Genomic DNA, 72,089 nt, shown 5'->3' with positions numbered 1-72,089 from the left:
CTGAAACCATTTTTTGGTTACTTCTCCAGTTTCAGAATAGCCATACTGAGCAGCTGGTAGAATCCCCACAATGGTTCCCTGACCTGTGGAGTGAGGGCTTATGATGGGATAGGCAAAATAGAAGCCATTAGAACTTCCTCTACCTAGGAAAAGCAATATTATAATCCTGGAGAGATTGCAGACATTAGTGACACCAAAGACTTGAAAAATGCAGGAGTGGTGGTTTTACCACATTCCCCAACCAACTCTTCTATTTAACCTGGGCAGAAAACAGATGAATCTTGGAGAAAGACAGTGGGTTATTGTTAGCACAACCAGATGTGGTTTCATTTCCATAGCTTTCCATAAGGCCAAACAGAAGCAATTTGCTTTCTGCTGGTAAGACCAGCAATACACCTTTATTCTATACCTCGGGGGTACATCAATTCTCTAGCCTTATATCATAAAGTCGTTCTCAAGGATTTTACCTTTCTCTTCCACAAGAGATCAGACTGATCCATTACACTGATGACATTATGCTGATTGGACCTATGGAGTAACTACTCTGAGTTAGCAACTACTCTGGACTTGTTGGTAGGACATTTGCATGTTACAGGATAGGATATAATTCTAACTAAAAGTTGGAGGCCTTCTACCTCAGTGAAATTTCTAGTGGTCCAGTGGTATAGGGCATGTGGAGATATCCCTTCTAAGTTGAAAGATAAGTTGTTGCATCTGGCTCCTACTACAACCGAGGAAATGGAACAATGCCTAGTGGGTCCCTTTAGATTTTGGAGGCAACATATTCCTCATTCAGTTGTGTTATTCTAGCCTATTTACCCAGCAACTCGAAAAGCAGTTAGTTTTTTAAAAATTTTTTATTGTTATGTTAATCACCATACATTACATCATTAGTTTTAGATATAGTGTTCCATGATTCATTGTTTGTTTATAACACCCAGTGTTCCATGCAGAATGTACCCTCTTTAATACCCATCACCAGGCTAGCCCATCCTCCCACGCCCCTCCCCTCTAGAACCCTCAGTTTGTTTTTCAGAGTCCATCGTCTCTCATGGTTCGTCTCTCCCTCCGATTTTCCCCCCTTCATTCTTCCCCTCCGAAAAGCAGTTAGTTTTGAGTGGGGAATAGAACTAGAGAAGGTTCTACAACAGGTCGAGGATGCTCTTCAAGCTGTCCTTCTGTGTGGGCCATATGTTCCAGAACATCCAATGGTGCTTGAAGTATCAGTGGCAGATAGTAATCCTTTCTGGGGACTTTCTCAGGCCCCCATATGTGAATCACAGTGCAGGCCTTAAGATTTTGGAGCAAGACCCTGCCAGCATCTGTAGGTAACTACTTTCCTTTTGAGAAACAACTCTTAGCCTGCTAAGGGCCTGAATAGAGACTGAATGCAACTGTGGGCCATCAAGTTACTTTATGACCTAATGTACATGATTAGGCCCAAATAGGCTCTGAATGCATAAGTAATTTACATGAAGTGGCCCAAATGCCTGGTGTCCCAATTCCTGCTACATTGCCTTCTCTCTTCCAGCCTGCACCTATACATTAAGGATTCCTTACATTCAAGTGTCAGAAGAAGAAGACTTGGGTCTGGTTTATAGATGGAATATTCTGCATGATATCCAGGCACCATCCAAAAGTAAACAGCTGCAACACAGCAGTCCCTCTCTGGGACATCCCTGAAGGACAGTGGTGAAGGGAAATTCTCCCAGTGGGCAGAACTTCTAACAGTGTGCCTGTTTGTTCACTTTTCTTGGAATGAGAAATGTCCAGATGTGCAATTATATACCAATTTGTCAGTTGTGGCCAATAGTGTGGTTGAATGGTCAGGGACTCAGAAGGAAATGATTGGATAATTAGTGACAAAGTCATTTGGAGAACTGTGTGTAAAGACCTCAATGAATGGGCAAAAAATGTGAGGATATTTGTGTCCCATGTGAATGTTCACTGAAGGGTGACCTCATCAGGAGGTTTTTTTTTTAAAGATTTATTTATTTATTTGAGAGAAAGAGAGAGAGTGCGAGCGGGGGAAGGGGCAAAGGGAGAGGGAGAGAATCCTCAAGCAGACTCCCTGGTGAGTGCAGAGCCCAACGCAGGGCTTGATCCCACGATCCTGAGATCATGACATGAGCAGAAATCAAGAGGTGGACGCTTAACTGACCGAGTGCCCCAGGTGCCCAGGCAGGAGAGGGTTTTAATAATTGTGTAGATAGGCTCTCTCTCTCATTCTCTCTCTCAAATAAATAAATAAAATCTTTAAAAAAAAAAAAAAAAAAGAAGGGCGCCTGGGTGGCTCAGTTGGTTAAGCGACTGCCTTCAGCTCAGGTCATGATCCTGGAGTCCCGGGATCGAGTCCCGCATCGGGCTCCCTGCTCAGCGGGGAGTCTGCTTCTCCCTCTGACCCTCCCCCCTCTCATGTGCTCTCTCTCTCTCATTCTCTCTCTCAAATAAATAAATAAAATCTTTAAACAAAAAAAAAAAATAATTGTGTAGATAGGATGACCTGTTCTGTGTATACCAGTCAGCCTCTTTCCCCAGCCACTCCTGTCATCACCCACTGGGCTCATGAGCCAAGTGGCCATGGCGGCAGAGATAGAGGTTATGTATGTGTTCAGCAACATGGATTTCCACTCATCAAGGACAATCTAACTATGGCCACTATTTGAGTATCCAGGCATTCTTGGCTCTATTAGACTCAGAAGCCCAAGTCACAGTAATTCTAGGTAACTTTTCTAAATTCCCCAAGGGAGACTGTTATAATGTATGGGCATAACAGGTAAAACAAATTAAACTAGATGTGTCTATTGATAATATATTTCTAAAACAATTGCCAGTGGTGGTGGCCCTTCTGTTTCTCTTTTTTGCTATTATAGCTATAGATGTCCTCACCCAGCCACATGCCTGTTGGAATAATCCCAAATTCCTAGCCTTTCTCATGGGAACCACCAAAAGGGAACCTGTCCACCTGCCTTTTTCAGTGAAAACAGTAAGTACAGCACAGTATCAGCTAACTCAATGTACAGAGGGCCTTCACTGGTGATATGCTGGATACTGGGGTCATTAGGCCCACCATCTCACCCTTTAATCTGGCCAGTGTTAAGACTGGCTTCCGATGAATAGAGATTTACAACTGATTATCAAAACTTGAATGCACAGGTTCTTGCCATTAAGGTTCCTGATATTATAGAGATGATAGATGCCATCTGAAAACCTTAGGACGCCTACTTTGCTGTTCCAGATCTAGCCAACATGCGTTACTTGGTCCTTATAACTGAATACTCACAACCTTAATTTGATTTTCATTTTGAGGGCACCCAGTCTACCTTTACTCGGCTGCCCAGGGTTATCTAAATAACCCCACTATCATCTATAATCTATTCAGACAAAATCTAAATTTACCCAGATTCACCCATTACTGCCTTTGACATGAGACTCTACTAAGGAGACCTCCTGACGTTGCCATCTGGGATACTTACATCTAATAGTAATACAACATTTACAGCAGGGAGGGTGGGCCGTTGCCTCACATAAGATCCAAGGACCTGCCATTTTTGTTCAGTTTCTTAGCATAGTGAGCTGAGGGGTGCAAAATTCCTCTCCCAGTAAAACATCAACTCCATACAATGACCTACTACATGGCAGCAGGCACAACAAATGTTAGGTCTCTTCACCTTTTGGAAGCAACACATTTCACACTTATCCATTCTACTTAGGCCTATTTATGCTGTTACATGTAAATTGACTTCTTCCCCTTGGTGAGAACCTCAACAGACTGCCTTACAAATGACTCAGCAAGCCATACAGCAGGTCTTGTCCTTCGTCTCTGCAGCATCAGATTTGTGGGTTGAATCATTGGCAATGCCTGATTATGCCTCATGGAATCTCCGGACTAAGCATGGCTCTATGGGGTTCTGGACCAGACATCTGCCCCAGACAGCAGCTCAGTATAAGTTACTTGAGGGCTAATTTTTGGCAGTCCCCTGGGCCCTTTTAGAGACAGAGGTATTAATGGGCTGACAGCCAATACTGCTTTGTATACAAGTCCCCATCCTGCTGTGGATCAGAAATTCAACCCAGCAGAGGCTTGGCATGGCCACTGAGGACTCACTGTTAAATTGGGAATGGTACCTTTTAGGAAAGGGCTAAACCTGATGTCAAGGGCCTTTTTAAATTACAGGAGGATGTGACTTCCCTCCCAACTCAAGGGCAACTAGTGGTACTCCCACAGTTGGTTCCTTTAGCAGTTTTGGAAGCCCCTTGGGACCCACCTTCTGACATGGAAAGAGAGTTGGTGTTCTTCACTGATGGCAGCACCTCCACTGTATGCAATGCAGCCTGCTGGAAGGCCACAGCATATCATCCTGCTAGTGGCATATCCCTAAGTCAGGGAGGGCTCTCCTGTCTCGGCCCAACTGGCAGAATTGGTGGCCGTGCACTTGCCTCTACAATGGCCAGGTTGTAGAGACGCCCAAGCACATACATTTTTGATGATTCCTGGGCAGTAGCCAATGGGCTTGCAGTGTGGTCTGCACAATGGCAAAAAGATAATTTCATGATTTAAGGAAAGCCCCTCTGGAGTGCCTCCATTTAGGAGGAAATAGCCAATTTGTACATAAGGATTATGGTCAATAATGTCTCGGCATACACATGCTAACAAACACAAGAAACATATTATAATAACATTGCAGACTCATCCAAATTACATACGGGTTCCAAATGAGCCACCTTTTGGAGTACCAAACACAGCCCTGGACACAGCTAATCCTCTAGAGATGCCATATCCATAGCAGAGTGGGCCCATATTATATCAGGCCATAAGAGAGTGACAGCACTCACTGGGCATACAGGTGCAGCACCCCCCCCCCCCCACTGCTTTAGCCAAAGTGGTGGCAGGTAAGTGCCCCTTTTGCTCCCAAAGAAAACTCCGAAAAGTTCCCAGGTGGGGACATGTGCCCCTTGGTGACAGAACTTATTTGGTGGAAAACTGATTTTACCAGACCACTGCTGCTTTCTGCTGGAGCTCCCAGGTATGCTGCCACCATCATAGAACCTTCACTGGACTTCTGCTGGCTGCTCTTTCCAAAAACGCTGCTTCCCATCATAGAATCTCCTCCTTAACCAGGTATGTGTGTGTCCCCTTTGGCCCATGAGACATTGTAGATTTAGGTCAAGGTACCCATTTCACCTCCTAAGCTGATTAGACAGGGGCTCCAGAAACACGGAGTCTAGTGGAATTTCCACCTAGCCTATGGTTCTCAAGGGGCTGGACTTAGAGAGAGGCAAGTGATTGCTGTTCCTATTGTCGAGACATCACAGGATGGATTGTGAGTTTACCCAAACTATTCTATGATGATGCTGTCTTGGCATTCATTTTGTGTGGCCAAATGGCCCACAAGAGCCTTGGACTGACACTAGTCCCCTCCAACAAATTCATGCCCTAGAGAACAGCTATAAGCAAATGTAAATTCTTGGTGGGATCCTCTCCCCTGAACCCCCAAAGCCTTGTGAGCAACAGTCTCCCTTGCTTTCCAGAGCCTTTCCTTTGGTGTCCCTTAAGATAAGAGCCTTGTGGAGCTTACCCAAACCTGCCTCTTTTCAGCTTGAATTGACCAATCTGACCTTAGTCCAAGAACCCCAAAGCCCTCCTTCCACGGAAAGCATGTGCCCCAGGTCCTGCTGCTTACTCTTTGCCTTCACCCTGTCTTGACATCCCCTGTGGCCCCTCTCTACATGCTGTGTACTTTCTCCAGGCCCTGTGAGTACTAAACTTCTCTATTTCGGTTTCCCTTGTGGTCCTTTTGTTGAACTACAGCCTGCCATGGCATACTCTGGTGTTGTACTTAATAAATATTAATTACATGTTAATTTAACAAATTCACAACTGAAGTTCGTTCAAGTTGTTTTGTAGTTCTCCCTTCTATTTCTCAAGTTTAAGAAAATTAATATAGACTCAGGGCTTACAGTAGTGAGAAGCCTACTCTGGGCCTTCAGGTGACCTTAAGGAACATTCTGTCCACCCAATTCACACCAACTTCCATACAGTTCCATACAGTTTTTGTCCTTTACCCTTCATCACTGCCAAGACTGGGCAACGCTGGTGTCAAAGGAAATATTAGCAGAGCAAACTCTTGACAGTTTGCACAGCATAGGGATCAAAGTGTGAGAGTGAGGACAAATGGCAGTTGAGGCCTACGGTCAGTTTAGGAAAGAAAACAACATGGTCTTCTTTCAGGATACGCCTTAGTTTCTCTTTTAGCTTCCGAGAAGCTTTTCTGTGTGTCTCATTTTTTCCCCCACTTTCTTAATGATATTTTATGCTTTCACTGTATTTCTTTGGCCAGTTAATTAGGCTCTTTTTTTTTTTCCCCTAGAAAGACAGGAGCTTTAATTTCCTACTTTCGGAGAGACTCACATTGGCTTACATTATTTTAAATGTAGCAGCGACAGTATGTATTCTGTAATTTACACATGAATTGTAGCACAAATTCCTTTTTTATTTATTGGGATTATAAAAAAAGTGAAAGTAACTTATGAGATAGTGTTACAGAAGTAGATAATTTATTCTATTTGACATCCTTTTCTTACATCCATTATGCCATGTAGTATCTGGGAGGCTGTGTTGCTCATTTCCAGAGAGAATTCATTTTGTTTTAATGACAAATGCAGTTTAAGACTGAAGTAATTTTAACATCCTAATGTCTTTTTTCTATTGAGTTACCTTTCAATTCAAATGAAATGTGGTTCAGTTGCCTTCTGGCAGTTGCTTTTCCTTACTTCCCCTCTCCCACCTTTTTCTGTTTCTGCCCCCTTCTCTCATCTCAAGTAATGACTATATTCTTCTGTTCTATCTTCTAGAAATGTTTCTGTTTTGTCATTACATTTAAATCTAAAATCTTCCTAAAGTCATTTTTTGTGATAGTAATGTAGAAGTCAAATTGTATTTTATTCCATATGGCTATCCAATTGACCCAGCACCACTTATTTAAAACAAACAAACAAACAAACTTACAAACATTTTCTGACTGTTCTGCATTGCCACATTTGTGGTAAAAAAATATATACAGTTCCTGAGATTAAGAATTCCTCATATTGGGGTGGGGGGATGGGTTAGCCTGGTGATGGGTATTAAGGAGGGCACGTTCTGCATGGAGCAAACAATGAATCATGGAACACTACATCAAAAACTAATGATGTAATGTATGGTTATTAACATAACATAATAAAAATATTCTGATTATAAAAAAATATATATATACAGTTCCTTTATTTCTCTTGTCTATATTATGTCCTATTTTCCTGTTTGTCTATTCTTAAACAGTACCACACTGTCTTAATTATGGTAGCTTTACATTGTCTTGATATCAGATAGAGCAGGTCTTCCACCTCTGACTTTCTTTAGAAACATCCTGGCTTTTTTCTGTTCTTTGCCTTTTTTGGGGGGGAGGGAGAGAGAGAGAGGGCAGGGGAAGGGGCAGAAAGAGAGGGAGAGAGAGAATCTGAAGCAGGCTCCACGCCCAGCACGAGCCCAATGCAGGGCTTGATATCACAACCCTGAGCCCAAATCAAGTCAGATGTTTAACCGACTAAGCCATCCAGGCACCCCAGTCTGTACTTTCTAATTGATTAAGTTTTTCTTTTCAGCTTATCTCTGAACTCAGGCAAAGACTCTTGGGGCAAAGCATTCTGTGATATGAACCGAAACTACTTCCTCGAGCAATAATGACTAATACGAGCCAGCAAGATCCCATGTGATGGACCCCAAAACAACCATCAACCTGACCTTATTGCCCATCTGCACATACCCACTGACCTTTGTCCCACATTTCCCTTCTATAAACCAAGAAGTGTTTTTAGCACTTTGGAGACAGTCTTTGAGATGTTATTCCGCTGTCTTCTGGTGTTGACCTCACTGAAATAAACTCCTTTCTTGTCTCACCATCACTTGCCTCTCTGCCTTTGGGTATTGTCAGTGGCGAGTGGCTGAACCTGGTCTGTTTGGGATCCCTAGAGCCAGGTGCTCCTGCACCCCTGTGCCCTCGTTACCTTGCAGCCCTGAAGCAGGCCCCCACAACCTGCGAATGAACAGATGTGTATGAGTTCTAAAAAAATTTTGTTTACATAAAATAAGAGACTGGCTTGGGAGCTGAAGTTTGTTGAACGCTACTTTGGACAAACAGGTTTATTTATTATACCCTAATGCAGTCTTCTTTTACTTCTTCATTCGTATTTATTGTTTTCTATTTAACAATTATTTGCTTATGTCAATATGTGAAGCTATTTTCTTCTGTTGTCTTATTCCTTGTTTCATTTTATTTTTACATTTCACATTTAGAGAGACTATCCATGAAGAATAAATATTTTTCTTTTGTATGGAGGTCAGTATTCATTTTTATCTATATATCCATATTTCTTTGCAACATTTATTTAAGAGTTCATCTTTTCCCCAGCTTTGTTACAAATCAGATCGCTTTATGTTTGTGAATTTTTTGAGCCCTCTGGCCTGTTCCATTTTTCTATTTCTCTATTCTCTTTCCAACCCAGAATGTTTATTTAATAATAGAGCTTAAAAGTAAATCTTTATATAAGCTAGTTAATTCCTGCAACTTTGTTCTCCACGATTATCTTGGCTATATTTACCCTATGAAGTTCCCTATTGCTAAGTAACAAAATAAGACACAAACTTTGTGTCTTAAAATGACGAAATTTATTGTTCTTTTCCATTTTGCAAGATGGCGTGTGAAAAGGCTGAGAAGCCAGATACTAAAGAGAAGAAACCTGAAGTCAAGAAGGCTGATGCTGGTGGCAGGATGAAGAAGGGTAACTTTAAGGCTAAAACACCAAAGAAAGGGAAGCCCCACTGCAGCCAAAACCCTGTCCTAGCTGGAGGAATTGGAATATATTTCCCATCAGCTATGTATTCCAGAAAGGCCGTGTACAATAGGAAGTATTCAGCAGCTAAATCCAGAGTTGAAAAGAAAAAGAAGGTTCTTGCTACCGTCACAAAACCAGTTGGTGGTGACAAGAATGGTGGAACCTGAGTGGTTAAACGTCACAAAATGTCTAGGTATTATCCTACTGAAGATGTGGCTTGAAAGCTGTTGAGCCACGGCAAAAAACAACAACAACAAAAACCTTTCAGTCAGCATGTGAGAAAACTGCAAGCTAGTGTCACCCTTGGCCCCATTGTGATCATCCTCACTGGGCTCCACAGAGGCCAGAGGGTGGTTTTCCTGAAGCATTTGAGCAGTGGCTTGCTACTTGTGACTGGACCTCCAGCCCTCAGTCGAGTTCCTCTACGTAGAACACACCAGAAATCTGTCATTGCCACCTGCACCAAAATTGCTATCAGCAATGTGAAAATTCCCAAGCATCTCACTGATGCTTACTTCAAGAAGAAGCTGTGTAAACCCAGACACTGGGAAGGTCTTTGACAGGGAGAAAGAGAAATGTGAGATTATAGAGCAGAGCAAGGTTGATCAGAAAGCTGTGGACTCGCAAATTCTGCCAAAACTCAAAGCTGTTCCTCAGCTTCAGGGCTACCTCTGCTCTGCGTTTTCTCCCACAAATGGAGTTTACCCTCACAAACTGGTGTTCTACATTTCTTACAAAGAACCTCATTAAATAACTGATCTATTAAAACAATAACGACAACAACAACAACAAAATTTATTATCCTCCAGGTCTGTGGGTCTGAAGTCAAGGATGGCATTTTTGGGCTCTTTGTTCAGAGTCTCTCAAGGCTGAAATCAAGGTGAATTCCTGTCATCTGGAGCCTGAGGTCCTCTTTGAAGCTCATTTGTGTTGTTGGCTGAATTAAGGCCATTCAGTCCTTAGTTATAGGACTAAGGGCCCCATTTGCCTGTTGGCTATTGGCAAGGAGTTGTTCTTAGCTCCTTGTGGTCACTTTCTGTTGCTTATGCATTTCCCTCTTCATCTTTTTTTTTCCTTTCACTTTATCATTTATAAAGCCATACAATTGGTTGCAAAGAAAGGAAGCAGCTGTACAGGAGTGGGCCAGCATCGGTGGACATAAATGTATTGTACATAAATGTACAATACATTTATGTCCAGGATAAGTAGCACAGGTCAGGATTTATATAAGGTGGCACTTCATCTTTAGAGCCAGTAACAGTGTACTGAGTTTTCTGAGTTTCAAAACTTTCTGACTTCCTTTTCTGTCACCAGTGGGAGAAAGCTTTCCTTTTTAAGAGCTCATGTGATTAAACCAGGCCCACCCAGATAATCTCCTTATGTTAAGGTTAACTATGCCATATAAACTTAATCATGAGTGTAATGACATCATATTTACAGGGTTCAGAGACTAGTGCAAGTCATCTTTGGGGAATTACTTTAGAAATTCTGCCTACTGCAGTCTACCCTCTGGCTTCCAAAGATTCGGTCTGTCCCCAATGCAAAATACATTCACCTCCTCCTATGGTTCTGTCATTCTATTTTCAGTATCAACTGAAAGTTCAAAATCACATCTAAATGTTGTCAGCTCAAAGATTCCAGATCTCATCATCTAAATCATCTGAATGAGGTGGTTGAAAACCCTGAGCACAATTCCTCTACATCTGTGAGTCTGTGCAATTAAAGGGGTAATTTATTTCCTCCCAACATACAGCAGTTGGACAGACATACGATGATAGCTAAAACATTCCTGTTTAAAAAGGGAGAAAATAGAAGATAAAAAGGAGTCGTTAGTCAGAAAAAAATTTGAAATCCATTAGGTTTCTAGGCATGTGGACAATCCTCCCTGGTACTCACTGTGGTTCTGCTGAGTCAAACTTTCTTTTTTATGAAAGGCAGACCGCATGTGATGTGCCTAGCTGTTCAGTTTCATCAGCCTGCTTCCTGGTCTATAGAAATTGGGTTGCCTTTCATTTTTACTCTCTCTTTCTCTTTCTGTCTAAGCTGGAAATGTTTCTGCTAACATAAATCTCTTACAAACTGTGTAGGCCTTGTGTGGATGTCATGATGACCCACTTCACTAGTAGAAAGATACATCCACAAATCTTTCCAATCCCTTCTCTATCTTTGGCTAGGCTGGGATGTCTAAAGGTCAAGGCTCTTAAACTTCCTTTGATGAGCAGCTGAGATCTATGCGGACACCTTTACTATTTTAGGAGGATTTTTGTGTGACTGAATACTCTGGCCTTTTGATCTTTGAGGTTCCAGCAAGAGGAGTCGTGTAGGCACACAGCTTTTTCTCTACGCCCACTTTGTGAGCAATCTGTTAACTTGAGGATCTTTGCTGTCTGGATAGGCAAGAGTTTTCCAAATCCTCTACTCCTGGTTCCTTTTTCTTTAACAATTCTTCCCTCATTTTCCCTCTCCTCTCGCATTTTACTATAAGCAACAAGGAGAAACCAGGCTGTGCCTTTAATACTTTTCTTGAAAATCTCCTTGGCTAAGTATCCAACTTCATCATCTACAAATTCTGCTTTCTGCATAACTGAAGGAGACAACTCCACAAACTTTCTGCCAGTACATGAGAAGGATTTTCTTCTTCCAGTTTCCAATAACATGTTCCTCACTTTTTTCTAAGTCCTCACCAGCTGCCTCTTTTGCATGACCATTTCTACAACAGTCTATTTTTTTTAAAGATTTTATTTATTTATTTGACAGAGAGAGAGAGAGAGCACAAGCAGGCAAAGTGGTAGACAGAGGGAGAGGGAGAAGCAGGCTCCCTGCTGATGTGGGGCTCGATCCCAGGACCCTGGGATCATGACCTGAGCCGAAGGCAGACGCTTAACCGACTGAGCCAACCAGGTGCCCCTACAACAGTCTCTTTAAGGCAATTTAGATTTTTCTATCCTGTTCCTCAAAATGTTCCCAGCCTCCAACCCCTGCCCAATTCCCAAAGTAACAGTTTTAGGCATTTGCTATGGCAGCATCTTCCTTCTAGGTACCAAACTCTGTGTTTATTTTCTCTTGCTGCATAAGAAATTACCACAGATTTAGTGGCTTATATGATACCTTTTATCATATCATAGTTTTTTAGGTCAGAAGTCTGGCATATTGCAATTGAATTCTCTGTTCAGGGTCTCACAAAGCCAAAATCAAGGTGTCAGTTGGGTTGGGCTCTCTCCTGGAAGCTGTTGGGAAGAATCCTCTCCCAAGCTCAGTCACATTGTTAGAAGAATCCTGTTCCTTGTGTCTGTGGTTGAAGGTTTTTGTTTCCTTGCTGGTTGTCAGCTGCAGGCCGCTGGGTCCTCTGAGAGGCTATTCACATTCTTTCTCGCATGGTTCCTTCCACCTTCAAACCAGCAAAGGCTTGTAGAATACTTCTAACACTTTCTCTCTCTTAACTTCCTGCTCTGACATCACCTAGAGAAAGCTCTCTTTTAAAGGCTCATACAATTAGATCAGATCCACCTGGATAATCTCCCCGTCTTAACATGGACTGTATTATATAATTTAAAATAAGTGCAGGTTTGATAGCTCATCAAATTCATAGCTTCTGACGATTAGGGTAGTACATCTTTGGAGGCCATTTTAGAAATTCACCCTACCACAACCTTGAAATCGTAGAAGCTACTAGCCAGTTTCCAAAAACAAACTGCCCACATTTTGACTGGAATTTCCTCAAATCTATAAATCAACTTGGAAAGAATTAGCATTTTACAATATTGTATCTTTTAGGCTGTTTATATGGTTTATCTCTTCCATTTATTTGTAGTAATTTCTATTTGGAAGTCTTGAACATCTTCCCTTACATGACTTTTTGAGTATTTGATTTTATTAATGGTATTATAAAGAGTATCATGTAAGCAATTCTAGTTTTTTGTTGTTAGCATATATAAATACAATTGATTTTTGTATGTTGTCCTTGTGTCCAGTACAATGATATATTTGTTTTTTGATTCTGATGACTTAATAGCAGATTTTTGGCTATGTTTTATAAATTCTATGATGTCATCTGTGAGTAATAATTTTACCAAATTTTCTGCGTCATTTGAGATAATCATATGGTTTTCCTCCTTTGCTCTGTTAATTAGATGCCCAACACTGGTGATTTTCTAGTATTAATCCTATCTTGTATTCCTAAAATAAATTTGATTTGATTGCATTGTGTTATTTTCATTTATTTATAATTGGATTTAAGTTGGCAATACATTATTTAGGATTTTTGCACTTATGACCATGATAATGATTGTCTTGCAATTTATGCTAGTATCCTTTCAGGCTTTGGCTTTTGGTTATCAAGGATATACTGTTTTCATATATTCCCAGCCATAACTGAATTTCCCAGTCCTACTCAGGGTAGATTAACTCTGATGAGGCTGATTTATGTGGTTTTCTAATATATACATCTGTTCCCTAAACTTCATTTGAAATTATTATATACTTAGGACTTGATGCAGTACAGACTTTCTCTTGCACAGACCTGTTTGGAGCTTCCTAGATAGTTAGGAATTACTCTTGCCTCAAAAGTTGTTTCTTTTAGTGAAGTCTTTAATCCTTTCTATACTCTTTTGCTCAGGATCAACAGTGATGACAGAGAAAAAAATACCAGAATATCGTATGGCACCTAAGACAGTTTTTGGAAAAAGGTTGGCAGGGTACAGAGTAAACACTCTGGATCCTTCAGCAAATAAGAAGATAAACACTAATAGGGTGTGTGTGAGGGTGGAAGGAGTTCTGGGAAGAATACTTCTGAAGCTTTCCAGAGTGAGCAGATGGATATTGGCAAGGAGTCAGAGAGAGTCTGAGTATAATTGTCTTCAAGCTTCCAAGAAAGAAGTTTTAGAATTCTAAAAATACTATGCTAACTGCAAAAATTGTATAAATAAAACAGTGTTAGCAGAGTTTGAAGTGAGTAAGGGATAATGAGATATATGGATAAATTGAATATGAAAAAATATTCAAAGAGACATGGACAGTAAAAATAGAAAGGCTTTCAAATTTAGAAAAAGGGAAAGGGAAAAATGATAAAGGAGAAAGATATAGTGCCATATTCCCAGAAAGAAAGAGCAAAGATAAAAAGGGATAACACTCAGAAATACCACTCCTTTAATTATTTAGCTTTGTGGAGGAATTACTGTTAATTTGTTTTGTGTTTCCAGGCTTGGAATGGCCACTCAAAATTAGTGCTTTGTATGTATAAATTAATTTGAAGAAAGCAGTGTCTTCATATTTTCCTATTCATTGATATGGTTAACCCTTCATAGTTTATTTTTCATAGTTACTGCATAGATGTTTTGAACATCTTTTAAAAGATGTATTACTAATTACTTGGTTATATCACTGTTATAAATTGTATCATTAAAAATTCTAATTGTTTTTTGCTGGTATATATAAATATAAGTGATTTTTGTATAGTTACCTTATATCTTGGAAATGGTTACAGTTTATTTTTAATTCTGAATGTTTTTCTGTAGATTCTTTTAGATGGTCTATGAACAGAATTATTCCACTTATAAATAATTAACTACAGTTTCATATTTTCTTTCTATTCCTTTTCCCTTCATTTCATTTCTTGCCTGATTGTCCTGGTTGAATCTTTAACACAATGATAGATGACATCCATCTTCATCTCTGGAGAATGCCTTTAATATTTCAACCTTAGTATGATGCTTGCTATTGATTAAGGCAATTCTATTTATATTTTTCTAGAAATTAAAAAATAATAAATGCATATTGAATTTTATCAAATGTTTTTTATGCATTAATTGAGATAATCATGATTTTCTTCCTTTGTTCTATTCTAACTTTGGTAGACAGAAAGAGATCCGTATCCTAATTGCTTCAACCTGCATATATGTTAGATTATATGGAAAGTGAGATTAGGGTGGCAGATGGAATTAAAATTACTAATCAGATGAATATAAAGTAGGGAGATTATCCTGAATTATTTGGCTAGGCCTGATATAATCAACAAGGTCCTTTAAATGTGAAAGAAGGCAGAAAAGTCAATGTGAGTGATGTAGAATGAGAAAGACTCAAACAGCCATCACTAGCTTTGAGAATGGAAAAAGGCCACACCAAAAAATGTGAGCAGACTCTAGAAATTGATTTTCCTCTTTCAGAAAGAATGCAACCCTGTCCATATCTTTTTTTTAAATTTTATTATGTTATGTTAGTCACCATACAATACATCATTGGTTTTTGATGTGGTGATCCACGATTGTTTTTGTATTAACACCCAGTGTTTTCGTATAACACCCAGTGCTCCATGCAGTACGTGCCTTCCTTAATACCCATCACCAGGCTAACCAATCCCTCCTCCCCCCTCCCCTCTAAAACCCTGTTTGTTTCTCAGAGTCCATAGTCTCTCATGGTTCATCTCTCCCTCCAATCCCCCCCCCCCATTTTTCCCTTCCTTCTCCTAATGTCCTCCATGTTATTCCTTATGTTCCACAAGCAAGCTGGTACAGCCACTTTGGAAAACAGTGTGAAGGTTCCTCAAAAATTTAAAAATAGAGCTACCCTATGACCCAGCAATTGCACTACTGGGTATTTACCCCAAAGACACAGATGTAGTGAAAAGAAGGGCCATATGCAACCCTGTCCATATCTTGATAATAGTTTCCAGAGACCCATTTTGGACTTCTGATATCCCGAACTATAAGATAATAAATTTGTGTTGTTATAAGTCACTGTTTAAAGTAATTCATTATGAAGAAATTGGAAACTAATATACTGACATTGATTGATTTTCAAATATTAATCATCTTGTATTCCCAGAATAAACTGAATTTGGTGATGTCTAATGCTTTGTATTTATTATTGGATTTACTTTGGTAATTTATTGTTTATAACTTTTGCCTTTATCATCATGATAATGATGATTCTGTAATTTTTCTTTCTCATAATATCTTTTTCAGGCTTTGGCATCAAGGATATACTGGCATCATAAAATTAGATTAAAGATATTTCATAGGTTTTTCAACATTTGGGAAGAATTTGGATAAGATTGGTATTTTCTTCTCTAAATTTTAGGTAGAAAGTCCTGGTGAAGCCACCTGGGGCTGCAGTTTACTTATTGGGAAGATTATGAATTCAGTTTATTGAATAGATATATGACAATTTAAATTCATTGTTTCTTCTAGACAGACCTTTCTCTGGCTCCCGGAGTGGTCTTTCAGCAACAATGCCTTTATGATTCCCAGAGAACTTCTACTTTAACAGGAAGGATTTGTGACACACATCATGAAATCTTTAGAGAGCCTATGGATCTAGCTGAAAGGTACCATGAGATACTGGATTTCTGAGATCTTAGCAAAGCGTCCTTTTTAATCTCATCTCTATTTATATTTTATGATGTGCAGCTAGAAGAAATACTGATGACACTTTTGACATTTTGCCTGAAAATCTCCTTAGCTAGATTGAACACTTCCTTAGGTACATTTCTATATTCTGCGTTACTTCAGGCAAGGGATTTCCCAATTTTTATGCCACTATATAGCAAAATTTCCCTGAGCTCCAGGTTTTTTTTTTTTAATTACTGAGAAACCTTTATTGAAAAGTATTTAATACAAATAAAGGTATAATAATTACTAAGCATCATTGGAAGACACAATTCAGAAGAGAATCTTGTTTGAGCACCAAAAAAAAAAAAATACAATTATATTCCACATAACTTTAGGAAAAAGCAAAATAGTGCAAATAAAGCTACCCACATTACCTACATTGTCATCATAACACATCTGTACTGTAACTGAGCAAGCCAGTTTAATTTATGGAACTAATCTGACAATACTTTTAAAGTTTGTCTGGTGATATGTAATTATTAAAGAATTGAATTCATTTATGAAAGCAAATACTAAGAAATACCATAGGTCACTAATCATCTGCTAAGAATATGAGGTTTTGAAAAAATGCCATTGAAGGTCCAATTCCTTTTTTTATGAACAAGTCACTGATTTCTCAGTCAGCTTTTCAGGTGGAATTTCTAGAGTCTGAGATATTGTGATGGATAGGAAAGATGTATGTTACAAATTACCACATTTCTCTGGAAGAAACTGATTGTCAGATGAAAGTCTATTGATGAGTTTAAGCAGGTAAAAAATATTTAGTACTTATTTTGTGTTTTTGTATTGTGTTAAATATTGTCACAGATTCAGAAGCAGCAAAAAGCATGGCTACAAACTTTTAAAAGCTAGTAGTAATAATTAAAAAGTATTAGACACTAAACTCTAAGGTACTGTTTCTTCATGGAAAGAGTTCTAAGTAAGGGGACATTGGTGAGGTCAGAAAAATAAGGAGAGGCTTCATGAGAGGAATGGAGTATGGATTTCAGTTTGAAAGGTGGGGAGGTAAGAAGACAGACAGAGAACAAAGTGTGCTCTAGCTTTTAATAACATTTTCCTCAGTTTCCTTTAAGCCCTCACCAACAAGCTTCAGTCTTGTCGGGTGTTGGCTAATTATTGCCTTTATCTCTTACTTCTTATTCCCTGTACCTTTTCTAAAAGACAATGACATATGTTTTAGGTTTTTGTTATCACAGCATCCCATTTCTGGTACCAAAATCCATATTTGATCATTTACTTCTGCATAACAAAATACTAAGATTTTATACAATAACCACTTTTGTATGCTTAGAGAATCTGCAAGTGAGGTATTTGGCTAAGGCACAAAAGAGATGTCCTCTCTCTTTCTCACTCTGTCTGGGGCTGAAATCATTTGGAGGCTCTTTCAGAAATATTTCTTTTACTTGGTCTGGGATGACATTAAGATTCAGTTTAGTTAAGACTGTGGACCAGAATGCTTATACATGAACATTTTTTGCAGCTAGGACTCCTCAGTATGATGGCCTCAAGGTAGTTAACACAGTGCAGATGGTTTATCTCCTTAGCCAGATCCAAAAATTCATTAGGTATATTTATTTACCACTAATTACTTTAGTGTATATTTCTACTAAAAATTTTCTTACAAAACCAGAATATAGTTTTTCATTTTAGTAACTTCAACATTGACAATACTTTTATCTCCTCTAAAAAATGTACCCAGTATCAGTCAGTGTTTGACCCAAGAAAGATCCCTTTTAAAATTTTATTAGTCTAGTACATGATCATATATTTCATTTAATTACTTGGGGTCTTAGTCTTCTTTATTTTGGAACATTGTTTCTGACTTAAAAACATCTTTTATGACATTGATAAGTTTAAGAATACCTTTCCCTTCCCATTTTTGAAAATAGTAAGAATTTCCTCATTTGGGTTTTTAAAAATTTTTCCTCATAATTAGATTCAGGTTACACTTTCCCCACTTGAGTACTACATAGGGGATATTGTGTCCTATGCAGGATAAATGATTAATTCTTAAGAGGCCAATTCATGTGGATTTCCAAAGCCTATTGTGTACACTTACAACGAAATTATTGTAGACTCAAGGCTTGATGCAGTACAAACTTCCTGTTAAAAGATGTGTTCTTGAGGTTTTGGTATGAATTACTATCACCCCAGAATCTATTCTCATGAAAGGGCTGTAAGTCTTTTTTTGGACAATGGTGCAAAATGGATGAATAGTAATGGCAGATAAAAATCACACAATGTCCAAGAAACTTGAGCAGGTTTTTCCACAAATATGTGCCAGTGTGCAAAATCAAGCAAGTGTGATGATCCAAGAAGGTAAATGTCAGGGTAGAGGGTGGTGAGCAGGAAGAAGGAGGCTTGATTGAATTTCAAGTTCCGCTTGGCACCATATTCAGATGATACCGCTCTAAGGAAGAAAACTGTGGAACTATGAGTGTTGTCAGATGTCTAGGAGGGTAATGGATGATCAAAGATCGATGGAATAAGTGTGAGGGTTGAGGGAAGTAAGGAGGAGGAAAAGGTAGGTTCCTTTAAGTGTTCCAGGATGCACTTGACACTGTATTCAGAAAGGTGTTTTGCCAGGATGTCAGTGAGGACATTCTAAAAGTGTCATTGTTTTCAGATTTCCAGGAAGGAGATTTTGGATGCCTGAGAATGATGCACAGTCGGCAACATTTAAGTAAAACAAAGGCAATTTGTTAGCAAAGATTGGATGTGGTCAAGGGATGATGGGAGCTATCAATTATATGAGTGTGACAAAGACATTCGGACTAGAGACAAGTGTAGAGAGAAACAGGAAGATCTTCAGAAAATGAAAAGAATGCAAAATACAATAAAGGAAGAAGTAACAATGCAGTATTTCTCGAAAGACAGAGACAAAAATAAAGCAATAAATTTAGAAACTATCACTCTTCTGAATGTTTAGCTTCACAGGAGAGCATTTTATGGTTTGCTCTGGGTTTTCTAGCAGGGAGCAGCCATTCACACTTAGTGGGAAGACGATGGGCAATGGTAGAAACTGATATAAACTGTGAATGGGATGAGCTTGGATTGGGAAATGAAGAGGAACTGGGGGGATATTTAGAAGTTCCTTTTGTTGATTATAAAAAGCCAATGGTGGGGAGAATTTGCGCTTAGGAGACATCTTTCTGACAGCAAAATAATTAACAAGGATACATGGAAGTTCTGGAAAGACCTTCCCTGGGTTTTCATTACAGGAAGTACTGTGAGGAGTTAAGGTACACTGAGTAATGGATATGCTTCACTGTGTGTGTGGAAGTCGTATCTTCCTCTGTGGGTGTATGTTGCTTTTTGTGCAACTCTCTGTATATCCAGATTTCTTTCATTATAGATTTGAGACAATTAAGTACCTTTGTAGCTAAATAGCATTGGAACTCACTCTCTCTTAATTTTGTTTATGGGATTCCTGCCTGCCTAAATCTTCTTCCTCTATTTTATATCATAACTCACAGGCATAGCCTGAGACTCTGCTTTCCAAGATGTCATACACATCCACTTGTCCTTACTTCTCATAGTATACTCCCTCCCTGATCCTTTAAGAAAAGTTCTCTCTCTTTGTTTGATGCTTTTATATGAATTTCTATTGTATTCATTTATGCGTTCATAACTCATTTCTCAGGAGCTTACTAAGTGCTTGGTACTCTTCTAAGTCCTATGGAGTAGAGTTGAACAAACTGAACTTTTGTTCCCTTAGATCTTATTTATTGAGGAGAGGCAGAAAACCAAACAAAGTGCAAGACACAAAGAGCCAAGAAAACATCAAATAACGATAAATATTATAATGGGAATAGAATCAAGTTACGTGATGGTGGCTGAGGGGTACTTCAGTTTGGAAGCCATCAGAGACTCTCCTGGAGAGGCGATGTTGAGGTTGAGATTGAATGGCAATAACGTATGACAGCAGTCACAGGTACTGAACAGAGTAGAAACAGGCTGCGTCTGTACCTGGCACTTGGTGCACTTTCAGATTTCTAACGCTGGAGAGTCACTGTGCACTGTGTGTGCCTCAGTTCCTTGAAGGCAGAGTGGGACAAGATGTTCTCTTTGGTGCTAACTCCCAATCCTACTGGGTCTCCTATTGCCATAGGACTTCTTTTTAGCCTTCGTCAATGTCTGTGCCTTGTTAACTCTTGTTTTATTGAGACTCAGTTGTGTGTCCTTGCCCATGGCAGCCCAGGATGGCTGCAGAGGCTTCCACCTTCTGAGTGGTGTACGGTGGGGGAGAGGGGTCTGATTGTGGACTGAGTCCTTGATGCTTCCCCCTAGGGTCTGTCTTCAGGTGAAGCTGCTTTTCTGGTTTCGTCTCAGAGCCTGTCTTCCTTTCAAACATGCTCCAAGTAGAGTATGCAGTGGGGACCAGGACCAACCCCCTGATCATCGGAAAAATTAGGGATTAGAGAGCTGTGATCTCTGTGTGCAGGAGTATTCATGTGTTGGTGATTTAAGAAGATCCCATTACATGTTTCTCAAGTTGTTTAATATAAAAAGTATAATAAATATGAAAGCAATCTTTGAATAAAACATCTAAAAAAGAATATTGTGAATAAAATAAATATATATGTTAGATTGGAAACCTTGTGGTTTTAGGAAAGATGAAAATGATAATATTACTCATCTGGTATAAGTCCTTAAATGATAAGAACGGAAGACAGAGAGATAACAGATGTTATTGGGCAAAACCTGAGAACGAAAATTCAGATGGAGAACAAATAGATCAGCATGCTCAAGTGTGCTATAATCAGGAAATGCAAATAAGCATGACAAATACTGCTTCTGACATATCAGATACACAGAGTTAAATCAGGATAGCAGTTTGTGCTGCCAGAGAGGGTAGGAAAAACATGCCCCTACATTCTATCAATATTAATTTTTAAGGTCCCCTGGGAAAAGAATTTCCTTTTTTTTTTAAAAAAGATTTTATTTATTTATTTGAGAGAGAGAATGAGAGACAGCACAAGAGGGAAGAGGGTCAGAGGGAGAAGCAGACCCCCCCGCTGAGCAGGGAGCCCGATGCGGGACTCGATCCCGGGACTCCAGGATCATGACCTGAGCCGAAGGCAGTCGCTTAACCAACTGAGCCACCCAGGCGCCCTGGGAAAAGAATTTCAATATATCTATTCAATTTAAATGACACATATGATTTTATCAAAAACCCTCTGGAGACCTATAGCAACTTTTGTATGTAAAGGTACAGTCCAAAGGATATGAATGGCTTCATGATGGGTAGTAGCAAAACACTAGAAATGACCTGGATTCCCATCAGCAGGGAGAGTAAGTGATGACATAGCAAAGCCAGTGAGAAGAATGCTGTAGATGTGCAGTGGCTGACTGGATTTCTAGGGAGTAGAGTTGGTTGTACAACAAAGAGAGAATGGTCTGGAATATAATGCCATTTTTGCAAACCATTTTGTAAGACACAAGTACATATAGACGTACGTTTGTAAAGACACACATTTGCATATGAAATGAGCACGTGGACAAACTCATTTAACATGTGCTTTTTGGTGGTGGGAACAGTGATAGTATGGAATGCTAGGCAAGGAGAAGCATGTGTTCACGTATGCATATAAAGCTTTAGGAGATGGGTCATTAACAAAGTAACAATGGCAGTTATCACATTGTGTTGGAAGATCTGATGACCTTTTACTTTCACTTCTTACACATACTTCTATTTTAATTTTTACCATGAAAATTACAAAAATATTGTTTTGGGAAAGGGCAGTAGTTAAAAGTTTTGGGGATGCATTAAGGATTTGACTTTCTTTGGACACATATATATCTTCTTATTTTCTTAGTAAGAATGAATATCCTGAGGCACAAGTAAATTGACGACCTCGGCTGATATATATATATATATGTACATATATATATGTATATACATATATATACATGTACTTGTAAGTCTGTTATCAAATAAAGTAAAAAAAATTAGATAGATGCCACATAAATGTATGAAACTAAAGGTGTGGAAATGATCTCAGTCTAATTTTGATACAGCATTCCCAATATTTATATAATGCCATTTTTTTTTAGTGAAAAATTTGTTGGTATTTGTGAGCATATTTTTCAGTATTTACATATATTATCACTCCAGTTTAGATGCCTCTTAAAATGATAAAGCTAAAAAATACTATCTGAAGCAACACAATGTCAATGAAATTCCCATCATGTCAGAAAAACAGTCTCTGAGAAGTCTTCGTCCACATTTATTGTGGAAGCTGGTCAGATGACAGATGAACGTCCAGCTGTGCTGGTGGAACCCTTGGTGGGGGACTTGGGGTCCTGCTACTGCACCTGGGAATCTGAGGCTCAGAGTTATTTGGATTTTTATGTGTCCTGTTATGTCAGTGGTCAATTTACTGCTCTTGAATTCCAAATGCGCCCTTCAGCACATGCTCTGCCACAGTGCAGAGGACTCATTCATTAAGCATGTGCCCTTTACAGTGATGGTGATGTTCACTTTCTCCTTAGAGGCCACTGGAGAGAGATTGCAGGAGGAAGGGGCTTCCCTGTGGTTTGTAGCTGCAGCATGGTGGTCAGCAATGTTGGTGTGGGACTGTGTGGATGAATCCTGCCCCAGCCACATGGCCAGCATTTGCAGTCCTGGGGGCACTGGCAGCCTGGGTCTGGATGGGCAATAATCTCTCCACAACCCTCTTGACATGGGACCTGGCGTCCCAAAGGCCCTTTTCTGCACCAGTCCCAATTCACTCAGCAGGCCCTGCTAGTGGCCTGAGGGTTCCCACTGAGCCGCATCTCTCTCTGGAGGCCCCATGTGGCCCACCTATACCCTGAGCCCCTACCTTCTCTGCACATTTAGGCCATGGGTTGCTGATTGTCTCCTGCCCCCTGCACTCCGAGGGGCAGAGTGGATGGTTGTTCCCTGCTGGCCCAGCAACTACAGACCAGCTTCAGTGTGGAAAAATCAGGGAACATCTCTGCTATGCAGTGGGTGGAACTCCACCTTGTTGACTGAGGTCTGACCACCAGTTTCAGGGAGAAGGCCCCATTCCACCATTGTCCTTCCCTGAATATTCTCCCTCAGCACTGGGGCTCCACATGGGGGTTCCTTGGAGTTACCCATGTATCAGAATTCAGTATTCTTTATATTAAAGTTCCCCTGTTTCAGCCACCGTGTTGTTTCTAAGGCCTGAGTGGACCCTAAATGATGCACATTTGTAGTCTTTCTTCAGCAAACCAGTCATCCCCTTCACTCCATCTGGTGGGTCTTTGTGCCCTGTGCTGGCAGCGTGGTGGAAGGCATACAGCGGGGGCTCAATACCGAACCATGTGCTAGGTCAGACTTCAGTTTGTGTCCAGTTCTGTTGAGAGCCCTTGAGTGGCAGGGCTGGGCTGCTGGGGTTTATTCATACTGGGTATAACCCTAGAGCCCCTTTACTTTCTGGCTACTTTCTTTTTCACTTTCTTTGAACTTTTCTGTTTCTTTTCCTTCAGAATATGTTTTGTTTTGATTTTTTTTAAATGTTAACTTTCCACCATGGTTTGAAGTTATGTGCCTCATGGCAGAAGTGAGGTTACCTAGGACCAGGACATCCCCTTGCCTCAGAGGGCAGAGCGGCTTCTCAGGGACTCCTGCAGCCTTTCTCCATCTACTCGATGAGGATCACCCCACATGTGTTGGCAAGCAGAGTGGCTTTTGTGTCTCAGAGACTCACACAAAGGAAGGAAGTGATCTTTGGGGGTTTTCCTTCACTCCTCATTGTAAGTTTGTACATTTAAACATCTGTCCTGCCTCTCCACACTCTATCCCAGGTAACAACAGTTTTAATGTCTGTTTTCATGAGTTTGGCTTTTTTATCCCACATATAAGTGATACCTTGCAACAGTTGTGTTTCTCTGTCTGATTTATCTCACTTAGCATAATGTGCTCAAGGTCCATCCTTGTAAGGAATGGCAGCTCTCCTTCTTCCTCATGGCTAAATTAATATATTATGTATATGTACACATATGACATCTTCTTTATCCATTTACCCACTGATGGGCATGTAGTTGTTTCCATCATTTTGGCTATTTTGAATAATGCTGAAATAAACATGGGAGGGCAGATTTCTCTTCAACATTGTGTTTTCGTTTTCTTTGGATATATACTCAGAAGAGGGATTGCTGGAACACATGATAGATCAATTTATCGTTTTTTGTGGAATATTCATATTTACATTCCAGTCAACAGTGTACTGTGGTTCTATTTTCTCCACAAGCTTGCCCACACTTGTTATCCCTTGCCTTGTTGCTGACAGCCATTCTCATTGATGTGAGGTGCAGGTTTGAATAAACCCCCAAGTCTGGGTATTGGGCTCCTCCAGCTTGTCAGCAGAGCTGGTAATCATGGTGCCACTCTACCCTACAAGGTGAGAGGAAGCCTGGAAGCAAAATTGTTTTCTGGAAAATGTTCAAATATGCAAAACTCTTGACTTAAAGCCCATGTCAGAATCAAGGGACTAAAGTGATCTTTCCAAAGGCCTCTGGCTGTGCTGTTGACTCTCTAGAGGTTTCTCTGAGTATCAACATTTCCTGACATTAACTAGCCCGGATTCTGATCTGGCAGCTCCTGATTGGTGCCCTCTGCCTTTATAATGTCAGGATGTGGACTGCTGGAGTCAGAATCCTACCTTCTCCTGAGCTCCGACGCTTTCCTCTCTGTGCTCCCTGCTAATCAATTCACCAGCATGAAGGTCTTGGTGTTGCTGGTACTGATGGCAGTTTCTACCTTTCTGGTGTCAGGCCGTAAGTAAAGCTTCTTACCTGATAAGCTCTGGAGCAAGAGTACATCATGATATAAGGTCTGTGTGGATGTGGGTTTGGAGGGACTTAGAATGCTGGCCCCTGTGTCTTTCACTCCAATACCCTGTTCCATTCCTGTTTTGACTGACCGCTCAAGATGGAGACAACTCTCCCTTTAGGCTCTGACAATTCAGTGAGGTCTTTGCTCAGTTTTAACCTTGGAATGCAACTTCAATATTAGTTCAGGACCATACCTCAGAGGTTGATTTCAGGAAAGCAAAAATGGAGATGTGTTATTTTTTGTGTGGGATTTTGTGGGTTTCATATTATCTGTGCATCTTTTTGCCCTCAACACATGTGGAAAGCCTAAGGTTCTTCAATTGTGAAAGCTTGCAATATTGTCCCTATTGTCTCTTCCATCCATCCCCCCATACTGCCGTTTAACTTACATCTATTTTTTATTTTTCTCTTTCAGAGAATATAAGTGCTCCCTCTGGTAGCTCCACTGGTAAGTCTGTGCTTACACTTCATCTCCCTCCTGTCATGACTATTTTCCATTCCAGCTTCGTGTCAAGCAGCCATGGAAGCCAGTGTATAGAGACTCCAAAGCAGAAGCCTGGGGAAGCACGTTCCTGTTTCTAATGTTCATTGTGAATGTAGAAAATATGTTGATTTCTTATGCATTATTAGAGAATATAAAGACTCTGGCACGGATATATAAAGTGTGGAGTATATACATTGTTCTCTATGAAAAATGACAAGGATATGTGGTGTGAATTTGTAGTCTGGGGATTTGGGGAGTTGTTAAGCCTTTGTGATTACTATAAATTGAAGGGCTGAATACATGGGCAGAGTGTGAAAATAGGGGTTAATATCTCAGGATGACAGAAGAGAATGTAGATGCTGAAGGTGATGTAGAAATGCGGGCATTAAGACCACATGGGAATGTAGAACGGAGACTATGGAATGTAGGGGTGAAGTAGAAGGATGGCCTTAAGCTTTCCTCTTTGTAACGATATATATGCCTATTCCTAGGCTGACTTGTGTTTTCCTTCTATGATCTGAAATCCAAGTTGTGGACCAAAGACCCTAGTATATTTTGGATTTCTCCCACAGTGTCCTGTATGTCCAATGCCATGTGTGTTTTGGTCATGCAGACATGAAGAAGATTTCTCTTTTTGTCCTTCACAGATGGGGACCTGTGTCCTTTGGTAATAAGGGCATGGACTGCAATTACTGTACTATATGTCCTACCTGCCATGTGAGGCCAATGGAAAACAATATTCTCCTTTCTGAATGAGGACAGAGGCAGCATGGTTAGAGTGTGGTTATGGAGAATGAGTTATTCACTTGAGTTAGATGCAACTCACAAATGTAGGGTCTGACTCTGGTTATCTGTCAGGAGTTCTGGTGTAAGGTGTAGAGAGTGATAATGGTCATCAATCTTGCCACATTACCTTTGAACAAGGGATGATTGATGGGGCATTTGCTCCCTTTTACCATTGCCGGAATAGTATTAATTTCTCCTGTTACATCTAATGTGGCTCTTCTAGATAATTCTGTAATAGATTGAGTCCAAGTTGAACAACAAGTGAGACAAATATAATCCTGTTTCAGGCCAGAACCCGAGGAAAGAGATTGTGCTTCATTCAAAGAAAGGAGATCCTATTGCTCTAATAGATACATGATCTTATTCTTTCTTCTCTTCTGTACAGTTTACTCCACTACTCACACTCATGCATGCTGCCGTGGAAACTAATCAGTTCAAGTTAGCCCATGGGAGGACACCAGGAAGTCCACTGGTGGTTTTCTTGTTGACTCTGAGTCTTGATCCCAACAAATAGGAACACATATGGATTTGGTATTTTGTGCTCACCCCTGGGGGAAAGTATGTCCTTGTGTCTTCTCTAGTGTCACCATCTTTGTAGGGAAATCCAAATCTTTTCAGTGCCACAAGGCAGTGCTACGAAGAATGAGGCTAAAGGAAAGTGGGTAGTCTGGCTAAAGGTATGACAGGATTATTAACATTTACAGAGATGAATTCAGAATGAGAAATGTACCTCCAAGCTTGGGTAGGACAAATTTTGGTTCCTGAAGCAGAGTCAAGTGCTTCAGCTGGATTTTCCCTCCTAACTTCAGCTGCCCATGATTCCACCACTGCTGCTGCGGAGACCACTGCTGCTTCCACTACTACTCCATTTAACCTTCTAAAGTGTAAGTCCGCACCATCTATGTGCTTACTTATTGGGGCTCCTAGATTCCTAGGTTCTCTATTGTCCCAGTAAGCTCTATTTTGGAGGCAGGAGGGAGCAGCTCTGAGAAAGCTCTGTTTTCATTATTCTCTAATAGTTTTTGGCTTTTAAAATCAAGTCAACAGATAAATCTCAGAGGAGCCTGAGGTTGTAGCTTTTTTTTTTTTTTTTTAACCAATATACCTGGATGGTTTTTAAACATTAGCATGTCAGAGGGAAATTCATCTCTAGTAGAAATGTCATTGGAAAGACCAAAGTAAGTGTCTCCTTGGGGCCAGGTAACTGTTTATATCTGGGTTTTTTTGTTTGTTTGTTTGTTTCTTTTTTTTTTTTCATCAGACTAGTTTCTGTTTCCTTGAAAGACTTCTAAACATAGACAATAGCTTTAAAATGAGGCTTCCTTGAGACAGAAACTTTTGAGCATTGTTCAGGATATTTCTGGGAATTTGGACATTCCCTGCGGATCAAGACAGTACAGTCTTCCTAGTCCTGGCTCATCTTTCTTGTTGTTCACACTCATGGAACATGGATTACAAAATTTGATGAGTGTGGACACATGCCAGGCATTTCGGTATACAATTCACATATCAGTATAATTTAAATCTCAGAGTCACTCTACTAAGTAAACTGTAAAGATGAAGAAGTGGAAACTTTCCCCTGCACATATGGGAGAGATTGGATTTGTACTGAATCAAAGTCTTGAGGAAACGTTTTCAAATGGCTTATATTCTTTCAGTGTTGGGGCCATTGCTTGGTAGATGTGTAGTGGCAGCCGATGGGGAGTGGGAAGGAGTATTTATCCCTTTTGAGAAGAAGGCTGGATTGCTTTGTGCTCTGGTGGAAGGAAAACTAATGCATATTTGCTTACTTCGTGTTCTCTCTAAACTCGAGCTTCCCTAAGCTCCTGTCTAGGGCTGCAAAAACCCTTTTTTTTTTGGTTTGTTTTGTTTTTCTTTTGGTGGGCGGTGAGGAGAGATGAACATGTAATGTTCCTTTGACTCCATGGAATTCAGTGCCATTTGACATTTGCTAGTCTCCTTGTAGATTCCCAAGGAAGAAGCCACGTTCTTCATCTTTTTTTGAAACCCTCTTGACAGTATATTTTATTCTCTTGCAGACCTCATCGACAAGATTAAGAATAAACAAGGTTTGGAAGGCAGCTATGCTCACCACTATACCACCAACGCAAGAATAAACTAGGTTTGAATAAGCAGTAAGATGAAGGTAGCCTGGGCCTTTTGCAATTGATCCTGCTGGGCTTGGCCACAATGTCTCTTCAATTGATTTAACCCTGCTACTTAACTCGTCTACTATCTCTGTCTTATCACTAATCAGTTTATCTGTTTTCAAATAAAAAAATAACATTGAAAAACATTAAGAATCATATATTTTTAAGAGGTTGGAGAGTGGTTGTGCGATGATTCAGTCAATCCCAGTGACAGATACTTTGAATTTTATCTAGTCTTTCCTGTGTGACTGTGAATTATACTTTGTACATGTGTCCCTAATTTTTAAACATACGACATACTTCTTGTGCCCATCACTAGAACCTAGATGTTTCTCTCACCTGAATGCACTAATCAGCATTTACTAGGTACCAATATCCATTTTGGATTCTACCAAACTCTACTATCAACTGGGCCATGTTTACTCTTTTATCCGCAATGACTTAGGAGGTGAGAGGCAGGAAAGCAGCTTTGCCATCTGGGGACTGGCCTTGCACGGCTGGGCTTTGGAGGTGTTAGGGGCTGAGCTGAGTGAGGGCTAGGAAATGGAGTTCTCCCATTGCACACATGGAAAGTCACAGAAGACCAAGGGAGACAAAGGCACTCAGTGACTGTGATGAAGGGATACAAAGAGCAAGATCATTTCCCAGTGTTGTTTCCATACAGACAAAAGCAATGTCAGTGTGCCCAACCCACAACAACATAGAGCCCCTTTTCCTGGTTAATGAGTGACGCTGCTTCATTACCTATCTCAGCGTTGCCTCATTCAGTCTCTTCTTCTAGAAAAGGTTTGTTAAGATGCTCAGTCATAGCATATTCATGCTCCCTGACAGCATCCAATCAAGGGCAGAGGCCTGCTTCCCTACAACCTCCCCCAAATCACCTAACACAAGCCCCAATCCTGTGTAAGTGTTTTCTAACACCCTTAAGCTGAGACACCTGTCTGCGAGACACCTTCCCCATTTGTATGCTCTCCCCCACTGCAGTGATGATGAACCTAGAGTTGGGCTCCTGGTGGGTTTTGGCTGGAGGGCTTCGACACCTGACTGCATAATGGGATGGATATTGTGTATGAATGAGTAGTGGTGTGTTGTCCTTTCCACTGTGGACATCTGCCCAGTTTTCACACACTTGCTACATGGGAGTGTTTCTTAACTAGCAGTACACTAAGCAGTGCACAATTCATGAAAAGCAACATGTTCATGCTCTGATAAGGAAATGATTGAGTTTGAAATTTGATTCTCACTAAATCTGTTTTATTATTTAAAATGATTCTGGTCTACCAATGGATAAGAGGTAAAGGAGTCTTTGGAAGATTAAATAGGTGTGTTCAGATAGTTTGAGTGGGATCGCTGTCGTAAAGGCAATGTAGAAATTGCAAAGGGCCAAGAGGGATTGGTATACCTTAATAGACTTAGTTAACACCTTCATTTCTATAATAGTTTGAGTCACCCTTGTACACTTTGAATTTTCATAGACTAGGTCTCAGTGTATGTTTACTGTACATCACAGGGAAATGTGTGTATATTAGCATGTAGCCATAATTTAGTTAGACAGGATTTGGAGTTAATGACCACTAGGGACAAATTAGCACATGTTGCAATTTTTCTTTCCTCAGAGGTATAAACTCAAAAGAAGGAAATCCTTTAGTATCCATAGAACACCTGGAGGGAGGTTGAAATTCCAGGTCAAGTGCCATCTGTCAAATTCCTGAGAATTCCTTCAGCCGGAGCAGTAGAGATATTGCTCAAACTTTGCAACATGTTGTCATGTTTTTCAGATCATGCTAATAAGCAAGAAGGTCAGAGACTATTAGGACTGTTGGGGTTTTGGCAAAATCATAGTTGTTATGTAGAAATACTGTTAGCCTCTTCTTACAAAGTCACCATAATTAACTGAATTTCAGCGGACCCTGAGCTGAAAGAACTGTTAGTAGATTTACTGAAAGTTGGCCCCAGGTAGTCTCTATGAGTCCATAGGATGTGATTATATGATAGAAGTTTCTGCCATCATACAGATGCTGCATCTGGAATCTTTGGCAGAAATTGCAGAGGATTTCTCTGCAAAGTAGTATCGCATTTTTTTTTATTATGTTATGTTAGTCACCAGCCATCATTATGCTGACTACTAACACATGTAGTGTTCCATGATTCATTGTTCGTGTATAACACCCAGTGCTCCATGCAATACATGGCCTCCTTAATACCCATCACCGGGCATTTTGCATTTGAAAACTAATTGAGGCAGATTCTTCTCCCAGAGTATTTGAAAAATAGCTGCTTGTTTCTCGGTGGTGTTTGATTAAAACAAGCCTTTCCACTGAAGAGCATCAGGCGACCTATGGTGTCCTGTTGTGCCCTGGATGATGCCAGAAACTGTCAAATATGTGATGGGTAGCATGGGAACATTCACTCATAGAGTGGAAATTTATTTTTAGGTGTGTTATAGCTAAGGAAGTTCATGGAAAGTCCCACACAACATAAGCTGTGTTGCTACTTGTTGCGTGGAAAGTAGAATTGCAAGGACATCCCTGACCTCATTACTGAGTAGTCTGGAGCAAGAAGGATAGCTGGATTTCCAATGGGATTTTTTTTCTGGGGGGGGGGGGGGGGGTGAGGAGTTCTTGAGTTAAGGCCTATGTTGTTGTTAGAAAGTCAGTTTGCAGCAGGCTCTGTTGATACCAAAACCCTGATGAAAGAGAGCAAGGTTAAGTTGGCCCAGAGAGTAGAGTTGAAAGTTCTTCATTTAGCAGTGGACAAAGTGTTAGGCTCCTGTCCCTAGGGAAGTATGTAGATATTAGACTGTGGGGCTATAGCCAAGAGTTGCATATATTGTCAGAAAAATGGGCTCCAGGCATTTAGGAAAAAAAGCTACCTGTATGATGCACTCAGATGAGGGAAATGTCTTTGGGAATTTAGTAGAGGAATTAAAATCATGAGGATTTGAAACAAAAATAAATTGTTGGCTAAGCAAAGGATTGAAATGCTGACATAGCTCCTTAGACAACCTTGGGTCCTAAAGGAGATGCATGGGGCAGCTCAGGTTAGTTTCCTGTGGACTAGAGAGGACAGAGTCCCCTGAACACAAGGGGAAATGATTTGCACAATAAAATGCATCCAGTATTTACAGGAAAAGTTTTGCTTCATAACAGCTGTGGGTGAAATTAGCTGCTATGTGCAAGTGGATTACACTGCACCCCTCCTGGTAGCCCCAGGATTCTGTAACTGGGTGTACATACTGGTGTTAACCAGGCACCTGTTCTTCTCTAGGATTTGCTTGTAAAGGAGCAACCCTGGAGATGCAATGAACGTTTGGAACACCCAATTCTTCATCCATTTGGTTTACTTGGATGTATTTCTTCTCATGTTACAAACCTTGCTGCTACTAGGAGCCACTATTTTTTTTTTTATTATGTTATGTTAATCACCATACATTACATCATTAGTTTTTGACGTAGTGTTCCATGATTCATTGTTTGCGGATAACACCCAATGGTCCATTCAGTACCTGCCCTCTTTAATACCCATCACCAGGCTAAGCCATCCCCCCACACCCCTCCCCTCCAGAGCCCTCTGTTTGTTTCTCAGAGTCCATAGTCTCTCATGGTTCGTCTCCCCCTCTGATTTCCCCCTCTTCATTATTCCCTTCCTGCTATCTTCTCCTTCTTTTTTTTTAAACATATAATGTATTATTTGTTTCAGAGGTACAGGTCTGTGATTCAACAGTCTTACACAATTCACAGTGCTCACCATAGCACATACCCGCCCCCAAGGTCTCTCACCCAGCCACCCCATCCCTCCCACCCCCCACCACTCCAGCAACCCTCAGTTTGTTTCCTGAGATTAAGAATTCCTCATATCAGTGAGATCATATGATACATGTCTTTCTCTGATTGACTTATTTCACTCAAAATAATACCCTCCAGTTCCATTCATGTCACTGCAAATGGCAAATTTCATCTCTTTGATGGCCGCATAATATTCCATTGTGTGTGTGTGTGTGTGTGTGTGTATGTATATATATATACATATACCACATCTACTTTATCCGTTCATCTGTCGATGGATATCTTGGCTCTTTTCATAGTTTGGCTATTGTGGACATTGCTGCTATAAACATTGGGGTGCATGTACCCCTTCAATTCCCTACATTTGTATCTTTGGGGTAAATACCCAGTAATGCAATTGCTGGATCGTAGGGTAGCTCTATTTTCAACTTTTTGAAGAACCTCCATACTGTTTCCAGAGTGGCTGCACCAGCTTGCATTCCCACCAACAGTGTAAGAGGGTTCCCTTTCTCCCCATCTCCGCCAACATCTGTCGTTTCCTGACTTGATAATTTTAGCTATTCTGACTTGTGTGAGGTGGTATCTCATTGAGGTTTTGGTTTGGATTTCCCTGATGCCAAGCGATGATGAGCACTTTTTCATGTGTCTGTTGGCCATTTGGATGTCTTCTTTGGAAAAATGTCTGTTCATGTCTTCTGCCCATTTCTTGATTGGATTAGTTGTTCTTTGGGTGTTGAGTTTAAGAAGTTCTTTATAGATTTTGGATACTAGCCCTTATCTGATATGTCATTTGCAAATATCTTCTTCCATTCTGTCAGTTGTCTTTTGGTTTTGTGGACTGTTTCCTTTGCTGTGCAAAAGCTTTTTATCTTGATGAAATCCCAATAGTTCATTTTTGCCCTTGCTTCCCTTGCCTTTGGCGATGTTTCTAGGAAGAAGTTGCTGCGGCTAAGGTCGAAGAGGTTGCTGCCTGTGTTCTCCTCAAGGATTTTGATGGATTCCTGTCTCACATTTAGGTCTTTCAACCATTTTGAGTCTATTTTTGTGTGTGGTGTAAGCAAATGGTCCAGGTTCATTCTTCTGCATGTGGCTGTCCAATTTTCCCAACACCATTTGTTGAAGAGACTGTCTTTTTTCCATTGGACATTCTTTCCTGCTTTGTTGAAGATGAGTTGACCATAGAGTTGAGGGTCCATTTCTGGGCTCTCTATTCTGTTCCATTGATCTATGTGTCTGTTTTTGTGCCAGTACCATAATGTCTTGATGATGATGACAGCTTTGTAATAGAGCTGGAAGTCTGGAATTGTGATGCCGCCGGCTTTGCTTTTCTTTTTCAACATTCCTCTGGCTATTCGGGGTCTTTTCTGGTTCCATACGAATTTTAGGATTATTTGTTCCATTTTTTTGAAAAAAGTGGATGGTATTTTGATGGGGATTGCATTGAATTTGTAGATTGATCTAGGTAGCATTGACATCTTCACAATATTTGTTCTTCCAATCCATGAGCATGGAACGTTTTTCCATTTCTTTGTGTCTTCCTCAGTTTCTTTCATGAGTATTTTATAGTTTTCTGACTACAGATTCTTTGCCTCTTTGGTTAGATTTATTCCTAGGTATCTTATGGTTTTGGATGCAGTTGTAAATGGGATCGACTCCTTAATTCCTCTTTCTTCTGTCTTGTTCTTGGTGAATAGGAATGCCACTGACTTCTGTGCATTGATTTTATATCCTGCCACTTTACTGAATTCCTGTATGAGTTCTAGCAGTTTTGGGGTGGAGTCTTATGGGTTTTTCACATAGAGTATCACATCATCTGCAAACAGTGAGAGAGTTTGACTTCTTCTTTGCTGATTCAGATGCCTTTTATTTCTTTTGGTTGTCTGATTCCTATGGCTAGGACTTCTAGTACTATGTTGAATAGCAGTGGTAATAGTGGACGTCCCTGCCGTGTTCCTGACCTTAGGGGGAAAGCTCTCAGTTTTTCCCCATTGAGAATGATATTCGCTGTGGGTTTTTCATAGATGGCTTTTGTGATATTGAGGTATGTACCCTCTCTCCCTATCCTCTGAAGAGTTTTGATCAAGAAAGGATGCTGTACTTGTCAAATGCTTTTTCTGCATCTATTGAGAGGATCCTATGGTTCTTGTTCTTTCTTTTGTTAATGTATTGTATTATGTTGATTGATTTGCAGATGTTGAACCAACCTTGCAGCCCAGGGATAAATCCCACTTGGTCGTGGTGAATAATCCTTTTAATGTACTGTTGGATCCTATTGGCTAGTATTTTGGTGAGAAGTTTTGCATCCATGTTCATCAAAGATACTGGTGTAATTCTCCTTTTTGATGGGGTCTTTGTCTGGTTTTGGGATCAAGGTAATGGTGGCCTCATAAAACAAGTTTGGAGGTTTTCCTTCCATTTCTCTTTTTTGGAACAGTTTCAGAAATGCATATTAATTCATCTTTAAATGTTTGGTAGAATTCCCCTGGGAAGCCATCTGGCCCTGGGCTTTTGTTTGTTGGGAGATTTTTGATGACTGCTTCAATTTCCTTAGTGGTTATAGGTCTGTTCAGGTTTTCTATTTCTTCCTGGTTAGTTTTGGTAGTGGATACATCTCTAGGAATGCATCCATTTCTTCCAGATTATCTAATTTGCTGGCATATAGTTGCTCATAATATGCTCTTATAATTGTTTGCATTTCTGTGGTGTTGGTTGTGATCTCTCCTCTTTCATTCATGATTTTGTTGATTTGGGTCATTTCTCTTTTCTTTTTGGTAAGTCTGGCCAGGGGTTTATCAATCTTGTTAATTCTTTCAAAGAACCAGCTCCTAGTTTTGTTGATCTGTTCTACTGTTCTTTTGGTTTCTATTTCATTGATTTCTGTTCTGATCTTTATTATATCTCTTCTCCTGCTGGGTTTAGGCTTTATTTGCTGTTTCTTCTCCAGCTCCTTTAGGTGTAGGGTTAGGTTGTGTATTTGAGGCCTTTCTTGTTTCTTGAGAAAGGCTTGAATAGCTATATACTTTCCTCTCAGGACTGCCTTTGCTGCATCCCAAAGATTTTGAACAGTTGTGTTTTCATTTTCATTGGTTTCCATGAATTTTTTAAATTCTTCTTTAATTTCCTGGTTGACCCATTCATTCTTTAGTAGGATGCTCTTTAGCCTCCATGTATTTGAGTTCTTTCTGACTTTCCTCTTGTGATTGAGTTCTAGTTTCAGAGCATTGTGGTCTGAAAATATGCAGGGAATGATCCCAATCTATTGGTACTGGTTGAGACCTGATTTGTGACCTAGGATGTGATCTATTCTGGAGAAGGTTCCATGGGCACTAGAGAAGAATGTGTATTCGTTGCTTTGGGATGGAATATTCTGAATATATCTGTGAAGTCCATTTGGTCCCGTGTGTCATTGAAAGTCTTTATTTCCTTGTTGATCTTTACTTAGATGATCTGTCCTTTTCAGTGAGGGGGTGTTAAAGTCCCCCACTATTATTGTATTATTGTCGATGTGTTTCTTTGCTTTTGTTATTAATTGGCTCATATAATTGGCTGCTCCCATCTTAGGGGCATAGATATTTACAATTGTTAGATCTTCTTGTTGGATAGACCCTTTAAGTAGGATATAGTGTCCTTCCTCACCTCTTATTACATTCTTTGGTTTAAAATCTAATTTGTCTGATATAAGGATTGCCACCCCAGCTTTCTTTTGGTGTCCATTAGCATGGTAAATGGTTTTCCACCCCCTCACTTTCAATCTGGGGGTGTCTTTGGGTCTAAAATGTGTCTCTTGCAGACAGCATATTGATGGATCTTGTTTTTTTATCCAATCTGATAGCCTGTGTCTTTTGATTGGGGCATTTAGCCCATTTACATTCAAGGTAACTATTGAAAGATATGAATTTAGTGCCATTGTATTGCCTGGAAGGTGACTGTTATTGTATATTGTCTCTGTTCCTTTCTGATCTATGTTACTTTTAGGCTCTCTCTTTGCTTAGAGGACCCCTTTCAATATTTCTTGTAGGGCTGGTTTCATGTTTGCAAATTCTTTTAGTTTTTGTTTTTCCTGGAAGCTTTTGATCTCTCCTTCTATTTTCAATGACAGCTTAGCTGGATATAGTATTCTTGGCTGCATATATTTCTCATTTAGTGCTCTGAATAGATCATGCCAGTCCTTTCTGGCCTGCCAGGTTTCTGTGGATAGGTCTGTTGCAATCTAATGTTTCTACCATTGTAGGTTAAAGATCTCTTGTCCCAAGTTGCTTTCAGGATTTTCTCTTTGTCTCTGAGACTTGTAAGTTTTACTATTCGATTTCGGGGTGTTGACCTATTTTTATTGATTTTGAGAGGGGTTCTCTGTGCCTCCTGTATTTTGATGCCTGTTTCCTTCCCCAAATTAGGGAAGTTCTCTGCTATAAATTGCTCCAATGTACCTTCTGCTCCCCTCTCTCTTTCTTCTTCTTCTGGGATCCCAATTATTCTAATGTTGTTTTGTCTTATGGTATCACTTATCTCTCGAATTCTGCCCTCATGATCCAGTAGTTGTTTATCTCTCTTTTCCTTAGCTTCTTTATTTTCCATCATTTGGTGTTCTATATCACCAATTCTCTCTTCTGCTTCATTTATCCTAGCTGTTAGAGCCTCCATTTTTTATTGCACCTCCTTAATAGCCTTTTTGATTTCGACTTGGTTAGAAATTAGTTCTTTTCTTTTCCAGAAAGGGTTTCTCTAATAACTTCCATGCTTTTTTCAAGCCCAGCTAGTATCTTTAAAATCATCATTCTGAACTCTAGTTCTGACATCTTACTAATGTCCGTATTGATTAGGTCCCTTGTAGTTGGTACTGCCTCTTGTTCTTTTTGTTGAGGTGGTTTTTTCCGTCTTGTCATTTTGTCCAGAGGAGATGTGAGACAACAAAATGCTAACAGGGTAACAATGTTCCCAGAAAATATACACTAAACAAATCAGAAAAGACCTGAAACTGGGGGAAAAGAAAGGCAAAGAAAGAAAAAAGAAAAAAAAAAAGAAAGAAAAGGAAAAAGATAAAAACAAACAAATACAAAACAAAAAACAGAATATGATCAAATATGATCAGGCTGGTGCATAGATCAGTGCCACACACTAGATTTGGGGCATATTTTGGTTTGTTAGAAGAAAGTGCCTCCCATAATTTTAAAGAAAGAAAAACTTATATATGTACAAAATAAGGGTTAATACGATGAAGGGACAGAATATGACTGTAAAGATGAAAATTATAAAAGATTTGATAAAAGGAATGATAAGATAAGAAGTTGGTTGAAAAAAGAAAGAAGAGGATTTAAAAAAAAAAGGGAGAGAATGTGACCTGGCAGGAGACTAGAACAGAGCATTACACTAGAGATTTAGGGTATATTTTGATCTGTTAGAAGAAACTGTATCCCAAAATTTTAAAGAGAGAACAACATATATATATATGTTAAGTACTATGAAGGGATAGATTATGATTCTAAAAATGAAAAATAAAAAAGATTTTTTAAAAAAGGGATTGATAAGATGTTGGTTTAAAAAGGGAAAAAGAAAAATTCAAAAAGAAAAAAAAGAAAGTTAAAAAGAAAATTAACTTGGAAAGACTAAAGAATCTTGGGAAAAAAGGCATGAATTCTATGTGCAGTATTCCCCTAGCGCTGGCATTCTGCCGTTCTCATTGATCAGTAAACTTGGTCTTGGCTGGCTGTTCTGCTGATCTTCTGGGGGAGGGGCCTGTTGCCGTGGTTTCCAAATGTCTTTGCCAGAGGCGGAATTGCCCCGCCCTTGCCCGGTCTGGGCTAAGTAATCTGCTTGGGTTTGCTTTCGGGAGCTTTTTTTCCCTGCAAGCTTTCCGTGCAGCTTTTGAGGACGAGAGTGAAAATGGTGGCCTCCCAATCTCTGCCCCAGAGGAGCCGAGAACTTGGGGCCCCACTCCTCAGTGCATCCCCAGAGAAAAGCAGTCAATCGCTCCCGTCTCCCCGGTCTCCGGCCACACTCCATGCTCACTGGCCTGTGACCGAGCATTTCTATCTCTGGCACCCGACCCCGTGTGGAGTCTCCAAACCCAGCAGATCCCTGCGGTGCACTCCCGCGCGTCTCCTCCCGGGGGAGGAAGGTGAGTCTCCCCGGATCTGCCGCTTGTTGGGTCCCTGCTGGAGGAGCAGGGGCCCGACTGCGCCGCGGATCACGGTTTATGGCCACCCCGAGCTGAGAGCCCGCGCCCCGGCTCCGTCTCTGCAGCTGGCTTCCCCGCTCCGAAACCTGGGAGCTCTGCCGCACTCAGGCACCCCCAGTCTTTCTGTGACCCTGAGGGTCCTGAGACCACACTGTCCACGAGGGTTCCATCCCCCGCTTAGCCATTGGAGCGACGTCCCTCAGAGTAGCCGACTTCTAAAAGTTCCGATTTTGTGCTCCGCGGCTCTATCACTTGCTAGAAGTGGCGGATGGAGGCCCCTTCCCCCCGCCGTCTATCCTCCCGAATATCGCCTCGGATTCACTTCTCCGCACGTCCTACCTTCCAGAAAGTGGTGGCTTTTCTGTTCAGAGAGTTGTTGCTATTCTTTTCTTCGATCTCCTGTTGGGTTTGTAGGTGTTCAGAATGGTTTGATCCCTATCCAGCTGAATTTCTGGGACCAGATGAAAACCAGGTCTCCTACTCCTCCGCCATCTTGCTCCTCCCCCCACATCATGAATTGTTGAGACACCTCTGGGTACCGAGGTTGGTAGATGCTTTCCTACCCCACCTGGTGAAATGTTTCTCACTACTGACAGTCACATTTAGAGGGATTAGCAGCCGCAGCAGCAGCAGCAAAGAAACCCTCATGTAACTGAGAGTTTCTGCTGTGCTCACCATGAAGTGAGGTTCCTGGAAAGGTTCACTTCTTAGTTTTTTATACTTACAAAGATATACTTTTATCCTTATTTGTTTATATGGATTATTGAACATGGCTGGAGAAACTTATTATTTTTTTTAAAGACTGTATTTATTTATTTGGGAGAGAGAGAGCGAGTGAGCATGAGTGGGGGGAGGGGCAGTGGGAGCAGGAGAAGCAGACTCCTCGCTGAGCAGGGATCCTGATGTGGGACTTGATCCCAGGACTCCGGGATCATGACTTGAGGGGAAGGCAGATGCTTAACCGACTGAGCCACCCAGGTGCCCCAGGAGAAAATTATTAAATCCTCATCAATGCATATTCTGCACCTTGAGCTGAACCCTAATATTATTCACCTATTCAACTATTAATATGTGCTTCTAGGGTGCCTGGGTGGCTCAGTTGGTTAAGCGACTGCCTTCGGCTCAGGTCATGATCCTGGAGTCCCGGGATCGAGTCCCGCAGCAGGCTCCCTGCTCGGCAGGGAGTCTGCTTCTCCCTCTGACCTTCCTCCCTCTCATGCTCTCTGTCTCTCATTCTCTCTCTCTCAAATAAATAAAGAAAATCTTAAAAAAAAAATTTTTTTTAAAAATATGTGCTTCTACTAATAAACATTTCTCATTTATTTTTCATAGTGACAATCTCTAACCTTTACTATTATGTTCAAATTTTCTGCCTCACACTGTTTAGGGATGACCCTTTCTTTAGGAAAAGGAGAGAAACCAATAGGCAGAAATTTCTTCACTTCTTCAGGTGACCAATGTAACTGTATTCACACTTGTCCTTTTTCCTTTCCTCCAATTTCAGTCAAAGATCTGTACCTCTAGCTCATGGCTAAACCCTCCAAAAGCACTTGGTTTTTACTTTTAAATTAAGTTTTCAAAAGTGGTTTGGATCTTAACTTGTTCCAATTTTCCAGTGACTTCATATCATCATTCTCTTTTCCTTCCTGAACCATGGTCTCCCCCACCCTGTTGATTCTTTCCCTTCAGCAAATATATATGCTTAAACCTTCCCCAACCTGAAATAAAACCCAGAACACTCCTTAGAGTCTCTTGACTCCCTTATCTACTTTATTTGCACAATTTCTTATTCACTTTTCACCTTAATATTTTAAAGCCCTGTCATACAAATAAAAATTCTCTTATCAATGTTTCTAATCATTGTGTAGTTGCAAATCCAATGTATCTTCGCATTCTCCTTCCTTCTGTATATTTTATGACATATGTTATTGAAGACTACACCTTCCTTCTTGAAACATATCTCACTTGGCTTCTATCTGAAACTTTCTTTTTCCAATCCATATGGCCACTCCTTTATAAACATCTTGTGTTTGATTGATTTTTAAATATTAATATTTCTAAGGGTTCCCTTTACACTTCAACTTTTGACTCTGCATACTTTCCCTAGGTGAACTATTTTTTCTCATGCCTTCACCTATTATAAGTAAGCCTTGAATTCCAACAAACTGTATCCTCAAGTTCATATATCCAGTTGCCTTATGGACTTCTTTCTCTATTTTAGTATTTCAGAACTACCTCAAATTCATTGTATCTAAATCTTAACTCATCAAATTATTCTAGACTTGAAAACAGACAAACAAGATTACTGGATGTTCTTTTAGTAATCACAAGATTACTGGATGTTCTTGAGTTTCTCTTTCCAGGGCTATTTTACTACTCTGTTGGGGCAGAAGTTACCTCATAAATTTATGTTGAGTAGAGATGCAAGTACTTTATTTCTGGTGTAACCAATAATCTCAGAGATGAGAGCCTGTGGTGTTGCTGCTTGGTAACTAGTCTTGTGGCTAACTCAGGTTCTCTGTTTATAACTAGCTTCTCGAATACTTTTTGGACCAACTCAAACACATTACTGGAATTCTTATTAATTGATGAGTTGAATAAAATCTTTGAACATGTTTGTCTTATATTAACATGAGAGTCATTATTTTGCCTTTTTGAAAATTATACTTTAAAATATTTGCCTTCCAACTTGCTACTTCTACTGTATTTTGTTCTTAATAAAAAGATATTAATATTCACTTAGTCACTTAAGAAGAAACCTGGAAATTTCTCTGTTTTTTTCTTTTCCTCCCCCTTCTCCCCAAACACAAGTATTATTGATCCTTGGTTTAGCCACTGGGTATATTAAATATCTCAAAGTGCCACTCGACCCTCCATTCCTAGTATGCTTGTCTTATTTCTGGTTGTCACATTTCCTCTCGGTATTCTGTGGTAGGATTTTAAATGATTTTCCTTTCTCCATTGGCTCCCTATTCTATCCATCTCCCATATTTCTGCCAGAATGATCTTTCTGAAAGATAAATCTAATCGTATAACTTCTTCTTCTTCTTCTTTTTTTTTTTAATTTATTTATTTGACAGAAAGAGAGGTAGAGCAGGAACACAAGCAGGGGGAGTGGGAGAGGAGAGGCAGGCTTCCCACCGAGCAGGGAGCCCGATGTGGGACTCGATCCCAGGACCCTGGGATCATGACCTGAGCCGAAGGCAGACGCTTAACAACTGAGCCACCCAGGCGCCCCTAATCGTATAACTTCTTTTGTAAATTTTTAAGTGGCTCCTTATCTTTCTAGACTAAATCAAAACACTTAAAATAACATTGATGACTTTTGTTTCATATCTAATTTCTATTTATCTTTCCTATTCTTAATTTTGATCTCCCACATATCCCCTTTCTCCCAAGTGGTACAAGGTGTAGTTTCTGAAGATATTATGATATTCTATTTCTTTCTGCCTTTGAAAATGTTTATCCTTCTCTCTAGTATATCAGTGTCTTATTGCTTCTTCTTCTACTCCCCCCCCCATTCTTCCCCTCTTTGACCTTTCCTCATGTGTCCAGATTCATCTGGACATGTCATCCTCTGGGAAGTTCATTTTTCCATGTCCCTGTGGCATTTAATGAAATTCAATAAAAGTAATTGTTGATTTTCCTTGCTATGTCTTTCTCAAGGATTATGGAAGCCATTGCTTTGAAATGTAATCAACAAAGACCCTCGTGCCCCTATCTCTCAGTCTCCACGAGAGGGTAGGAGTCTAACTTAGGTGCCTGGCTCTCACTGGCAAAACCACCTGTGCCATAAAGATATGAGAAGTTTTATTATTCCTTTGGATAAAGGCAATTAGCTAACATAGTTGGCCACCCCAGTTCCGAGGTGCATCTAGAATGGACTGTGTGTGACAAATGGTCCTGCCAAGTCATCTTCCTTGAGGACTAGTTATTGTATGTATGTAAGGGGTTTTATCTGCCTGCTTATAGAAGAGGGATTTCTTTCTGTCTCTGCAATCTCTTTAGTGGATGGCCCCTGACACACATCATATTAAAAAATAAAACTGTTTTCTTTTTCTTATACCTTTCTGGAGAGGTTTTCTGTGGTGGTAGAAGATTTTGTTTTTAGAACTTTTTTTTTTAAAGACTTTATTTATTTATTCATGAGAGAGAGAGAGAGAGGGAGAGGAAGAAGCAGACTCCCCGCTGAGTCAGGAGCCCGATGTGGGACTCGATCCCAGGACCCGGGGATCATGACCTGAGCCGAAGGCAGACGCTTAACCATCTGAGCCACCCAGGCGCCCCTAGAACTTTTTTTTTTTTGAAGTAGGTTCCACACCCAGCACGGAGCCCAATGCGGGGCTTGAACTCATGACCCAGAGATTGAGACCTAAGCCGAGATCAAGTCAGATGCTTAACTAACTGAGCCACCCAGGTGCTCCAGAAGATTTTATTTTTAATGATATTTCCCCAATAGATGCAAAATAACTTGGTAAGAATTGCGAATGAGGCAGAAAAATAATCGTCACATTCTTATGATATCCTCTTGCCTTCCCCTCTCCCTTTCCCCATCTCTCCCTATACCTGGTATCTGATAGTCTCTCTTCAGAACTTATTTTGATATAAAAATAACAGTGCCCAGTGTGATCATCTATAAAATGAGGAACAATAAAAAAGTTATATCATTGGATTAAATGATTAAGTGCTAAGGCTTACGCCTGACATGTAGTAAGTACTATATAGAAACATCTGTGGTTAATATTGTCACATGGGAAAATCTTACAGCAAAGAGGAAGTCTGTAGCTACCTGGCTCATATTGGTTCCACTAAGTACCAACCGACAGCTTTGGATTACCTGCCATTTGGGATCATCTAAGACTAGTTTCCTTCTTTATCCTATGCTCTGCACAAGCCTCCCTGCCTAATCCTACCTGTCTCCTCCCACTGCCACCAGCAGAATTGCCCAGAAAATGCAACTCCTGTCTCTAGATATGATCACTTTGCAAATAGAATATAAATTAGCCTGTGCTACCTCAGATCTGGTAAAGTAAACAAACAGTAACAAAAAATAAAACCTTGGCCCTCCCTCTTATAAACTTGATAAAGGTCAAACAGCTTAAATTTCAGCAACGGGGCACTAAGAGAAAGGGCTGTGCATCTGACATTTTTGAATATGGTGCAAACTATGAGGAATGATGAGGGTCATCCTTTCCTAAGATCTGGGAGGAAGATTAAGACTTCGTCTCCTGCAGAGACTAAATGAGAGAGTGGAAGGGAAGAAAGCTGATAGCTGGGGACAAGATCCTCTTTTAAGAGAAGGTCCCCTTGTGTTAACCACAGAAAGGCACTCACCTTATGTAGATGAGTTAGAAAAGAAAAAAAAAAGGAACTCCCTCTTAGAAGATGAAGACCCTTGAGATTTTGGATGGTAAGCACAGCAGAGCTGAATTTCAACCCCCTTTGTCTCTTTGAGAGTCTTTGTGCAACGTGAGGACTACACAACTGGACCCTATGGCTGGTTGGGGGTTGTTACCCCTTCCTACTCATGCTCACATCCCTCTCATGCCTGGTGACAAGTCGTCGGTGAAGACTGGGACTTGCTACAGAGCTCCCGGGAGGTCGTTAATCCCTGGGAGATAATTATAGACCCTGGAGGAGGCAGAGAGGACTTGTTTCTCAGTCGATCTGAGGAACTGCCCCAGCTTGCATTGCCTTTGATGGTAGTGAGTGAATTTCCCCCTTCCATATTTATCACATAACTTCTATTTTTTTTTAATTTTTTAAAGGTTTTATTTATTTATTTGACAGAGAGAGATAGAGAGAGAGAGGGAACACAAGCAGGGGGAGTGGGAGAGGGAGAGGGAGAAGCAGGCTTCATGCGGAGCAGGGAGCCCGATGCGGGTTATCCCAATGGGATAATGACCTGAGCTGAAGGCAGATGCTTAATGATTGAGCCACCCAGGTGCCCTATCACATAACTTTTAATCTTGGTAGTCCTGAGGTGCTTTCAATAGGTATTACCCCCTTCTTGTGATCTCTTAAAGAGTGATAGAGGAGTAGATTGAGAGAAATAATTCATAGCTTTGTGAAAAGATGATTAAACTAATGTATGGAGCATCTGAAAGATTTGGGAACCACTGTGACCCCCATCTCAGCCAAAGACTGTGTCAGTGAAGAAGAGATCTCTTAGTCTTCTAGGGAATCACAGAAGGGAAATCTGTGAAATCATTTCCTCATTTACCTGAGAGAATAAGTACATTTAATTTCTTAAAGTTACTGTGTTTCATTGAATCTGATAAGCCATCTTTTGCAAGACTCAATTATTTTATATTTCACTAAGGAGGAAAAAAATTAGAGACTTTGGCTGACATTGCCAATGTTAAGACCCTTTCTATCTCAGAGATATTAAAATGTGGAAAAATGCACGCCTTAGAATAAGTGAGATACAGCATTTCTTTTTTTAAATTTAATTTTATTATGTTATGTTAGTCACCATACAATACATCATTAATTTTTGATGTAGTGATCCATTTCTAACCACAATCTCTTGTGCTGTGCTGAGATCCCATAACCCTGGAGGAAAATGGAATCTAGTTCCTTATCTGAAATATATAGCTCCTAGCAATATTTTCTCCCTGGCAATTCAGTTCTAATCTTTCTGTACACTGACAGTTGGCCAAAGGTAGGGCAGATGTGTGAGGGGAACTGGCTTCTTGGATATTGTAGGTATTGCCCGGAAAAGTATAACCTGATAGGTCCTGCACCCAGCCTGCCTTGGTGGGTATCTTGGCATATTCTTGTGCGAGGCTGACATCTGCTGGACAAATAACACTTGACAAAGCTTTGCATTTTAGAATAAATTAGGTTATTGGCAAAGAAACTGTAGGGACATATTCCACATTTTCTATTTTAATTTGATAAGCCTACCAGTTAATTTCCTTTTCAAATTCAGATGCTGTGGCTGAGTCTGAATGAGCTGTAGCATGAAAGCTTACCCTCAGCGCATCTTCAATATGCCAGGGTAAAGTCCTTTGATTAAAGCAGTTATTCTTCACCCTCATGGTGCACCGGAGTCAATGCGATGGACTGTTTATAAAGATGGCACAACAACCCTCCCATTCAACATGGCTTTTTGCACTGTGACCTTGCCACTCTGTTAAAATGTAGTCTGTTTTCCTTCCCTTTGAATCTCGGTTGGCCTTGTGACTTGATTTAACCAGTCATGTGGTAGGGGGCACATTATGAAACTTGCCACACATCCGTAAAAGGAAGCATTGCAATTTCAGTTTTTGCTGAACATCCACATAAGACAAGCCAGACTGCCAAGGAATGACAACACACGGAGAGGGCGCCCCCTGCCGCTCATCACCAATGTTCCAGACATGCGGGGGAGTCTATTTTTGACCTTTCAGTCCAGGTCAGTCAAATAGCCAAAACCAGCTGCATAAGGGAGCCCAGGTGAGACAAGCAGAAGAACCTTCCAGGAAACCCACAAAATAGTGACAAAAAAGAAACAACTTTTTCTTTATACCACTGCATTTTAGGTGGCTTCTTATGCAGCAATACGAAAGTTTTAAGAGAAGACGAAACAATGATGCCCAAGTCCAAACCTTAGAGATTTGTATTTAAGTCTATTGATTGGAGTCCAGAAAAGAGCAATTCAAAAAAATCTTGTAGGATTGAGAATCACTGATCTAAATATTTTATGCCCATGATTACCTTTTCTAAAATCAGCACCAGCTGCAGCAACATCCATTATTATTCTAATATGTTTTATTACCTTCACACACTCCCTGTAAGGTGTTGAAACTCTACATCTCCTATTATGTAGGATAAAATTAAAGTCAAGTGAATTTTGCAAAATCATGGAATTAGTATAGTGTAGGTCATTTGACTCCATATCCTAAACTTTTCCCAAATATATATATATATATATATTCAATATATTATATTGCTGCCTTCTGATATTTACCTCTTTTGTGAGTGACTACTGTATACATATAATTTATATTCCTGGAGATGAAAGTAATGAGCAAGAGAGAAAGAAGAGTGATTAGGGCCCTAAAATCACAGAGAATTAAAATTAAAAGAGCTAGAAGTGTAAAGATTTTGTGATGCTGGATAATTAACACTGCAAATTTAGAGTATTGACTCAAAATAAGTATTGGGCCGGGAAGTGCAATAAACTTAAGACGTTCAAAACAGAGGGAACTCTAAGTAAGACTCATTGACTTGATTCAAGAAGGATATCAATTTCTACTATCTTATAATATTTATTTATTTATTTATTTATTTATTTATTCATTCCTGATGCCATCTTCTCTGTGGTACTAGGGGATAGGTGGTAAAAAGTATAGGAGCCTCATTTATACTCGGTTTAAATAACAGATCTTTAGCCAAAACATTCAAAGGTATAAGGGATACCTCTGATACAGTTAATGCTCAAAACTCATATTGAAAGGAAAGACATTTCAGCTGCAGTAACCACCTATGTGAGTTCCCTTGTCAGAGAAGGAGAGCTATGGATGTCAGGTCCTCACTGCAGGAAGGAACTCAGAGCCTAAGGGAGCATGGCTGTGAGATACCTGGAGTCTTCCCCATGTGGTGATGTTGGCGGATTAGAATGTAGTTATGAGCAGGAGCCGGGATGAAGCTCTTTATGGTTGGTTCTCATCTGTTAAAACAACTATAGCAGTGCACTTCTCAAATTTCAACATGCAAACAAATCACCTTAGGATCTTGATAAAATTGTGATACCTTAAATCTGAGGTGGGGTCTGAGATTCCACATTCCTAACAAAATCCCAAGTGATGCTAATGCTGCTGGCCTGCAGACTACAGTTTGAATAGTAAGGTTATACATTTCTAGAACCCTAGAACAGTTCTCAGATGGTTGCCAGACCAGCAGCATCAGCATCACTTGGGAATTTGTTAGAAATGCAGCTTCTTGGGCCCTGCCCAGAGCTTCTCAATCAGAAACTCTGGGATTTGGGGCCCAGATATTTGCATTTTAGCAAGCCCTCCAGGTGAGGCTAAAGTCTGAGAACCACTGATCTAGAGAAGTATCTAACCAGCCATAATAGAATCATCTGAGGAGCTTAAAAACAACAACAAAAAATCAGGCACTGATTTCCATGCCATATCAATGAAATCAGAATCACAAGATGTGAGACCCTTTGTTGTGGGTATTTAAAAAAAAAATCTTCCTGGGTAACTATAACATGTAGCCAGGTTTGAGACTCACTGCCTGAGGGAGGGCAGGAGGGAGAGAGAAAGAAAGGAGAGAGAGAGACCCACTTACTTCTCCAGTCTTTGCCAGCAAAAGTCTGATACAGGTGGGGGTGTCTGGGACTGTTGGGCCAGCAGCTCTCTTCCTCCTCACTGTGGCTTTGCACCTGTAACCAAGATCCCAGCAGAACTCAGAGCCAGTGCATAGAGGTGTTGGATGGCAGGTAGCCGTAGGGGAAAGAGGCTGAGTGTACTTGAGAGACTCGGCTTCTTCTCTTGTGGCAGGAATGCGGTAGTGAGGAAGGCAGGAGTTGAGGTGCAGCTGCTATGTCCAATGAGAGGTGACATATATGCGAACAATATTGCAAATCATCACAGGTTCTCCTGTGGCAAGGATCTGAGAGCTTTCCCAAGGGAGCTCAGCACTTGATCCTAGTATTGTCACTAGTCCCAGGCAAGAGGAGTCGTGAGTTCTTGAGAGTGCACAGGATGAAGAGTTGGTGGACCGACAGGACGTGTCCACCTGGATCCTGCACTACTCCTTCTAGAACATGCTCTGGTTACATAGGATACCCGAATATGCTGCTCAGATGCCCTCCAAGTCTGCTTCAGGGAATTGCACTGGTTTTGCCTGGTGTCTGTTGTCTTAAAGGGTCAACCTCTCTACTAGTGTATGCAGCCCCAGGCATGAGTGATGACCTGTAGGTGGCTATTTTTGTGGGTAGAGGGTGTGTGGCTTTTGGATATGCAGGCTGGGTGCTCACACATCTATGTGCAATGTCCCTAATGGTTTAGGACAGATCTGGGCATGGGAAGAGAAGGCGCTAGGCCAGAGCTGGGGAGTGGCTCTGCCTACACTGCCATGTTCTAGCACAGAAGTGCTAAGAATCTGAGAATATTAACTTTGAACCTGGACTTCCACGTCTTTATGGTTATATATTTATTAAGGTAGAAGAGAGCATATTTTATTTAATAGTGTTTAGCTTAGTGTATAACCAACCTCTATTTGTACTCTGTTGCGGATTCCACAAATAATAGAGCGAGGTATGCTCGATGAGGAACTTCAGTGAAGATCAGATCAGATGAGGAATTAGAAAAGCTCTGAAAACCTGGATGATCTTAAGAAATCAAGCCCATTTATCTTTCTCCTTCTCTATTAACCTGTTCCCAAAGGTTTCTGAATGTAATTCAAGAATTGGTATATCTGGTGAGGACAGAGAGCCCGGATTCCCTTTTCTGAAAGGCAAGAATCCAGAACCTTTCTCTGCCAGCCTCTCTCTTGCCCCCAACCCTCTCACCTCCTCCAAGTCACAAGTGTCCTACAGCTGCTGGGTTAGAGATTGGTGCAGTGCTGGTTGCTCTTGGCTCTGCTGGATGATGGACAGTTCCGATGACTTAACCGTCCTGCTCATGGGATTCCTCTGAAACAAGCTCTTTCTTGCTCTGCTCTTTCTTTTCCAGAAAGTCTCGTCCTTGGCCAAATGGACTTCCTTATTGGTGGCTTGTAGACCCCACAGCTCTCTCTTTACCGGTGCAGGGTCTGTGCTCCACTGTAGATCTGCTCCGGGCAGAGAATGCCTGCAACAGGTTGCCTCTGGTTTAGGATCCAGAGTTGGTGATGGTGCTTGCATTGGGGACAACACCTGCTGTGTTTCCTCTTTGGGGTAAAGGGCACATGGACCAGAAGAAGTGGGCAGCATTGCATCCCTGATGAGGGGCACAGGATCTTCCTCTGAGCCTGGCCCAAATCCAGGGTCTTGCTGGAAGACCAGCTTCTCTCCTCTCACTCTGTCCATCACTTCCCACACCACTTGGTCCAAACTGTTCCTTTTGGGGATATTATGGGATGGTGACAGCCGATCTCGGGGGCTTGTATACAGGCACATCTTGGAGATGGCTTTCCGGAGGCGCTCTCTGGGTGAGTGAGGTTCAGGTTCTGGAGCCAGAATCCTGATGGATGGCACATCAGTTGGGTTGTAATTCCAGAACATGTGGGATGGTGTGAACTTTTGGACAGGTGTCTTAGACACATAGGAGTAGAGACAGAAGAAGGCATCAGCAGTGACCGCCAGTGTTTGCACCTGCTTAAACCTGCCTGGGCACAAGGGTTGAAGATGGTGAATCTGGGGCGCATCAGCAAATTATCTCTTGTAAGTCTTCCTTCAATAGCCTTCCTAAGGCTCAAAATTCAGAAGGAAGATGCCATTTTCCCCACCAGTGTTTCTCCCATTTAGATTTCTCACACCCAGGACCCCCTTTCTTGATTTTCTTGACTTCTTGACTCCCATCCCGAATAGATATTTTCCTTCAGTCCAAAAATTAATTCTATATGGGATAAGAAACTTTTCTATATCTTGGTTTCACATATCCTTTCTGCTGTCAGTATATTCTAAACAATGGCTTCGATTACTGTTTGCTTTAGATGACAAACATGACAGAAAAAAGGACAAAACCCACCTCATTTTCTTAGACAGTAACAAAACTTCAGGGTTCTAGAAGGGAGTATCAACAAATTGGAAAAATGGCAATTACTAGCCAATGGATTAGGGTACAGAAATTTTTATGTCATTTTTTTTTTTAAAGTAAACTCTATGCCCAATGTGGAGCTCGCACTCACGACTTTATCATTCAATTAGACCTTGCTTCATAAATGTGGTCACTAGTCCAGAAGCATTGGCACTGCTTGGGAACTTGTTATAAATGTAGAATCTCAGACTGTATCTCAAGCACTTTAACAATACCATTTGGTAATTCATACGGACATCCATGTTTGAAAAGCACTGTGATAAGCCATACATCTCTTAAACTGTAAGCTTCCAAAAGGCTTAAGAATCATGTTCCTCTTGTCTAGTCTGTTCTTCCAGAATTTAACACCTAGTTATGTTTATGGCACATAAAATAAAATCAATCAATTATACTCTAATTTTAGTGTGCATAAGAATCATCTAATGTTGTGAAAATATTCCAACTCAAAATCTTTGTTGCAACAGGTAGAGCTCAGGAGCGTGGTTTATCAAGCTTATCTTAAGTTGAATCTGATGCAAAGAATCTGAAATACAATCATATTGGGGGTGTAGAGAATATAATTTGAAACATATTCTAATGTATAGAATCAAATAGAGTCTTTTATGCCTCATCTAACTAGAGAAATCCTCTCATATCTTTCTTTAGTATGAAATCAGGACAACTTAAATAATTGTTTCCCTGGATGTGGTCTAAGGGTTATACATAAGAATCCCATGTGCTTGTTTAAAATAAATACTCCTGAGCCTTTCCCTCTATGGAAAAAAAACTTATGAATATGAATTTTTATAAAGTCCCTGGACAATTTAACATATCTAACTTTGAGAACTTTGAGAACATTGCCCTAAAAGGAAATGATTTTAATACAGTGGCTGTACAAAAACCAACAAACAAAAATACAGTGGCTGTAAATGGGGAACATTCTACTGTTCCAACTGAGAAATAAAAACAGGGATAAAATTTAAAGACACTATTCTCATTTGATTCAGCTAAAGGAAAGAAGGCCTAAGAAAGCAATAATGAAATGAGGTCTCTTGATGACTATTTCTTTAAGAGGGAGAAACATACATCAAAGTTCTCCATCTTCACTGAAAACAACATGCCAGGAAATAGACACAGGAGACAAGGGTGGAGTGAAACTGACTGAGAGAAAGTAGGATCTGGAGCCACTGATCCCTGTCGTGAATGGCAGAGAAGTGGAGCAGATCCATGGGAACACTCACTGGCCAGCATGAGGCAAGGGTCCTCCATCTCTATCCTCTGCACCTGGGCCTTCAGGAAAAGCTGGAAATCGATGCCTTTGGCCTGAGACGGGGTGGTGAAAAATCGGGCAGGAATCCGCGAAGTGTCCTTGTGGTCCTCTTGGCCAAAGCCCAGACTGAAGAGGACATCCTCTGCATCTTCTTGCACCTTGTCCAGAATCTCAGAGATGCTGAAAAGAGGAAGTTTGGTAAATAGGGGCAACTTTGAGTTACAGGGTCATCCAGAGTATTTAAGAAACATGTCAGGAGACTGAGCTATCTTTCCGATCATTTCTCTACCTTCCATTCTGACTTTGAGAAAAACTTTCACTTCTTTGAACCTACATTTTCTGTCTGAAACATGGGAATGACAATCCAGCCTTGGTTTAAAAAACTGAATTAGATTCTATCACAGTACTTTATATATTTTTTAAAGATTTTATTTATTTATTTGAGAGAGAGAGAGAGCAAGTGAGAGCACGAGCCGGGGGGAGAGGTAGAGGTAGAGGGAGAAGCAGACATCCTGCTGAGCAGGGAGTGGGACACAGGGCTTGATCCCAGGACCCCGGGATCATGACCTGAGCCAGAGGTAGACATTTAACTGACTGAGCCACCCAGGTACCCCTATCGCAGTACTTTAAACATCATAACATATGAATGAAAATTTGCTATGAGAGGGATCTGAAGAATCAAAAGCATTCTAGATTTAAAGAAATCTTGTGGTTATGTTATTAACCAGTCATTTCCCACCTGCACACACTATGGTTTGGCTGGCTTTTGCCAAGGGCTTTGCAGCTTGCTCCCCAGCTTCACCTCATGGTTGTGTGGGACATCTAGGCAGAAAGTGTGTAAGAAACACAAAATTCTTTTTATTCTTACCCTGAGGGTAAAAATTAACCAGTGTAGGTATGTTCAAAACCTGATTTTGAAAGGTAGACCCCTTCATAGCACTATTTTCAGGACAGAAGCCCTGCATTACAGATCAAGTTCTCTCTGTCTCTCTCTCGGTATGGTACTCACATGTATCTACATCCAAATCTGTGTACCACCAAGCTGGGTGACATGAGAGCTCAATAACTACCCATTCCACAGAAATAAGTCATGGGGATGAGAAGTGCAAGATAGGGGATATAGTCAGTACTACTGTAATAACATTGTATGTGACAGATGGTGACTACCCGTATCGTGGTGAACACAGCATAATGTATACAATTGTGGAATCACTATGTTGTGCACTTGAAATGAATACAACTTTGTATGTTAAGTGTATTTCAATAAAAACATGCAGATATCGAGTCTCATCTCCAGAGATTCTGACATAATTGAAGTGGGGTGTGGCCAGGGCTGTGGCTCAGTAAGGACAAATCACTACAGATAGTTAGTTACATGGCTAATAAATCCGAGGACTGGGTCTCAAATTCAAACTTTGACACCGAATTCCAAATACTTTCTATTATACCACATTAGTTTTCATCACTTTCCATCTTGTTTTAAAGTTATTTGCATGTGCCTTTTGTTCACCGTATTTGATTGTTGAGCTCCTGGGGGCAAGCACTTTGCTTCATCTTTTTCAATTCCACATAGTAATGCCTGGCCTGCATTAGGGGATACAATATTGCCCTAGTGAATTAATATTTTATTGTTTCATTCAATCAACCAATCAATACCTTCACTGATTGTTGATTGAACACTTAATTGTAAGTCCAGGGACTGTGATGATCCCCATGCTACACCTGCTGGGGTACAAGGTCACCTCTATTTTACAGAGCATCCAGCTCTGAGCAGTAGATTCCTCCACATCCCCCAGTGTTCTTGAAGCAAATATGGTCATACTTCTCCAGTATGTGAGTGTATAAAACCTTCAGTAAGATATCCCAGAAAAAAATGGACAATGGTTCTTGGTTCCATTCTCTTGGGCCTCTCCTCTTCCCCACCCTTACACCCCTGCCAAATCCAGTACCTACCTTGAGCTAGTCTTGTTGGTGCCACCAGTCATGCTGCTGGAAGCCAAGCTGCAGCCAAGATCGAGGAGCTGCCAGGGCCGGGATGGGTCTAGGAAACTCCTGCAGGGATCAGAGTTGATGTTACCCTAAGCTTGTAAGCAGTCTGCACCCTGGATCCAAGACATGTTTTGCTGGGCATACCGTCTACTGGGAAAACTCAGTCTAGGGCCTCATTCCTGGTTGGAAAATCTCACTCTCTCTTGTGACTCTTGAGCTCTTTATTTTTCATCTGTCTCTGATACCTACACCAGTTCAGTAGTTCCTGAAGAAGACATCATTCAGTCTGGGTGAACCTAACACTTACCTGGAGAAGACTTTGCCATTGGTGGCCAACAGTGTGGCTGGACAAGGAACAGAAAGGCGAAGAGAACGTTAGAAGGGAAAATGAAAATCACCTAAGCTGCCTCTCTGAATGTAACACTTCGCCCCCTTCACTCCCCTCTGCCACTACTACAGGCTAGCTGAACCCCATGAACTCTGTTCTTTGTGGGAGTATCTAAAGTTCATCAAACATAGACCAGGACAGGGGGGCAGATATGGCAGGGAGCAAGGGGTCCTGAGCCTCTGAACTTATACACCATGACTGGTGTTGAGGCAAGAGTTTCTCTGTCCCGAGGAAGAGAACATCATTCAGCCCTCTAGGCTAGTGTTCCTGCCCCACTGCTTGAGTCTCCACAGGACCCAGGAGACATTGTTAGGTTTCTATATCTCCATCCTTTATTCAAGCTCTTCTCTCCTTCAGTGTGGTCTCCTGCTTACACCCAGTGTTCAGGCTGCTTTGGGTTTCCTATACAGACAAGAGCTTCAAAGATGTCTGGGCAACCAGTGTTATGGTGATTTTATGTGTTGTCTTTCCAGGGGATAAATGAGAGCCCTAATGATGGACTGGTGGATGTCATGTCAGGCTGGTGAGGAAGTATTTCTGGGCACACGAAGCTTTAAGAGCTTTACATTAGATCATAACGAGACTGCTCTTTCCCTACTGGTAAGACCTCAGGTTGCTTCTTTCTACAGTTTCTCCCTTTCATTCTACCCTTAATTTATCTCCTGTTTAGCCTCTTCCTTGATTCCAATGTCAGAAAGCTGTGCCACTTACCCTCTGCTCCTAGGGTCAAGTCATCTTCAAAGCTGGTTCCATGGCTGAGGCACCCTGTCAAATAAGGCAAAGGTCACAGAGAATAGGCTTGTGCTCACACACACACACACACACACACACACACACACACCCCTGTATATATGAACATTTATAACCACGTAATCACGTCAGACATCACATTTGCAGAACTTCCCCCAGCTCTACATGTACTACCTCAGAAATCACATTCATATTTTGATTTAGAAAGACATAATCACTTGTAATTAACCTGTCCCCTATATCATATAGTCGTGGACACAATCCTCTGTCAGATAGTGAGCACATTGGGGTGTGTACTCACACACATCTTATAAAGCTCTTTTCCCATAGCAGTGGTTGTTAGCTGAGCAACCACTAACAGAAGATAGTCTTTAAGCGTTAGTCAGCCTGTCAGCTCTGAGGCAATGTTTACTCCATCTTCTGGATCTCCTGGACTGCCTTGTGACCACCAATAGGTGTTTTGCAGACAGTGAAAAGGCAGTCAACATTCTTATGCCTGCATATGCACGTGCGTGTACATAAACACACACACACAGAGCCATGTCACTATCCAGGTAGAAGAACAACAGAAGAAAGGACAGAGCTGTACTCACCATTGTAGCTTGACTGTCCTGTTTCCTCAAAAAACCCTTCTTCAGAGTATCTGAGGACCAAAAATAATCTTACAGGTGGGAAACAATTATATTTTCCAAGGGGCTTTTTCCTCAGATGTGTCCCACAAGTTCACACAATTTTCCAATGAGATTCAGCAGGATTTCATTGCTTCTAGGTTGAAGCAAACTAAGAGTAGTTCCTTGACAAGTTCACCAAAGTAGCCAGGGGAAGTGGGACTGGAGAGCATGGGATTTTGTGCTGCTCCGTACCATGTTTTTCGCACACGTGTACGCACCGAAGAGTGGGCTGCCATTGTACTGACCACGCTGTCCACAGTCAGCTTGGCGAGCAACAAGTCTACAGGTGCTTGGTAAAATTGGAAAGACAGAATATAGAAACAAAACCAGAGAAATACATTTATATAAGCAGGGGCTTGGGGCCATCACAGATACAAATACTGATATTTTTCAACTTTTAGGAGGTCAGCTTAGCTCCCCACACCTTCTTCCTTTTCTCTGAGCAGGTTCTTGCTGATGATCATATCTCTCAGGAAGCAGCAGAAACGGCATCTTGGTTCCAGATTGTAATTTTACATTTTAAGATAGGGTCTTATCAAACTTTTACCATCTCCACAAGAGGAATAGACCGAAATCAGCATACAGGGTGGCAAGAAACAACTCAGTTTTACAAACAAGGAAAAATTCTGTGTCTAAAGAAGGTGAGTAAAGCAGTCTATGGAAAGTGGTGAACTGGAACCACAGCTCCTGGCTTGCATTCCTGCTTCCTGGCTGCTGTTCTGTTCTCAAATATTACACAGGGGACTTGGATGCCTCGCTATGATCATTATCTAAGTCTGCTTCAAGGACTAATGTGTTATGGGTTTTATAGAGTTCATTTTCCTGAAAGTTTTTAAAAGGGAAGTTGCACATGATGCTTTGAATGTAATCTCCGTATGTAATCACTCAATGAAATGTTTAATAATAGCAATGGGTTTACTAATTGAACATCTGTAGATCAAGCTGTGTTTAAATTTTACAAGATAAATCACTGCATGTGTAGACATCTTCTATTGATGCTTTCCTTTCAGTAGTGAAAAATCAACCATGTTTTCCAAAATCTGCATTTTTATGTCTTCGTGAAAAAAAAAAACTGTACATCAAGGTACATTATAAAACGTGAAACAATATTCACGCTAACTAAGAATGGGTAACTCTAATAATATAACTAGAACTACAAATGTGGCTGCTTTTCCTAACATAATTACATAAAAATGTATTTTAAGATAATATCACAAACATAAATGTTAGTCTATAGACCATTACAAATATCAGTAGAAATTTATATTTACTGTTACTCCAAAAAAACCACCGTAACTTACATAGTCAACTATTAGAATACTGAGATTTACTCTTGTATTTAACACTTGGCTGCAGCTACACATTAATGCAAGGGCCAAAGCTGACTGTTATTGTAACTACAACTAAAACACACTAGTATTCCACTGTCTGCACTCAATGGAAATGTCTGTATTTGTTCACCAAAAGAAATAATATTCATAATAACCCAGAACTGGGGGACACCAAATCTCTGTTGTAAAATGGATAAATTATATGATAAATAAACAATTTACTGCTTCACAACAATAAAAAAAAATGACTTGTCACTGCATGCAAAAACATGGACGAACATCACAAACATAATGCTGAGTAAAAGAAACAGACATAAAACACTACATATTGAAAGAGGTACTAACTTCCAGTTATAAAATACATAAGTCATGGGGATGAAAAGTACAGCATTGGTACTTTAGTCAATAATATTGTAAAAACTTGGTGTGGTAACAGATAGTGACTACACCCATCATGGTGAGCATTTCATAATGTATACAATTGTTGAATCACTATGTTGTACATCTGAAACTAATGAAATATTGTAGTCAAGTATACTTCAATAAAAAATTAAAATAAAAAAATACAACAGCACATATTGTATGATTCCATTTATAGCAAGTTTAAAAAGTGCAAAATTTTTCTATGATGTTATAAGTCAGGTTACTGGTTACCCTTGGAAGCAGGGTAGTGAATGGAAGAAGACCTTCCAGAAGGAGACTTCTGGAATGCTGGTAATGTTCTGCTTCAAGTTTCATGGGCGTATGTATTCTCTTTGAGAAAATTCATGGGGCTTTGTTTATTTTTCAGTAAGTATTTTATCTTTCAGTATAACTTACATGGCTATTATTTTAACAGCTTTGTTGAGGCATAACATACAAAGAAGTGTACATATTGAACGTATACCATGTTAAGAGATTGGATATATGCAAACACCCATGGTATCATTACCAGTTAAGGTAACAGACATATCCAACATCTCCCAGAATCTCCTTGCTTCTCTTTGACTTTTTTTTTTCTTGAGGTAAAAACATTTAACATGAGAGCTACCCTCAACCAATTTTGAAGTGCACAATACTGCACTGTTAACCACAGGTACCATGTTGTACAGATCTCTAGAACCCACTCACCCAGCATAGCTGAAACTCCTCAGAGTCCTCAACTCCTGTTGAGTTGTACTACAGTTGTATTAAAAAGAAAAATGCTATTGATACATACGTTATACTTCAATAAAATTTACATTAAAAAAATACCACTGATAGGGGCACCTGGGTGATTCAGTCGGTTAAGCGTCTGACTCTTGATTTCGGCTCAGGGCATGATCTAAGGGTCGTGAGATTGAGCCCCGCTTCCAGCTCTGTGCTCAGCGAGGGATTTGCTTGAGATTCTGCCTCTCCCTCAGCCCCTCCCCCCGCCCATGCTCTCCCTCTCTCTCAAATAAATAAATCTTTAAAAAAATAAAAGAAAGCTTCCTTCTGAAATTAAAAAAAAAAACCTCTCATAAAATTTCTGGTTTGTCCAAACAAAACTCAGTACCATTCACTAGATACAAATTTTGTTGGGTGTTCTTCCTACATTTCTCTTCTCTAGTTGTGCCCTAGCAGGCAGATACGTATTCTTTGAGGACCAGCCCAGGATGAGCCTTGGGACAGTAGGCTGTGTGTGTGGAATCTACCACAGAAGTATGGACATGCGCCTGGATCTACTGATCGAACTGAAGTTGATTTAAAACTTCATAGCCATTGCCCAAGTCCCAGGCCTCTCATAGGTTATTGCTTAGGACATAAAATTGATGGCTAGGGACTAGATCTATAGCTGCTCCTCCCTCTCTGTCTTCCACTGAAAGATCCCTTAGCATCATTTCAAGTCTGAAATAGAAGAGCCAAGGTACCACTCCTCCTGTATACCCAATTCATAAACAAAAGTAGGAAGGAGGATCAGATTGTGAGAAGGATGTGACTATTTTTAGGTTCTTCCAGCAATTTCCATAGGTTTTGCCTGCAGAGATTTAAGCTAAGGTCCACACAGAAGATTTTGGGGCTCCTAACCCTACCTCCAATGATTCACAAGCAACACATTCATGTCCTAGAACCTCCCCTGAGAGCCTTAAGAGGAAGAAGCAAAAGGACAGGTAAAGATATACATGATCTTGACCTGCAGCAGAATGGTCTGCCACTAGATTCAATACACTGAGAGACACTGACTCTCAATCACCCAGGAAGTTGGTGGGCTTTCTTGGAGAGCTTGTCAGAAAACAAAACCGTCTTGCTACCGGAGGATGTCTGTTTGGCATTGGAAAGAAAATGGGAACTATACAGTCTTGAAGTAGAATTTGAAAAGTGCTTCCCAGGCACCTGTCAACAGAGTGGACAGATGTCCAGTGAATGTAGGTTCCTTGTTCATCTTCCTTCCTCTGTGGCCTTGACAGCCTAAGAACTGAACACTGTGTGACTCAGAATGGCATATCTGGAATGCCTTTCCCCCCTCTTCTTCATCGTCTATTATCACAATCCACTGTTCTCTCGCTACCATCAACCATCATCAGCCTTTAATTTTTCTAATTTTCCCATATAACTAAAAAGCATTACATATATAATAGGGAGGATTAGAAAATAGAGAAAATGGAAACTATTTTATGAACCTAAATTCCCCCTGCAGAGACAAATGTGTGTTAAGAGACTTTCCTGTGCGCTTTTCAAAGTGTAAATATTAACATTTTTTCAACACATAGAAAGGGAAAGAAAATGTGATAGACACCCTTGCACTTGCCACCCTGTTTTCACACATGTAAATGTTTTGTCATGTTCATTTCTGATCTCTGTTAATAAAAATATAAATATAATATTAAAAATATAACTAAAGTTTCATTTTACTCCCATTCCTTCCTACTTTTTTCCTTCCCAGAGATAATCACTATCATAGAGTTGGTGTGTATCACTTCTGGACATACTTTTCTGAGAAACAACGAGATTTAGACAGATAGATCCTAAGTCTATAGGCAGAACTATTTTAAAGTAGCACAAAGCCTCTCCTTTATAAACCTCACTGCTCACGTTTTACTACAGGGCAGAGAACACTTGCGCACATGTTATCTCATTTAAATCTCACAAGAAACTTTGAAACATTATTATTCGAGTCTCCACCTTTTGGCGAGGAGTCTGAGATAGAAGGAGTTTTGGTTTTTTTCTGACAAGTGCTTACATGGATAGTTAGCACAAGGGTAGGCTCAACTCTTTGAGCCTTTTGACTCACCAGACCACTTTTTCAGCACAAGTTTTGGGTTTATCTCTGTGGAATATAGGTGGGGAAAGGTAATCTCTGGAGTTTACAATCTTATATTCCTGTGAATTTATTCTTTTCAGCTAGAATGTAGTATGTTTGAAGTCAAGGAGCATATTTTAAACTCCTTGGCCCCCTTCTAAGCCATTTAGACAATCAGACATCAGCAAATGCGCTGTCAACGATTAGTGATGTATACTGACTCAAGAGTAGTTAATGACATAACGACATTAGCTGACTGGTTCTCCTGTAGATACCAGGTGAGGCATTCCAAATCCTAGGACAGTTGTGACACACCAAAATGTGCAAACATTTCTATTACCACCATCCCTTCCCTTCCTGAACTTTGAGGACCCTTCACGGACTGTGAAGTCAATGAATTGTGAACCAGGTCAGGACAATAAGGGCAGTATGTTTTGCAAACCCACAAAAACACAGAATAAATCCTTCCTGGCATTACCTTCTGGGGCAGAGTTGAAATAAACAGCCCTAGATCATTCAGTGCTATTTATTTCCTACCAAATAAGCAAGGATGGCGTTAATGGATGAGTTCAGATTGAAGGCTATATAAAGTTTGGAACATTCCTGGAGGGGAAAGAAGGAGCAGGCAGGAGTTATAAATTCTCAGAATTATCACACAAATGATCAGGCTTAAATAGGGCACAGAAGCTTTCCCTCTGTGTCTGGGTAGACTGAGCCTAAAATGGTACTGATGAGGTGTGGGGCCTCCTATTTTAGTGTTTCTGAGGAGGGAGATACTGCATTTTGCCTTCAAGTACCTGCTCCCGTTCTTCACTGCTTTGAATAACTGGGCTAAACCTTTAGCCCATCATCCTGTGTTCTGTAGTAGAAATAAACACAGTGATGAATTCCTGTGATCATAAGAACAATGAGGTGTCTAACTCCTCTTTTGTTACACAGTGTAAGACTCCAGTCTGAAGGAGAAGCGAAAGAATAGGGATCTGCAACTCAGCCCAGACAGTCCCCAGAGCTGCGCATTTCCGTCATTCTGGGCTTTCGACCGCATCCAGACCGGATTTCCAGACCCCCACCCTAATTTCGTCTCAGCCCAGAGTAAACTTCATTTACAGCCCAGGCCCAGTTACAGGTAACACTCACCCCAAACCCTTATAATCTGCCCCTGCCACCCCCCACCATTTCAACCTCACTTCTAATCGTTAGGCCCAAATCAAACCCGTTTCCCCGTCTCTGAGTTCCCAAGAGTCAGTGCCTGCAAGCGTATCCACACATCTGCCACATTCATTGCCAGGGCCTTCCAGCACTTACCCGCAATCCTGCAGCCAGTCTTCAATCTTGTTGACTGGATTCCCTGGAAATGTCAGAGGTCAGAGCACCATGAGAGCTGAAGGAGGTCAGACTTCCTCCCTGCAACCCACCTCCTTCCGCAAGTGTATCCTTATGTGAGACACGTCCTAAGACTTTTCCCCCCATAAAACTTTTCTTTAAGATAGGAGAGGAATACACCCATGTATAAAAATAGTGACTGCTGCTTCTCTCTCTGCCTGCCGCCCCCTTCCTCCCAGAACCTGGAAAATGCCCAGGATCACAGGCCCACTGCTCCCTTCTCCCCAAGGTTTGGGAACAGGGGTGGATCTTTCTCCTTAAAATAAAATAAAAAATAAATAAAAAGAAAAAAAAAACAACAAAAAAATCACAATCTTGGGTTCGTGCTTTTGTTTTTTGCCAGATAAGCAACGATGGGTTTATTTATATGAGGGTTTTTTTGTTTTTGCTTTGTTATTGTTTTTGTTTTTGTTTTCTTTAACTTTTATGTTTGTAGTCTCATTCGAACCTCAAAGAAACTCTGAGAGGCATGGAGGAAAAGTACTACTACGACTTCAGGTACCACCACTTCCATTAGACAAATATGGGGTAAGTGACTTGCCAAAGGTCACACCACTTGCTAGCAGCAGAGTTGCAGCCAGAGTCCAGGTATCCGAACTGAGCATCACTTTGTTGCCTAAACAAAATAAAAACACCCCAAAGCATTCAAGAGAACCATGACCTCAGGCCCTTATAGACAGCTTCTTGGGATGATGCAAAAATGTGCTTTATTTTTCCTAATCTTATGCCTCTCTCTCTCTCTCCCATAATTTATATTTTTTATTACTTTACTCTTCTTCCTTTAAATGCATTGAACCCATCAAAATGAGCCTCCCTGAAGGCCCAGCCTCAACAAGGGACCCGCTGCAGACACTCTGCAGACCTGTGGCTGCTGGTACCTTTCCCCCGGCACGAGGCCACGTGCAAGGCTGTCTGCTGTCTAACTGCCTCTTACCTTCCTGGAAAACATCATCCAGGCTGGCAGGCTCAGGATCTGAGACATCTTGCAGGGCAGCCGCGGCCTCCTCCTCCAGGACCTGGGTCTGCCAGTGGCGGCTCTGCCGGAGCCAGGCCCGCCGCTTCTCCCAGGATGTGGGGCTCAGCACAGAGCCCTCCATGGCCCCAGCTCAGACTTCAGGGTCTCCCGGCACAGGAATGCTGCTCTGAGAGCTGAAATACAGCGATAACTCCTCCATCCTCTGTTCAGAAACTACCCCAGGACTGCCCCAACATCTTCCCAGCTCTGAATGAAGGAGCATGACCCCTCTGCCCATTCAGGAAGGGGGGGGGAGTTGTCCAGTCCTTCCTCTGTCTCCCCCTACCCCTGCACCCCTTCCCCCCAATGCTCTGACAGATACCAGGGCAAGTGTTTCAAATCAGCGAATCTTGGAACTTCAAACATCTTATGACTTAAGGGACATTGAGAAAGTTCTTCTAACTTAAAGAATTGCTACTTCTCACAACAACTGGCATATTGCCTTAGAAAACAGCTTTCTTTAATCCTTAAGAATGTTGGGCACCTGGGTGGCTCAGTCGGTTAAGCGACTGCCTTCGGCTCAGGTCATGATCCTGGAGTCCCGGGATCGAGTCCCGCATCGGGCTCCCTGCTCGGCAGGGAGTCTGCTTCTCCCTCTGACCCTCCTCCCTCTCATGCTCTCTGTCTCTCATTCTCTCTGTCTCAAATAAATAAATAAAAAATCTTAAAAAAAAAATCCTTAAGAATGTTGTCTCTCAGACTCTCCCACTATAATTAGAATATCTTTAAATCAGCAATTGATAAAATTCACTCTGTTTGTTCTTCATAAAGATACATGAAGAATTCCCAGATCTCAAATTTTAGACAACTTCTCCAAGGTGCCACAGCCAGGATGTCACTCCAACTACTGTCATTCTGAGTCTGTTGTTTGTTTTGTTTTGTTTCCTGTTTTATATATCAGGGGTCCACGTAAGATTTCTCTTGGGAAAAAAAAAATCCCATAATACAAACAACAGGGAGACGTTGCCTTACTCAATGAACAGTCGTGACCCTCAGGGTCATTCCTTTTTAATTTGTCAACGTGGGTTTCTCCATAGCTAGGAGTTAGCTCCTCAGTTCATTGATGCCATGTATATTTCATTTAACACTGTCTGCTCAACATCTCTGTGTTCTTCCAAAAGATACGTTCTGATGGCACTAGCCATTTATTCAAAGAGGAAGAAAGAGGGGAAGAAAATCTCAGTTGTCCGACTAGGACTTAAAAAGCCTTGAGGCTAATGTACATTCATTGGCTGATGCTCCATCCTCCTGCCTCTCCCTTGCCTGCCACACTCAGCCTGCTACAGTGGACACGGAGGAGCCTGACCAGTGCTCTTCAGTGGCTCATCTCTCTGCTCCCCGGAGCTGCCGTCAACAGCTCCATTCTCATAGCTGTGCTCTTAATTGTTGCAGTAAGGCAAAGCAAGAGGAAAAAAAATAAGAAGAGTGCCAGTTTCCAGAGACTTCTATTCTTTAAAGACTTCAACACAAAATCATTAGGGAGGCGTGGAACCATGGAGGCCCTAAAATAGCTGTTTTTTGAAAGGACCATCCTGAACCTAAAGTGCCTTCCTAGGGCAATAAAATTGTTTTGGATGCCTCTGCTTGCTAGAAACAAAACATATCCAGAGAAGAATGATACATCTAAATTCTTTCACTTCGGGTCCAGCCCACCACCCAGTCTTCTCCAAGGAGAGAGGTTGTTAACCCTGAGCACCTGGCTCTTTGTCCACTGCCTGGGCCTTTTAAGGGCAATTAAATGAATAAATTCAGCTTGTGACACAGGGAAACCACAAAGGGGGGACTCAGAGAAAACTTGCCCTTCAGTCAGAGCTCTTGCGAGGTGATAAAAGAGGATGAAACTGCCACTAGAAAGAACTTAGGAAATCTAAAAAGCCTTGGTCAGGGTTTATTTACCTAGTTCTACACCTTCAAAATATTGAGTAGGTTGGTGTCAGTTGGTCCAGAAAAGAAAATGTCAAAGGCTGACTTGCCTACTTGCCTACGGTCTTTAATTCCCAGAGTAAATGGACCTCATCTAAATCATAAGAACTCTTCAGCTCACAAAGAAGGACTTTTTTGGTAATGAGGGGAATTTAAAAGGAAGGCAGGAGGGCAGGAAGAAAGGAGGGAAGGAAGAAGGGAAGGGGGAAGATGAAAGGGGGAATGAAGGAAGAAAGGAAGGAGGGCAGGAAGGAAGGAAAGAAAGAAAGGAGGAAGGATGGAAAGAAGGAAGATGTGACTCCCGCTCTTTACTCTGCCACTTGCTAGTGGTATAACCTTGGAAAATTCAATCCCTTTCTCTGGTCTCAGTTTCTCAACTGGGACATTATGCCCTAAAATTTGATGCTTCTGGTATTTTAATGTGCCGTTTTATAGCTGAACCCCCATAATGCTTAGTGCAGTTCCAGAATCTCGCTAATTGAGATGCTAGATAGAGACCTCTACTTGGGTTTCGACATCCTCTGTGATATGAATCTATTCTACATTCGTCCTACATCTTTGAAAATACGTTGCATGCATATAGGCTAATTTCCCCTTTGCCCCCTGAAAATGCTTATCTCCTTTTAAATCTTATGCTTTTCTCATGTTCTTTTCCCTCTCCATCTTCCTGTCCCTCAGCCTTTGACACACTGCACTTTTCAAAGCCCAGCTCTTAGCAAACCTTCTTCATGAAGTCAAAGAAAAGATGCAAGGCACATCTAAGCTAATCTCAAACGTGGCAGACTGGACGTGGGCCCAGGGAATTGAACAAGTTCATTTCCCCCTGATCTCTGCCACAGAGACCTGTTCATGGTGTTATATAGGAACAAGATGAACACAGTGATATTATGAGGGAGGGAGGAATAGAACTGTCTGGTTAGAGATCGCAGGAGAAAGCTATGTTGCTGAGAGATAAGAAACTGGGTATTCTTTGTGGGAATCTGGAGGAAGCGGCAAATGATATCAGGTAAGCCCATCAGCGGTGACAGCTTTAAAAAGAATTGCAGGATGGGTGCATGCAGGATGGGTGCACGCAGATGGCACCTTTGAAGGTCTTGGGGCTCCTTGTAATAGAGAGGGGGGCCGGGACATAATTCCTTCAGATGAGTCATACAAACACGTAAACCTATATGTACAACAGAGTTGGGAGCAGCAAAAAGAGTAGTGACTAAGAATCAGAGTAGATGTGAGTTTTTTTTAAAGATTTTTAAAAAAATTATTTATTTGAGAGAGAGAGAGCACAAGAGGGGGAGTGTCACAGGGAAAAGCAGACTCCCTGCCAAGAAGGGAGCCCAACGCTGGGCTCGATCCTGGGACTCCGGATCATGACCCTGAGCAAACGCCCAAGCGACTGAGCCACCCAGGTGCCCCAGATGTGGGCATTCTTTTAACCTTTTGGTCCAATTCATTGACCTCTAACAAGTCAATTAGGTGTCCTCCTTGGGCAGCAGTTTCATCCTCTTGAAAATGAATTGGCAGGAGTCAATGTTGTACAAATTTGCCTTCAATACCAATGCATCTGAATTTATTCTAGTTGAGTTTGAAATATCTGTATGGATAATACCTGGAAAAGAAAATGTTTTTGCATGGTTTTCCCCAGAAGCATTAGGAAATGGTCCCGTGGCCTCCGGTATTACTTCCCATTTGGCAGAGTCCCTTCCACAGCGACACTGATTTCTGAGGTGCCTGCACTTCCAACTTCCACGGACTCAGGAAAGTGTTGAGTCTTGAATGGGGGAGGCCCAGAAGGAGCCCAAAGGAGTGTGATTCTGTTAGGCATTGCTCACTGAGCTCCAGCACTGTTTGAACATTCCCGCTACTTTTCCTTTACTTTATGCAGTTTCATCCACCTCCCCCTCTATCCAGACAAATTCTGTCTACACTTTGAAGGCCTATCCAAGTCATCTCTTCTCTTCCCCACCTCTAACAACTAGCACATATACTCACACCACATGCGGCAAGAGGGAAGCTGTCACCTGTCTGGTCACCATGCCCCCTTCCTTGTAACCCCTCCCCCGAGCCCCATCTCAGGACCCAGCAGGGTACCTGCAGCAGGAGGGGCTCAGCAGATGCTGTACCTGCAGAGGAGCGAGAATCATGCCGGTGCTGAAAAATTATCCTCATTTAGTACATGTTGTGGGACAGGGGCTCCCGACTCTCCACAGGGTCTCAAATCCTAATGTATATGTATTTTTATACTTTGTAGTGAAGAGAAAAGAGGCTTGGGGCATAGTCACGCTGATCTTTTGTTGATGAAACATAGGGGTCACACTGAATTTTATAAAGCTTAAACTATCAAATCCTTTAAATTTAAAAAATATTTTTTCAGACTTTTCCATTTGAAGTTTCCACTCCTTGGTCAGAAGTTCCTTCTGGAATCTGAGAACCATCTTTCGTGATGCTGGTTTATTGTATTTAATCTATTGTATTTGATATTATATTTAATCTAACTCCTGTGAGGAAGGAAGTCCTAGGCTGCTGGTATTTTTTCCTACTAACTGCCCACCCCCCAACCCAAAAAACTCCACACTGATTCTATTGCTATTTGCCTGAATCACTCTTTAAAAGCCTTATTTTCCCTTCTGCTCTCATTTCCAGCCCTTTGTCCTTTCCTCTTTCCTACATATCTCTAGAGGTTCGCTCCCTAAATATTTCTGCACAATGTGGCCAATGTTCTGGAATCTGACTACAACAAATAGAGCAGGAGGGAATTCTCTTTGTTTTGAGGATGTTATAGTTCAAAGCAGAAATTTCAGCTGACAGGATCGAAGTTAGACAAAAGAAGATTCAGGAGTTACGAGCTTGGAAAGGAGTATCTTCTAACACAAATCATCAGCAGAAGCAGCAAGTGTAGTAGCAGGAGGAAACCTTTATGGGTCTGTCGTTATTACTGCATTGAGTACACCATATACCTCCAGTCTGTGTTCTAGGGATGTAGTCAGAGATTCTGCATATATTAACACTGGCCAGTCAAAGGGATAGGTGCTAAAACAACTGGGATGTACAGAGTACTGTATATTTATGCATAAAACCTTCCTGTAAACTATTTCACTTAATCCTGACAATCACCTTTGAGCTAACTATTGTTATGCGAAGCTCAGGGACATATGTGACTTATCCAGGCTCATATAATTAGGCTCTTACAGTGTTGAGAATTAAACTCAGGTTGGTCTGACTCTAGTTGTATGGTCTTTCCATTAATTATAGAACAAGAAAATAGCCTAATATCTCCACCCAAGTATCAGTGGCACATATAATTTGGGATAAAAAGAAAGGAGAAACTATTTCAGTAAATTCTCCATTTCACATGCTACATAAATTCTCCACTTTATAGCCTCGTATAGAAGAGGCAGCATAAACCAAAATTAATTTACTCTTGGCTTTATGATAATCTTAGTGAAGGAAGTGTTGCTTTGTTTGGTTATTAGCATAGTTTTCCTTCCTAACTCCCAACTAGATTATGTGAAGCAATTTTGCCTTTGTCGGGCTCACAGAGCAGTTCAGCAGCAAGGGTCCAACTAGGTTCTAGTTGAGAGGAAAAGTCTGCCTGGGATTCCACATTGCTTCCAGATTTTTGTGCCATTCAGAACATTTAAGGACGGTTATAGAGCAGCACAGACCAATCAGAGTTGACAGCAGTCACAGCCCTGTAGCTGAGTCCTATAGGTATATGGCATTGAGTTTCTGGTGCCTGTCTGGGGAACCTTGTGGGAAGAGCTGGGATTGTCGGGTTGCTCATGGGCACTCAGTGAGCTGGGGGCAATTGATACTTATCATAAACTGGTATGGAAATATTTTAACCATCATTATGGGTCTACCAATTTGTACCTGCCAAATATCAGCTCTGCTTACAGGTGTCTCATGGGGATATTTTTAAGGGGTCCAGTAAGGAGGGCCAACTCTTGAGAAGGAAAACTGTAGGAAGAGCAAGGGCCTTGGGATCAGAGTTAGCCTTGTTTGGAATCACAGTTCTATCTACTTAATGCATATGTACCTTGGTAAAATCACCTTTCCCCTCTAAACCTAAGTTTCTTCATATGTAAAACAGGTAATAACACAACTTGTTGGGCTACTGGGGGCTAATATCAGATAATGGATATTAAGTCCCTGAAATATAAAGGAAGGGCTTAATAAATGATAGCAATTATTATTGTTAATTTTCCCTCAGTCTAAACCATTCACTAAAGTCAGAACACTTTCAGGAATAAGAAGGAAGAAGGAGTGAGCAGCAGGATAGAGTAGTGGATGTAAAATCCAGATGCGGAAGGAGGGACGCTGCTGTTGAGCAGAGATAAAACATAAACTGTAAGTAGTTCCTTCCTTCTTACTTTATGCCAAGAGGGATCGGAGAGATCATCTAATCCTGGTCAGTCATTTTGAAAAAGAGAAAGGGGTGGGGGTGGAAAGAGTGCAAAGAGAGAGAGGGGGAGAGGAAGAGAGAGGGGGAAGTTTATCTGAAATCACATAGACTATTAAGGTTGTAAATGGGACTGAAACTCACAAGATCTGAGCCCCAGGTCTATGCTTTTTCCTTAAATCACACTGCCTTCCTCATGCCACTCTAGTTTCCACTCTGGGCCTCCTCCCAGGAACACGTATCAGACAGACCTCTGATACTCTCTTCTGTCTGTAAGCAGGGCATGTAAACTGGCACTGAGAGTGAAAACAAGCGTGGGAGGAGAGAAAAAGGAAACAGAGTTTCCATGATGGGGCCCATAAGACCTTTTGCATCTTATCCGCATTTACAGCCAAGATAGGCACGTATCACCGCCATTGCAAAGGGCTGTGGGAAATCCCAGGACAGCCATTTCTCTGTAGATAGGACAACCTCCACCTCAAGCCAGGTTGGCTGCACCCTGTTCAGCACACACCCCCAACCTGTGATATGCTCTCACATTCCTTTACAGACAGGAAATACATTCCTAATTTCTAGTTCTCTTCTATATCACTGCAGTTGAGAAGACCTTCAGAACGAAAATTCCCCTGAGTATAGCATTTGAGCATTCTGAGCCTCCTATGGTCTAAAGCAGCAGGTCAGTCTATTTCAGGGAAAAAGGGGGATGTTATTTGATAAATAATATGAAGAAAAATTCCAATGAATGAATGTAACTAGTTTACCCTCCTCTCTTACCCTCTTTCTCCCATAAATAATTTCAGCTGAGTAAATACTGAAAGAAGACCATCTAAAACCTCTTTTGTTCTCCATCCTTCTCTTCTCTATGCCCACTTCCACATTTGAATGAGTTTTATGGAAGGCTCGTAAAGTTCCATGGGAAACATTAAAGTTATACATTTGGAAAAGGGTAATCCTGTGCTCTCAGTGTTGGGAGACACTAAATTTTTTCACCTGAAAGGGATACAAAGACAGCAGGATGAAGAAACATCCGTTTACCTGCCCTGGTTTGCAGATGGCTTGGTCTGGAGACAGGAGTGAGGGTGAGTGGATTTCTTAGTTCGGTGAATCCAAGTCTTCAATTCTTCAGTCCTGTTTGCATGGGAATGCAACTCTTTCCCTCAGGTGCTCATTTTAATTCTCCCCTCTTTTTCTTTCACAATGGTCTACACCCTTTCTTATTAGAATCTGGGTTTAGGCCTTTCTGCATTGGGCTTGGGTGTGGGTAGGGTACAAAGTACCGTGGGTACTGGAATACCCACTTTGGTTTTGTCCTTTAGGTGGAAAGCAGAAGAGTTGCGAGTTATCAAGTGGCCATTAAGTGTCTGATCTTTTTCCCTTACTGGAGCCCAGGGTGGACCCATGAGTCATGATCTAAGCTGGGACCAAACTTCCTCTCCAAAACTCCATTAGAATACGAGTCATTCTCTATTAGAAACCCTGAACTAAAAATGAGTGTGTTGATTCCCAGGGCCACTATGTGATGCTTAATCCCAGGGCTCCATCCCCCTTTCAGGGACCAGGGGAAGTTATGAGAAACAGTATTAGTAGGGCTGTGAAGAGTTTCTAAACTCCCCGGGGTGCCCGTGAATAAGAACTCTTTTGTTAGATGTCCTTCAGTCCCTCTTGTTGTATCATCTGCTTGTTATCTCTGATAATATTCTAGTAGAGAGAGATAATAAACCCGGCCTATACTCCTCCTAGTAATGCTTCCTGTTACAGGAGAATCACACCAGGTTTTTAGCTCCAATCACTCAAGCCTAACAACTGTTAATCTGCAGCTTGGACACACAAGCTGAAAGCCTCCAGTCTCCAACCTGATAACCTCAGCACCTGCCACATACTGTCTAAAAAGTCCCCTTGCCCAGACAGGCAGCCATTTGTGATAGAGTCCCTAGTACTTATAAATCTTCATGATCTTATCAAACCATTTCTGGGGGGCTCTTTTATCTTGTTGCTGTTCTGTGTCAGACACCCGCCTCTTCTCCACCCACTGGAAAGCTCAGCAGCACAGCAGGGGCCTGGGAAAACCCCAGTGTGGAGGATCTTTCCCCTCCTCTACCTTCCCCAAAGGTCATGTAGGTGGTGACATGCTCAGCTCGGCTGCCACTAAGACAAGGGATGCTGGAGGGGCACAGACGCTCCCCCACCTGCGATGATGTAAGTCATTAAGTGGTCACCGTATCCCTATAGCCATCTCTGAGATGTACAGCCTGAGAAGCAATCCCCACAGGTGGTTATCCCTCTTGAGCCTTCCAGTTAAATTGGCCTGGCACTGTCCAATTGTGTGACTTCTTCCTCGTGTCTCCTCCCAACATATCTTGCTGTAGCTTATCTCCCGGCCAGCTTTCTTCTGCAGCTTTGGAGGAGAGTAGTCACACCCACACAAAACAGCACTGATTGAGGCGAGGTGTTCCCACTAGTTCACAGTTACGAGCACTAGAATGGGATCTGCCGTGAAGTGAGAAACTTCTCCTTGAGAACCTTTCAAAGTTACAGCACAAGGGAGCATAGCAAGACAGAGAGGAAGTTCCCACATGAAAAAGGTGAAACATTCCCAAATAGTAATTCACACCATCAAAAGAACCCATGTTTTGTGATCCTATATAGAGTACCTCTCCCGTAATAGGAAGAAGGAAAAAAAAAAAAAGTAAAGGGTCCTTTTTGTTCTGAGAGGCACAGTCAGGGATTGAAGTCAGGGATGTGGGAGATTTTCTCCTGATTTTTCCCTTTTCTTGGCAACCTGATTTCACTCCTGCCTGTTTTCTCCTGTCTCCCGGCACCATCCCAAATCAGTATAGTCTTAAAATTAAGGTGAAAATTATACTCACCTGTCCACGGGTAGAGAGCAGAGTTTGAGGCATAGTGGTTAGCAAAGTGGGGCCAAGCCCTTCCCAGGTATGGGGATCTGAGTGAGGACAGTGACAAAGTATCATATTGTATGTTGTACCTTTCTCTCTGTCCTCATTAAACTGCTGTTGCCAGCTCAGAAAGGGGAAGCGGAAATGAGAACACACACACACACACACACATATGCATAGTCCCCGCCTCCTACCTCAGCCACATCCTTTGCTCTAGCTCAGGAGACTGAAGAACAAAAGATCGGCAGTCACTGAGCTCACCACTAAGGAGCCCTTCCTGTCAGAGGGCTGCCTTGGTCTTTGTAAAACAAGAGATCTTTTCCTGTTACGGGAAAGGTACAGCCCATTTAACAATGCGTGTGTAGGAGACTTCCTACCATGTTACTGGAATCTCATGACTGTGATAAAGCTTTCTGTCCCCAGGAGGAGGGGTGTCTAAAAGTTAACTCACATTTGTCTCAGAGAAAATGCTCCCAGCCCTATCACACACTTGAGACAGCTCTGAGCCAAAATGGATCAGTTTGCATAACTCTTTCACACTCTGGTAAATTCTCTAGAAGCTTGTTTTCAAATACTTCATGCCATTGTGGACAACTTCTTTCGGGGTTGACTTATTAGTCCTTTGTTTTTATGTTCAAACTACTTTAAAGTCTTTCTTT

General features: G+C 41.2%; 1 protein-coding gene and 1 pseudogene across 4 annotated transcripts; one reads left to right on the top strand and one right to left on the bottom strand.

Annotated features, from left to right (window-relative positions):
* Positions 1 to 8,423: 8,423 nt before the first annotated feature.
* LOC118009004 lies at positions 8,424 to 9,621 on the top strand (annotated as a pseudogene).
* Positions 9,622 to 45,587: 35,966 nt separating this feature from the next.
* Positions 45,588 to 71,566, bottom strand: TESPA1 (thymocyte expressed, positive selection associated 1). 4 transcript variants are annotated; one of them, XM_035002458.1, is made up of 11 exons: positions 71,401 to 71,566; positions 69,569 to 69,661; positions 62,134 to 62,348; positions 61,741 to 61,815; positions 61,122 to 61,164; positions 55,167 to 55,216; positions 54,535 to 54,588; positions 53,743 to 53,779; positions 53,400 to 53,498; positions 51,418 to 51,626; positions 45,588 to 49,766 (listed from the first exon to the last, which is right to left on the bottom strand). In XM_035002458.1, the coding sequence occupies exons 3-11, from the start codon at positions 62,294 to 62,296 to the stop codon at positions 48,991 to 48,993; spliced, it is 1,506 nt and encodes a 501-aa protein (XP_034858349.1). In that variant the 5' UTR covers positions 62,297 to 62,348; positions 69,569 to 69,661; positions 71,401 to 71,566; the 3' UTR covers positions 45,588 to 48,990. The 4 variants fall into 4 exon arrangements, with proteins under 4 accessions (XP_034858349.1, XP_034858348.1, XP_034858350.1 ...); XM_035002457.1 differs by lacking the exon at positions 69,569 to 69,661; XM_035002459.1 differs by lacking the exon at positions 71,401 to 71,566 and having other exon boundaries at positions 69,569 to 71,373.
* Between the last annotated feature and the right edge of the window lie 523 nt (positions 71,567 to 72,089).

Source organism: Mirounga leonina, unplaced genomic scaffold (assembly GCF_011800145.1).
Source record: "Mirounga leonina isolate KUSES-001 unplaced genomic scaffold, KU_Mleo_1.0 Mir_126, whole genome shotgun sequence".
Taxonomy (NCBI): Eukaryota; Metazoa; Chordata; class Mammalia; order Carnivora; family Phocidae; genus Mirounga; species Mirounga leonina.
The sequence above is the reverse complement of the archived record's forward strand: the minus strand, read 5'-3'. Positions and strand labels throughout refer to the sequence as shown.

Excerpts from the sequence above, each read along its gene's own strand:
- TESPA1 (XM_035002458.1), bottom strand. The coding sequence starts at position 62,296 with ATGGAGGGCTCTGTGCTGAGCCCCACATCCTGGGAGAAGCGGCGGGCC. Across the intron at positions 53,780-54,534 it reads CTTGACCCTAGGAGCAGAGG|CCACACTGTTGGCCACCAAT; the intron begins GTAAGTGGCACA and ends TTCCTTGTCCAG. Across the intron at positions 49,767-51,417 it reads CCCTTGCCTCATGCTGGCCA|GCAGGTTTAAGCAGGTGCAA; the intron begins GTGAGTGTTCCC and ends CCTTGTGCCCAG.